General features: G+C 38.2%; 3 protein-coding genes and 1 long non-coding RNA gene across 4 annotated transcripts; 3 read left to right on the top strand and 1 right to left on the bottom strand.

Moving 5' to 3' along the window:
• Positions 1–430: 430 nt before the first annotated feature.
• On the top strand, positions 431–8,506 carry rag1 (recombination activating 1). Its single transcript, XM_006642443.3, has 3 exons — positions 431–665; positions 3,580–4,988; positions 5,885–8,506. Exons 2-3 carry the CDS (start codon positions 3,599–3,601, stop codon positions 7,624–7,626), a joined length of 3,132 nt encoding a protein of 1,043 aa, XP_006642506.2. The 5' UTR covers positions 431–665; positions 3,580–3,598; the 3' UTR covers positions 7,627–8,506.
• A 6,837-nt stretch (positions 8,507–15,343) lies between these two features.
• Positions 15,344–20,004, bottom strand: rag2 (recombination activating gene 2). The gene is made up of 2 exons (XM_006642444.3): positions 19,915–20,004; positions 15,344–17,111 (listed from the first exon to the last, which is right to left on the bottom strand). Exon 2 carries the CDS (start codon positions 17,086–17,088, stop codon positions 15,493–15,495), a length of 1,596 nt encoding a protein of 531 aa, XP_006642507.2. The 5' UTR covers positions 17,089–17,111; positions 19,915–20,004; the 3' UTR covers positions 15,344–15,492.
• On the top strand, positions 18,858–42,437 carry iftap (intraflagellar transport associated protein). Its single transcript, XM_069181716.1, has 7 exons — positions 18,858–18,925; positions 26,050–26,176; positions 26,774–26,916; positions 29,755–29,826; positions 31,919–31,985; positions 37,534–37,661; positions 39,565–42,437. The coding sequence occupies exons 2-7, from the start codon at positions 26,074–26,076 to the stop codon at positions 39,673–39,675; spliced, it is 624 nt and encodes a 207-aa protein (XP_069037817.1). The 5' UTR covers positions 18,858–18,925; positions 26,050–26,073; the 3' UTR covers positions 39,676–42,437.
• On the top strand, positions 19,237–21,449 carry LOC138224428 (uncharacterized). Its single transcript, XR_011182927.1, has 2 exons — positions 19,237–19,517; positions 19,999–21,449. It is a non-coding gene; the product is annotated as an uncharacterized lncRNA (long non-coding RNA).
• Positions 42,438–72,089: the final 29,652 nt, after the last annotated feature.

The following is a 72,089-nucleotide window of genomic DNA, read 5'->3' as shown; positions in this document are numbered from 1 at the left end:
TTGACACCACAATTCTTTATCTTGACTAACCTGCTGAGATCAGTGAAGCAAGAAAAGAAATTTGTGGACGAGTAAATGTTGAATTTGGGAACAAACATCAGGTGTACATACAGTACTTCCAACTTACAATAGACTTCCTAGTGTTCACGTTGTGTGAGAACCTCTCAATAAAGTAAAGCTGTTTGGATACCAGGAACTTTTTCTTTAACTGTACCATTAATTGCAGTGTTTTCAAGTAAAACATGTTTCAATATTTTTTCTGCTCCTAATACTAACATTCCTGTTTCACCCACAGCTTCAGAAAGGGGTAGCCTCAGCGGACAGACATCTTCGTTTTGAAACACCTGTTTGGGGTGAACCAAACTTTTACCCCACCACCAAGTTAAACCGACACAAAGACAGCAGCTGATGGTTGGAGGAGTTATCTGCACTCTCATCTCTTGCACATGATCAGGTGCCTGCTCCTGGCTGTTGGAGACAGAGGTCCTTGAGGTCCTCTGGAAGTATAAATATGAGGAAGGAGATGTCTGTGTCTACTGTGACACCCTGGTCCCAATCTACAGAGACAGCAAGAGATACACCACAGCTTCTTCGTGGCTCTGTGTTCTCATGCAGAACCAGCACTGACAACAGATGCAAACTTTCTTTGCAGAAACAAAAACAAGGTAAGAGAGAGCAGAACTGGTTTGTTTTTAATAAAGAGTGGTACACACTGTATGGAGACTTGAGTTATTGTCCTCTGGGCTAAGCAGAATATCTATTCAAACTGATCAGAAGAGTGACAGTCGAACGCCATTATGAACATACTGTGGGAAAACCAAGATAATGGTAAGCATTTGTAATTTTCATTAAAATTATTGAATCTTTACTACTGTAGAGTTCTTCCTTGTAGATGACCCCTCCTTAATACTGTTTCAGAGCTAAATAAATTACATTACAACTAAATACATTGGACCATTAGGCCATCTGAGGCAACTGGATTAATATTAACATTTTAATCCAAGGATCTCTTACAGCTGTTTCTTGAAAGAGATTCCAAGGTATCAGTTTCAATCAAGAAGTGGTGGATTGAGATGCTTGGTAACTGACAGTCTTACATAAGTTGATTAACACTAGATGTTTTATCAAACTGAATCTGGCACTGACAGTGCAACACTCTGAAGGAGAGACACTTTCTGGTGGTATCAAAGTGTTCTCAGCCTAGGCAAGGAAAATCAACTCAGCTCTTTATTCACCAGCAGAGGAATTCTAATTCAACTGCAGATGTTTTCGGTTTTGTGTCAACAATGTGTGCAAGTGTTTTACAATGCACAAAGAATTACCTGATTCATTTGTTCTCCTTTCTCCTTTGTTTAATCAAAGACTTTCCATTCCTACAGTATATGTAAATACTGCTTTTACACCTTAAACAAAAAACGTCACAAAAATTATGTAGTGATTGCTCTGGAGGAGTATAATCTGTCCAGGGAAATAGGGTTATTTGTTAAGTAAAGTGTCTTGACCAAGCACTGGAAGGGTTAACAATGAGAGCTGTGAATTTTCTGTGTGTTTTATGTACAAAGGATCTACAACTCATTAACTTGTAAAATGCACAATTATAGCCAGAGCAGAGCCAAGGTGTGCTAAACCTTATTGAGGGTGCAGGTACAACAATAAAACAATAATACATGTTAATAATAAAATAAGGTTAATATTAAAAAGGGTGTAACATATTATTGATTACTAAATATTATAAAGTACAGACTCCTTACTACCACCATGTACTATATAAAATAAATATATGTATATATTTAATAAGTAAAACCGTACACATTCTTTATTCAAAATGAATTTAAATATGGAAAAAAGTATTAATAAAATATAAATGATGCATTTATATGATGTGTCACTGTATAAACATGTCAGTGAAAAGAGAAGTGTTTGGTTATCCACATGACACATTTTAGACTAATGTCTCAAAAATTGATTTCTTTTATTGTGAAATGGTTTGTCAGCCAATGCCTGTCTCTAAGGAATCAAATACTATAGTGTGTCATTGATATTAAGGGAAACAGGTGTTCCACTTAGATTTAATTGCAACTATGAAACAGATTTAATGTGCTACAAATAATATGGAATGCTTGATTTTAGATCCTTAAAAAACTACGAGAAAGTTTGCAAACACTTTGATAGTCTTCTTTAGAAGGAGAACAGATGACAATGTTATTGATGTACACAATGGCTTTACCACTAAACTTTCAGTGAATGTTTAGTTTACTTCGGTGTGCTTTTTTTTGCTGAACATTGATGAATAATGATTGAGGGTATTCAAAGATTTAAGCGTGTTATGCAGTCAGCCTGAGACAGTTGCTTCAGATTCCAGAATTCTCAAATAATATACTGCCTTGAGCTAATGAAGAAAGTGCAGCAGAAAGCTGGGATCTGTCATGATGTATACAGTATCTCTACATAATGATGACTTTGAAACAGTTTCAGATTGTAAAAAAACTGGATGCATTACTTAGATGTACAAATATTATTCTACACCTCTGTCTCGCACACATCTAGGCTTGTTTCTTGTCCACATCTTGACCTACAGTATATCTTCCACACATCTTCAGCAGAGTGGTTGCTCTGTGTCTAAGGATCTGCGCCTGTGGGTGGAAGGTTGCCAGTTCAAGTCCCGCAGCCAGCAAAGGAATCCTACTCTGTTGGCCCCCTGAGCAAGGCCCTTAACCCCAACTGCTCCAGGGGCGCTGTACAATGGCTGACCCTGTGCTCTGACCCCCAGCTTCTCTCCCTGCCTGTGTGTCTGTGTCTCATGGAGAGCAAGCTGGGGTATGCGAAAACACAAATTCCTAATGCAAGAAATTGTATAGGGCTAATAAAGTTATGTTATGTTAGTCCATATTACTGCTACATGCTGAACTTATTTTAAACTAAAATAGTTGCTGTCAGTTCCAAGATCCTCTTGCAAAGAGGTGAACCACGTCTTTGAAACACTCTGCTTTCTTTGAACCTTCACACAGTCTTTCATATTGAAACTAAAGGTGTCAATAACTTAGCACAAATAAGGTTCACAATACACATGAGCATGGCATAATTGCAGAAATACAAAATTTTAAAATTTCATGTAATTAAACTCAAGCTGTGTAGGGTCCTATGTTGCTGAGTGCTGAGCTTTTTTTATGAAACTTATCATTTCTGAACAATATTCAGTCTAGTTATGATTGTATGGTGTAATGCAAAAGACGAAAGTCTAGTGAGTTACCATGGAAACATAAACCTTTAATAACACTGAAAATTAAAACCTTCATGGAAGTTTCACTCATACAGACAGAATCTAAGAGTCTATAACTTTTGGGTGTTGATTTGTACTGTGGTATTGAACATGACTGACACACTGACACTGAATTTGAACAGTTTGCAAAAGTGTGCATTATATTTCATTGAGGCACATTGAAGTTTTTTGTCATGATTATGAGAGAAAGTTTAGAGAAGTTACAGTATTCTAAATTATAAATGAGCTAGTTTTTATAGATGTAGAAATATAAAACATTCTATAATATTTACATGGCTTTTCTTGTTTTCTTCCTGTAGGAACTGAACAATTGCAAGTATGGCAGTGCCACTGGCAGAAACCCCTTGGCGCTCGATGCCAGATGAGATCCAGCATCCCTATTCCAAGTTCTCCGACTGGAAGTTCAAGCTGTTCCGTATCAAGTCCATTGAGAAGGCTCCACTTCCCCGGGAACAAGAGACCCAAACTGCCCATATTATTTTATCAGAACCTTCAAAAGATGAAGAAATGATGGGGGTTAAAAGTCCCTCAATGGGTGTCATGAAGCTCTGCTTGGGAGCAAAGACCAAGGAGACTGTGGAGAACAGTCGAGTGGATCTGAAGATTGTGGAGATAGAAACCCACATGGCGCGACTGGTGTCTCTCTGCAGGCTCTGTGGTGGGGCTCTGAAAAGAGGCAAGACCAACCTAGAGCATGAGGTCCAGGGCCCTTTGGATGACACGAGCCGAGATGCGCTAAGGAAGATGGGGTGCAAGGCCCGAGGCTGGCCGGAGGTCATTCTGAAAGTCTTCAAGGTGGACGTGACAAGTGACCTAGAAACAGTTCACCCCACCTTCTTCTGCCACCGCTGCTGGAAGGTGGCTATGCGAGGGGGAGGCTTCTGCTGCTTCTCTAACACTCGAGTTCCCCAGTGGAAACCGCATTCAGCATACTGCAGGCTCTGCTCCCAGACAGGCGTGTCTCTCAAAAGGAAGTACAAGGCTCCCAGCTCCCACATAGCCAAGAGGACCAGGTTAGACCTTCATGAACGAGGTGTCAGGGGCCGGAAACCCAAAAGTCTGGGCAACGGCAAGGTGTGGGCCAAACCTCATGCTCAAAGAAGCTTATGGGTCAAAAAGATCACAGGCTGCAAAAACATCCACCTCAGCACTAATCTCCTTCTTGGGGACTACCCAGCTGATTTCGTCCGTTCCGTCAGCTGCCAAGTGTGTGATCACCTGCTTGCTGACCCTGTCCAGTCATCATGCAAGCACCTCTTCTGCCGATTGTGCATCCTGAAGTACATTCGTGCTCTTGGAACCCATTGCCCTGCCTGCAGGCAGCCCTGCATCCCATCTGACCTGGTCACTCCAGCTAAAGCTTTTATGGTCATTCTCCACTCCCTCGTGATCAGGTGCCCGGCGCAGGACTGTGACGAGCATGTGCGGTTAGAGGACTATGGGGCGCATACCCTGAGCCACCAAGAAGGCCAAAGCAACGACAATTACTTGCCGGTGAATAAAGGAGGGAGACCACGTCAGCACCTGCTCTCACTGACCCGCAGAGCCCAGAAGCACCGACTGAGGGGGCTGAAGCACCAGGTGAAGGTGTTTGCAGAGAAGGAAGAAGGGGGAGACATCAAGTCCGTCTGTCTCACCCTCTTTTTGCTGGCCCTGAGAGCAGGCAATGAGCACCGACAGGCGGACGAGCTGGAGGCCATGATGCAAGGTCACTGTTGTTACGATCTCTGATCTAAAATTTGTAAAAATTATAATTGAAGGATTAATTGATGAAGAAATTCAGTAAGAGTTATTTAACTGAATATAATGCAGCGTATGTCTCTGAGGGCTGCTGTTGAATTCCTGCTGAGAAATAAATTGTAACCAGAGGCTATTTTTATTCATATAATTTCAAGCTAAATGAAAGGCAGGAAAATTGTTCTCTTACTCATATGCAATGAATATGTGCAGATAAAAATACCATAAGCACACATAATTCACTTTAACCATAGTCCATCTCTGAATAAAACCAGATGGCCTTTATTTTCATCTCAAACCACAAGATTAATCTAATCCTTTTATTGTTATTAATTACTTTTATTACTAAACATTTAACACAAGAAAATCACTTATTATGGAACTAAAATCTACATCTACATCTACAGTTAGGTCGTTTTAAAAGCTTTTTCTCTGTGATCAGACTCTCTTGGAAGTCAAGATTGCAATATATTTATCCATGAATGTGTTTTACCACTCATTCTCTTATTGGAGTGGTTTGGATATCTTTTTAATTTCTCTGTTGAATGCTTCCATTCAAAACAAAAATGCATTATGTGTTTAATTTAGCATTAAAAATAATGCCTTGGGGAATGATTGTCATTGCAGGACACCTTAAAAATGTAAAAAACAATGTACTGTTACTTTATATACATAAATAATCTTACAGCCAGTGCAAATAATTATAATCAGAGGGCAGGTGAAAATGTAAGTTTATTCAATATGAATACAAAATGAGCTACAGTAACAGTATATTATCTTAACCAAACACATAGGTTTTAGTTGTGGCAATGTTTATGTAGTGGTTAAATTTGATTCATTTGACAGAGCAATTTCTTGTATTTTCAGGAAGAGGATATGGGCTACATCCTGCTGTTTGCCTTGCCATCCGAGTCAACACCTTCCTGAGCTGTAGCCAGTATCACAAGATGTACCGCACTGTCAAAGCAACCAGCGGGAGGCAGATCTTCCAGCCTTTGCACACCCTCCGTAATGCAGAGAAAGCCCTGCTCCCAGGATACCACCACTTTGAGTGGCAGCCAGCACTGAAGAACGTCTCCACCAGCACAGATGTCGGGATAATAGATGGGCTTTCGGGCTGGACGCCTTCTGTGGATGACCAACAGATGGACACCATCACTCGGAGGTTTCGCTACGATGTGGCTCTTGTTGCAGCTTTGAAAGACTTGGAAGAGGACATTCTGGAGGGCATGAAGGAACAGGGGTTGGATGATAGCTCCACTGAGGGCTTCACTGTTGTGGTCAAGGAGTCCTGTGATGGCATGGGAGATGTCAGTGAGAAACACGGGAGTGGCCCAGCAGTTCCTGAGAAAGCCGTCCGCTTCTCCTTCACCATTATGTCCATTTTGGCTCGGAATGAAGAAGGGGAAAATGTGAAAGTCTTCCATGAGCTGAAACCAAACTCTGAGCTCTGCTGCAAACCCCTGTGCCTGATGTTTGCAGATGAATCTGACCATGAAACACTAACCGCTATCCTGGGGCCTGTGATGGCCGAACGGGAAGACATGAAAGAAAGCCGTCTAATCCTTTCCATCGGAGGTCTCCTGAGGTCCTTTCGATTTATTTTTAGGGGAACAGGGTATGATGAAAAACTGGTTAGGGACGTAGAAGGACTTGAGGCATCTGGCTCAACTTACATCTGCACCCTCTGTGATTCGACAAGGGCAGAAGCTTCCAAGAACAAGGTGCTCCATGCAATAACTAGGAGCCATGAGGAGAACCTGGAGAGGTATGAGATCTGGAGAACCAACCCCTACTCAGAGTCTGCAGATGACCTGCGCGATCGGGTCAAAGGAATCTCGGCAAAACCCTTTATGGAGACCCAGGCATGCATCGACGCATTGCACTGCGACATCGGGAATGCCACTGAGTTCTACAAAATATTCCAAGATGAAATCGGAGAAGTCCACCTGAACAGCAGCCCCACCAAGGAGGAGAGGAAACGGTGGCAATCTGCTCTTGACAAACAGCTGAGAAAGAAAATGAACCTCAAGCCAGTCATGAGAATGAACGGCAACTTTTCACGAAAGCTGATGACCAGAGAGACAGTGGAGGCAGTGTGCGAGTTGGTGCCCTCCAAGGAGCGGCAGGAGGCCCTCAGGGAGCTCATGCATCTCTACCTGCAGATGAAGCCTGTTTGGCGCTCCACCTGTCCTGCCAAAGAGTGTCCTGACCTGCTCTGTCGTTACAGCTTCAACTCCCAGCGCTTTGCTGAGCTCCTGTCTACCACCTTCAAGTACCGCTACGATGGAAAAATCACCAACTACCTCCACAAGACCCTCGCCCACGTGCCTGAGATCATCGAGAGAGACGGGTCTATCGGGGCTTGGGCAAGCGAAGGGAACGAGTCCGGGAACAAGCTCTTCCGCAGATTCCGCAAGATGAATGCCAGGCAGTCCAAAAGCTACGAGTTGGAAGATATTCTCAAACACCACTGGCTCTATACTTCCAAATACCTCCAGAAGTTCATGGAGGCGCACAAGAATTCAGCCAAAGCACTGGAAGCCACCATCAATCCAGTGGAGACCCAAGACGAAGATATCGATGTCATGGACTCAATTGAATTTTGAGCAAGCCAAGGCAGTGCTGTTGTTTTCCTGAAAACTGGTTCTTGTTTAGAACTAAGGCTGTTGGCCAGGAAGACCGAGGAAAACAGTCTTTAAATTAGCTGCGACAGCCGAATGGCTTGAATTCGGCCACTTATATGATTTAGTTCGGGCTGAGTGATGGAAGGGAGGAAGTAAAAGACTTTCTTTAAGGCCTATGTCATGCTACAGCAGACAGTTCGGTCATAAGAGAAGAGAAAGAAGCATATCACTTTTTAACAAAGATCTGCAAATTACTATATGCTTATGTGGCTTTGAGGATTTAGGAAGTATATTGTTTTTGTGAGGCAAAAGTGTTATTTTATTTGAGAGTCTCAAGGAATTATTAGTAGTGAGAATTATATTTATATACTGTACATAATCTACAGTACAGTATATCTATTTTGAATCACATATTTTTATTAAAGTACTTTGTTCAGCGCTCCGTGGAGACAACACTAAAATTGGAGCATTTCATGACTTTAAAACTAACAAAAAATGTGCACAATCCATTCCACTAATGCTCTGCTTATGAGAATATACTGTTAATTGCTTCATTTTAAAAGACATTTTTGTTGTTGGTGTAGGAGAGACTTTTGAAGGTTTCAGTTTCAATCAGAAAACTGGAGATAAATGTAATTTATGGAGATGAAAATATTCTACCTCACATTGGGAGACCAACAATATTAGTAAATATAATTATTATAAAACTTTAGAATAATAACAGGACTAATTGCATATTGTAGCACTAGAACAGGCTGCACTGTATATGTATGTGACTTTTGTGGGCAGGAGTCAATATTTTGGTGATATGGAAAATACACTTGATAGGGTAAGAAAACTAGATTTATTTTGCAAGATTCACAGAAAGTTCAGCAAAGGCTTAATTTTTACCTTGCTTCTTACAAAACCATTAAAATATACAAACTAACCAGTTTACCTCACAGCAATATTGTGCACAATATTAATCTCAATTGAACTTTCAATGAGTTATTTTTAATTTTAAACATTTAATAATGTTTACTGTTTTATATAATTTTGTTTCTTAGTTTAATCGCTTAGTTTGTAAATATAAAAATATTATTTTTTAATGTTTATATTGTGATTTGTTTTTTTTTTAAACTTTTATCTCCATGAAAATCACTCACCACTGGCTAATGTCAAAACCAAGATAAATGTCAACTAATTTAGATAAAAAGAATCAGTAAAACTTAAAGTAATCAATAAGATATTTGGAATATGCTGTTAACATTTTGGTTGAATTTAAAAAAAAATCTGAATCTTTGTCTTTATATATTTAGAGTAGCGTGAAGCATTATATTCTTAGTCATTAAAGGCAGATTGCAGTGAAATAGCAATTAATATGCTTAACGCTTAATAGCATATTGCAATGAATCATTGACCTAATGCAAAAAAGACAAGATTGCACTGTATCTCTTTTTTTCTGCTGAAGACAAAAAAAAGTCAAATGAGATAATTTCTAATCCAATTCCCTTTCCAGAAACTGGGAAAGGACATCTTTCCAAATATTTTTGTCTCCTCTGTCCAGATAACCCAGTAAATCCCAACTAAAATCAAACATAATGTCAGAATTTAAATAATATAGGAAAAAGTAATACTGTAGGTTTATTCCATGCTGAAAAGAGAAGAAAGAAAACACAACGTTTTGGCTGTGGAGCCTTCTTCAGGTGTGAGAAAAACACGGTAGCAAAGCCTCCTGAACTACTTTAAGTAATATATTTTTGTTCTGCTTATTTTATTGCGCGTTGAATAATATTCTAATGTTATTATGCAGTAGGACTAAGATACATCTTAATATAGCTTGAGTACATGCTATCTGGTATTGATCTCTCTCACACACACTCATATCAATAAAGTATAATATTGTAGACATACTGTATATTGGCAGCAAAGTGAATCACTGATGCAGAACATGTATTAAAGCATTGTTGGCACAACTAAACAAAGTAGCCTAAAGTCATCCATTGAGGTGCAGAAATGCATACAAGATAAATGAGCATTTAAATACATTTCAAAGACGTAAAAACAGCAAGTAAGGACAGCTTCTCAAACCATATTACATTAAACAAGAAGGATGGGAAATACCAGGTAAGATTAATGAGTCTGAACCAGGAATCTGTGAACAGAGGAAGGTCTTTGCATGATGCCCTTCTGTTATTTATTTCAGGTTTATACAAATATCTTCAAGAGAGGTGGTCTATAGGTCAGTTTCTCTATAAACAGTAAAATGATCTTTCAAAGCAGACAAAAACGCTGGAGTTCTGGGCAGCCTTTCGTGTAAGCCTGTTGTTACCGTTCCTCACTTCCGCATTTACCAATAGCGTGGGTTCCGCCGCAAACGAGCAGAAAACAAAACTCTTAAGAGCAATTCAGTTTGTCACTGTCTGCTGTCAAAGAGCATTTCTTTGCAGATAACCTATTATAAATGATCAAGCACCGATTTTCAATTTAACGATACGGGATTTATCTGCATACATTGTTTATTGAGATGCATGTTTACGAGTAGGTTTTGCGAGCTGGAAAAGGACATAGAAATGAAATATTTTACAGCCTAAAAATATTACTTTTCTTTATTTCTTACCTTTTTTAAAATAGTTTTCAGTTTAGTATTGTCTTGTATTAACTATGTGTTATTGCTGATATAAATATTTGATAATGTTGTCCTACAGTATATTGTAGTACAATGCGAAGACAAAGCAGTCGTCTACCCCAGTCATTTAGAGGAGTGTGTAAAGAGCATACAGTATGTTATCCAGCAGCTTTAAAAGCTCAATTGATAATCAGTTGATAATCAAAAGTATTACGTATAGTCTTGTGGACTTCCATAACCATCAATAAGCAACCCTTTCGATTAGTTAAATATAATAGTAGGACATACAGAAAGATACAGAACATTTCCATACACATTTTTTAAGTACCTATTATAAAATGCATTATCTTTAGTTTGGTTTGTGAAACATTCAATGCCTTATACTGAGGTTAAATGTTCAGTCCAGTTGTGAACTTTGTTTATTATGTTATTACACTAATTTTCCTATCAGTGTAAAGTGGGAGTGATGAATTTTTACTTTAGGAAAAAAGTTGGTATGTTGAATATTTTTTTGAATTATTCATTCATTTCTTTTGTTTATTGACTTATTATTGGTATATTTTATTATACTGTTGTTTTATTAAATTTGATTTATTCCTAGGGGAGTAATCTTTTTTTTTGCAGTTTACACATTTTACTGCTATTGGGGTATAGCTCAGTCTTGGAGATTATTTCTGCATGTTTAAAAAAATTACACTATTTTGTTACAGTTAAAGCACTTTCATTCATATGACGTATGACCACATCACTTGACTGAGATGCGATGTTGCCACTTGTGAATTATCAATGCACACTTGTTTGCAAAGCAACATCTCTTTATTTAATTGTTTTACTTTTTGTTATTTTATATTGTTGTTTTATAATAATTATGTTATGTAGAAAGGAAATTAATAAAGGTATTGACAAAAATCAGTGCTGGTCCTACGTTTAATTACGTTATTAGTAGTCAACTGAAATTTATACTCTGGGCCTCATTTTAAATCTTAAAAAAAATGCAAGAATTCTTTTAATTCTTATAAACTTTACAGGTGTTTCCAAATTCCAATATTCAGTGTTGTTGATTTACCAGAATAAATACTGTACAGTTTCATACATGTGAGTTCTTCCAAATAACAAAGACTTTAATACTACAGAAGGCAGTCAATTAACTGTAGCCATAACTGCAAAATTGCTTTATATTAAAATTTGACTTATAGGTTTGGGGATTTGGGATTTTGCAGTGTTGATGTCTACCATTTTTTTTGCTTTGTAATTTGATAAGAAATAAAATGGAGTTCATGCAGCTTGATTTTAAACTCTTTTGCACCTGAAAGTTATCCGGAAAAGCAGGAAACTGAACACAAAAGTTTTCTAGTTCCATACATAGTCATGAACACAATTTTAAGCCCTTACTGTATGTGATTTGCAGTAATAAAATTAATATTGGAGACACCTTTTGTCATTGAGAAGAGTTTGAAATCAATCCCAAATTGATTTCAGTCAATCGCAATCTGACATGAAGAGTAATCTGCCTCACAGATTGTATACCTCGGCTTTGGTTTAGCACTGGGTTGCCTCCTGTGAGGAATGTGCTTCTTTCTGCGTTCACATGGGGCTTTGTCATGGACTCTGGTTTCCTCCTGCACATCAAAGACATGCTGCTTATTGTAATTGGCCAAGCTAATTGTCCCTGTGCCGTGACCCCTAATAGAATTAATTGGCTTTCTGGCAATGGTTGGATGGCTAAGGAAAAACATCTGCAGGCTTACACAGTTTACACAGTAAGATGTTTATAGCTTTTACAAACCTTGTGCTTAAAACCCTCCACTGCCCTTGCTCCATCATTCTTCATAATAGATGACATGAAATCTGTCACTGGGTTAGGAAAGGCAGGCTGTGATTTCCAGTCTGTGAACTGAGCGCTGCGTCACGACAGGCCTCCAATGCAAAGATATTTCCAAGATACAGTACATGGCATCAAAGAAGCAAGTCGTTTCATTGCTTCATTTTAGTTTTTTGTTCTAAACTATATTGATCAGATCTCTGGCACCGCTTAACACTAAAGAGAAGCCCCAGCTGGGATTTTGTTTTGTTAGTTTTTTGGCTGGTTTCCTGTGCAAGTTCTGTTTTTGAAGAGGTTGATTCAATCCCTCTTGGCGAGGGTATGGATTAAATCCTGGAGCCCAGCACAACGTTATCTAAGAAGAACAGGAAAACAAGAGCAGCTGGGTACTGCAGTAGGGTGTACTGTAAAGCAGTGCAGTGTATCCTTGTCTGATTCAACACTAATAGTTTCCACTTCTTGGTTTCAAAAGAGGATATCAATTAATGCATTGCGTTTCCTGTATAATCATTATTTTATTCCAAACAATTCTGAAATACTTGATATATTGTATTGTATAGGTGACCCACTGAAGTGTAGTACCCATACAGTTATCCTATATGAACCAGCAGCCCAACCACACGGCCACTGAGGTGAATATGTGTGAAATTAAGTCACTAAGGAAAGAAGAACTTGAGGAAAGCCAGGTAGTTCAGTACCACAGTGAAATTCAGCCAGGATGATGGGGTTATCAATTCAACTGCGTGAAAAGTGCCAAGGGGATGTTTAACAACCAAGTCACCAGGATCCAGGTTTAGCATCTCACCTGAAAGACACAACCTACAATCCCCAGTGCCACTGTCACCACACTGGGGTATTATTTGGAAAAGTCTGGTCCAAAAGGCCCAGAATGTGCCTTTTAGCAGTATCCTGGTTTTCCTAAGAGGTCTTTCATGACAGTATTAATGAGGCCCAACCATGCTTAGCTTCTGAGTTCTGATAAAAATCACTTTACAATGTTGAAGTGCTGGACTCACACAATACAAATGTATTTGAAACATGCCCTCCTTCTAGGCATTTTAGGGCTCCTGTGTGTCAAATTTGCATGTGCTCCACAGCTGGTGGAGCATCAACTCACGTCTCTGATTGATGATGTCATAGAATTTTGAGTACTTGAGTTAAGTCCATTAAATGCAGTATATAATCTCCAATCTTCACCTTCCAAGCTAGTAGTCCATGATATTTGGATTAATTGGACCATGGATGTTGGAAACACAGTAGTGCAGTGTTGTAATGCAGTTATAGCAGTTGGAATTCAAGTGTGTTTTTCACAACTTTCAACTGCACTTGCCAAAGAAATAAAATGTTCCTTTTTTTGTGGACTCCTGCCTTCTTCTGTTGTAGACATCATAAAAATAAACTCTGCGTCAACTCTGAGTATCAGTCTTGATGAGAGACGCTTCTTTGAGGTAAATAGAGTGAAATAAACCTGGCGTTATTGCATTCCTCTGAGAAACATGACTTTTGAATGGCTGACCTTCAGTGGACTCAGTTAAAAGAATATTGGTCTCCTGAAAACAAAAAGGCCGGGAGCCAATTTAAAAGACCATTGGTTTTGAGTGGTTTGTCAGAAAAGGAAAGCAGAAAGTTCACAGTGACCCATGTAGGGGGAATGATTGGTTATTGTCTTGACACTTTCTCAGTTCTTTCTTTATTCTCCTGTTTTATTTATGTCACATTTTCAGAGGCAGATTTCCTCTAGGGTAGCAGGAAAAATTACTGTCCTGTGAAACCAGGGGATGCAGGAAAAACAGGAAAGCCAGTTAGCAATGTATGGTTGGCAAAGAATGCAAAGATAATTGATCAATTGAAAAAATACATTGTTAAGGTGAGGTCTAGATCAAATCTGTCTCTTATGCTTGCAGTGTTATTGTAAAGGAACAGGCAAAGGTCCATTCTTATCTGAAACACTACATTTCAGCTGTGAAGCACAACTGAAGAAGGGTTAAACTGCCAAAACTTATTGTTTCTTTTCTTCACTTTTCGGCATGGAATTAAAACTTTATTTGTTCCTTTGCAGTCTACACATCCTGATGCAGCTCTGTACTTAAATTGTTTTTTTTTATGCTTTCCTCAAAAGACCAAATTGTAGGTGCAATATGTACAGTAACCCAATCCAGGTTTAGCCCATTTGAATGTATCCAAATTGGTCATTTTAAAATTTAAATTGAATTGTTCAATTAAAAATGAGCACCTTTATTCGAAGGCTCCACTCCCTAATTTTGCTTTGCGCTATAAAGACACAAGGAATTTAATCTATGTATTTATTAACACAATTTATTGGACATTCCTTTTAATAAAATTGGACACACAAGGGGTCTGAACTTTATTTTAATAATTAAAAAGCTTTTTAACAGGTCCGGGTCTCCAATCCCCTGCACTGTGGAGTGATACGAACACAGTTCAGTTATATAGAAAACATAAAATCACAGGGAAGGTTGCATGTGAGAGGGGGGTATTAAGACCTTCACAATTAATTGGTTGCTCGATTATAAATCTGATTATAAAAAGATTCTAAAAGAAATGAAAGGATCAGAGTGAATGAGCTTCCTCAATGTGGTTTGTTCCAAATATTAAGTGTGAAGAACTGCTTCCTATTATCAGCCACACATATTCTCTGGTCCTGGTTTACTAGTGAAGCATGAATTTGTTTTTTGGGTTTTCTGTCAGTTCCTCTTTTTGGATGTGAATCAAGCTGACATGTGTGTGAAGGCAAATTGAGAGAAAGTTATTTTGTCAGCATTTTGCTAGTGTGGATGTTAAACTCATAGTAAGTAACAGTGGTGAATTATGCAGACAATTGTAACTAATGTTAAAGGAATAAATACGCAGCGATGTGCATCATAGAAAAAAATATTAGTTCTATTTGTCTGTAAAGAGCTGTCTCTGAATGGTGTTTGTAAACCTAAAAAAATTACTGTTGCTGATCCCATTAACTAAAAAACTAAAAACCCCTTTCTTTGTTTTTTATCCTTATTAGTATTAAAGTTTAACTCAAACTCACGTATGCATGACTTATAAATGTATAGCTTTAGTTTAAGAAGCTAAGTGCTTTATGAGAAATCAACTGAGGTCACTAGTTTCTGGTTGAGAGTTCAAAAGATAATAAAATAATAATGTGACAAAGTCATGTTTTTTTCATTTTGCTAGCAAACGTTTACATGAAAAAATAAAATACATAATTCTAGCTCAAAAGTTTTTCTTTTTATTTAAGCTGCCAGTGTGCTACATGGAAAAATACAAAACAACAGTTTCAAGAACTACAATGCACTCAATTAAAATAATCTTAGAAAAGATAATAGAGGAAACAAATTGGATGTTCTGTTTTCCACATATTCCTTTTGGTCAAGAAAGGTTTGTCTGAATTAGACAGTAGATATTATTCAAATAGCCTCCTGAGAAAAGTCTTCTTTGCAGGGCTCATCTTAAGCTTTATAGGTGCCTTTCTGTGTTGTGTCTTCATGGGCGTGCGCTTCAAGGGTGGGATCTTCTGCGGAGGGGTCCGAAGGCCCTGCACCACGTCCATGTGGTCCACGCAGAAGTACTTAGTGTTTTCCTGGGAGAGACGGACCAGAAGGGTCTCTGAAAGATCCATGCACTGGGCGTGGACCCAGTGTCCACCCTCTCCCCGGGAGCAGAATATCATGGCTGGCTTGTTGAGCTCGGTGGAGTAGAATGGTACCCAAGTGTTGATGTCCACTTGACAGTCAAGGCAACACTTGATCCAGTAACCGGTCTGAGATTCATCGTCCTCATCCTCTTCATTGTAGGTGTCTTCATCGTTACTGTCCTCCAGCTCGCTGGGGTCGCGGTTGAAGTAGAACTCTTCCGAGTCTTCCAGTGGGGCGGAGTCCTCCAGTTCTTGGTCGGTGGATTCTTGGCTGCAGTTCTGTCCCGGTTCCTCTTCCTGGCGGAAGTTGACCGTGTAAAAGTAGTGGACTTCTGGAACATTGTGCCTTCCATCTGCAGGGACTCCAATAAGTACCAGCCCTTCACCCATGTTTCCTCCAAACCAGGTCTTGCTGTGGCAGATTTCTCCACTCCACTCCGGCGGCTCTCTGCTTGTTATGTGGATCCCGCTGTCCTCCAGAAGCACTGTGTTGCACTCCAGGCGTTTCTCAGATTCAGACTTGTAGCCGCCCATAATGATGTATTCATGGCTCGAGCCCACCCTTGTCACAATAGCACTGGACACAGAGATTCCAGTGTTCAGGACTTCACAAGTGACAATGGGGCTGCCCAGCAAGAGCTCCACACGGAAGCAGAAGAGCCTGGCAGGGCGGGTGTTGTTGGCCAAGGTGTGGCCACCCAGAACGTAGACAGAGTCCTTTCGGGAGAGAGAAACATGAAAGGACTGGCCATCTGTCAGCTCCGGGAAGGTATAAGAAGAACAGCAACCAAAGTCTAGGTCTATGAGAAACACTTTTGGAAGACAGTCAACCACACTGTTCCAGTTTTCAGTGGTCCTCTGCCCCGGGGGCATATACGACCTGCCACCGAAAAGCAGACATGCTTGTTTTCCACGGCTGTAGACCATGCTCATTGTGTGACCATACCGGGCTTCAGGAATGTCTCCGGCAAGCTCTTTCTCCACACACTTTAGGGTCACCTTTTTGTTGCATCCTCTGCTGTCCAGGGACATGATGTAGAGGCAACCGGAGAGCTCATTGTTGGGAGTCCTGCCCCCATGAATAAGGAACTTCTTAGTGTCACTGGACTCTAGATCCTCAGGTCCTGAGTGGGTGATAGCAGGGCAGCGCAAAGGTGGCAAGTAGCAGGAGTCATTGGAGAACAAAACTGACCTCAATTTGAGTTCTCCCTTCTTGAGGCGGACATTAAAGACTCCTGTGGGGCAAGATCGCTTGGGCCAACCTTTCTGGCCAAACAAGAACACATCTCCATCGAAATTCATCAGAGAGAAGCCAGGGTGGATCAGGCTGGAGCAGTTCACAGCTGACACCAAATGCAGGGACATTGTATTTTGCTGTGCTTTAGGACCTGTGTGAGACACAAAAACGTACAGTATAGCAGAAACTAATTCCACACAGAAGCATAGAAAGGAATAGCACAGCACAGGTTTAAAGGTGAAGAAGGTTCAGGTGTGAAGATGTCCACGCTTGAAAAAGACTCAACAGTGAAACATCAAATTCTTCCTTTCTTTCAGCTTTTCCTTGTGGACTCAACCTTTCCTTGTAACTATGTAGATATATATATATATATATGATTTAGTTTAAAAAAGCATTTCAGGAAATTTGACTGAGGAAAATTATTTTTTTATAACCTTTTCATTTTTTCCCTATAAAATGACATTATAGAACATAAGCTGAAACTATTGGAGCCATTTAGGTATCTACAAAAATGACAGTTCTACCATTTGCTGTGTTTAAATATGTTGTACTCTAAAAAGCTCATGCCTTCCACATCTCAGTGAATCTCTGTCTGATAAATTCTCTGTCAAAGCAAAGCGAGACTGATGGCTCAATCTGCTCTCTGTGTTGGCTCCATTACTTTTGAATGGGAGGCTATTTCAGAACTCTTTGTCTGCAGAAAATTGAAGTCTGACACTTATCTAAAATTTCAGGTCATTGCTTCATTTTAAAAGAAATCATAAATGCAGATTTGTTTAAAATTGCAGTTAAGTTAGGTTATTACTAATCCATATCTGGCTCTGCCATGCTTTGAATCTCCTATTGGCTTGCATTGTGCTGTAAATATAATCATTATGCATTGAAAACTGAGCATTAGTTTCATTTCACCTCCGGGACGTTTCCGTCCTTCAGCTTCCTGCATATGAATAAGCATTTCAAGGACAGTCTAATTTTGAGTTTTTCTGTTTTTAATCCTGACTTCCACCACTTACTTTATAACTCACAATTAAATCATTAATTTACAAGGGAGGTGCTGTATTTATTCCTCAGAGACAGTGTAAGAATCTACCCACAAAGAAAGGTGAAATAACCCAGCTAACCCTGAAAACAGTGAGCCCCTTTCCCTTTCCTAAGGAACATACAGGAACCAGACTCCTCTTTTTCCACTAACAGCCAGAGTCCCAGCCCTTTAACACATTTCTCAACTATCCGTGAATGATCTGGAGAAGAAAAAATAATTTTACTGTTTTAAAGTTTTTTTTTGGAGCAGGTTACATCAGTCATGAGGGATTCATAACTGCATTATGAAAAAATAAATAATACTTTTTGTAGAGAACTTAAGGATTTTTCATGCATACCTTAGGTCTCTTTGAATACTTATCATGCTGACACCATCTGAGCTCCTAGTCCTCACAAATACATAATATCAGCAAAGACCACACAGATAACTCTCCAGAGTTTGGAAATTCATTATGGACTCTTACTGGTGTCTTACAGGACACAGCCGAAACGTTGTGTTTCTTTTCTTTTCAGCATGGAATAAACCTTTAACGTGTTCCTTTGCAGCCTACGCATGCAGACATAGCTACCTACTTAATAAAGGTATTATACAACAATTGTGCTATCGCACGAGTTCGTAAAGTACGTGTGAAGTACTAAATCATAATTACGAGATAAGGGTGATGATTTTTTTTCCTTGGTGGCAGCAATGCGCTTCCGAAATTTAGGAATCCACAGATTGTGTTCTTTTTTACAGCATCATGTAAACCTATTTACTGTATTTTATCTAGACACCTTACTGTAATTTTTGGTGCCATTCTCAGATCACGGACTTCATAGTCTATTTTGTGCGGAGACACAGGAAGTGCCAGAGGAAACTACATTTCCCATGTTACATTGCTCCAAACCGTTGCTTGGAGAAGGTTTTGGGAACTAGGAAGTAACGTAAGTTTTATTTTTCATGTTGTTTCTTTTTTTCACGTGTTAAAGTTCTTTTTAAATCTTATAACAAGAACATCCAGGGTAATATAATTGATGATAGCTATCGTACAGTATGTGCAATGTTTTCCGTAACTCCCCATGCAAATACGCAATCTGAATGATTGCATGGGTATAATAGACCTCTCAATATTAGTTGGACGTACCGGTATTTAATTTTCATTTACTAGCCTAGAACGTTATTATTCTATATTTATTATATTATTGTTGTGTTTTGAGCATTAGTTCTACGGGATGTGAAAAGATTCATTTACAGTAAAAGCTTTAATTAACTTTTTCGTACACTGTCCATGTACTGTCTATGGACGTGTCCCCTGCGTTTTACAGTACCATTCTTTCACCGGTTTTCTGTTACAGCACCTGTCATTGCCCTTTATTTTAAGATGAATCTTTTTCTCTTCACATCGTTATTACAATGATGAGAATGATAAATTACAATTATTCATTGTAATAATAACGATACAATTGCTATTTAATTTCAAGAGTGAAAACATCCCAAGAAATTCCCATTGGAAATTTACCCCAGTAAATACGCTCGGTAATTTATCTTATATTTTACTGTTACTTTGTCAGTTTCCGTTTGCTTTCCGTTGACCACAATGATCCACTCTTTCGCATGATCTTTGGAGATTCCTTTGGTTGTAAAGTACTTGCTGTGGTCTACAACTATCAAAATTCATAAAACGTACAGTCATGGCATTTCGGTTTGGCTGTTGTGTTACCTGATAATATTGTATTAACAATCCTTTATTTATCCCGTTTGCACTGTTATTATTTTACAGTTTAGTAGCTGTAAGTCACCTTTAATAAAGCAGTGGGTGATTCCTCTTGAATTCACTGCAGAGTTTGTACACTTTGCTAAACTTTCTTCTTCTGAACATTTAGGGAAAGAGGCCCCGTTTTTCCCTGTTAAGCGAGGGGAATCCTCCTCTTACCTTAGGGAAGTTGGGAGAGCGTCTCCGCTAGGGCTCTTGGGATGATCCTGTGAAACGCCTGTGTGTGTGATTTTCACCTTGCAGAGCTGGAGAGGCAACAGAGGCAGAGACACCGCCAGGCTGAGATGGGGTGTGCAGATGAGGGCTCGGGGGCAGCTGGCTGTGACTTGTGAAGCAGATGTGTTGCTAGCATGTGCAGAGAGCACACAGTCTTTCTCTCAGCCTGGAGCGCAGCGCAGGGGATCTGCAGACGTAATGCAAGCCATCTAGAGTGCTCGCTCCGAGACAGCTTGCATAGAAAACCAAGTCACTGCAAGAGCCCGTGGCCTCCTTAAGGATCGTGAATACAACCAAAAGACCTCCCTTCCATTGTCTTAGTGAGCAACACTGCGTTTACTTGGGTACTGGACTGCAGCTCAATGAAATAATACCTTTTCCATTAGAAATTGACAGAAGGCTATTTACAGTATATTGAAAAGACTCCCCATTGCTACTTTGTTTTTATCTAGTTTGAAGGTGGGTTCTGAATAGTTTTTAAAAAGTTGATTGTGACATACTGTATATACAGTATACATTTTCATGTTACAACTATATTTTTACAGTGTTAACAAAAATATTGTAGGACAACAAAGCTTTTGAAAACTTGTTAATTTACTGCTGCTGGGTTATACTGTACAGAGCCCATATTCTTTAGTACAATTAGGTATGTTTCTCTTCTGCCTGCTCGTCTTTTGATCTTCACTATTGAGCATGTTATTTATATTCCAACAAGACTTGTATAATTTATATATTTTTTTATAATTAATGTTCACTACAGTATATCTAGATCCTTTTAGGCTTAGGGGTGTAAATTACATTGTATGGGTTTAAATAACTTTGATTGAGATTATAGTCCTTCAGATGTAATGAATTAGCTCCTGAAATGGACACTGAAGAACTCAGAATTATAGTACTAATACTTTTATGCAGATTTAGCCAATGTTGTAAAGTTCCAGAAATCATCCAAATGTAGAATGCATGTGCAGTTTAGCATTTGCTTTATTCTAAAAACAATTCCTGTGAAGAGGGACAACGGGATTGTTGTTCTGTAGCAGATCCCACTTCTCTTATTGCTGTTTCTGTGCCAGAACCAAGTAATATTACAAGTAAATTGCAAATGTTTTTGTAATTGTAATAGTACTAACTTTCCTTCTCTGGTCACCGCTAGCTCTCAACTTTGCTCAGAGCTTCAAGGAAAGTATTACATGTACAGTAAACAGTACATATTGTAGGTTATGACATTATTGATCAGGAATGTATTAGACGGTAACAGTTCTGATTTTCTTCACATACATGTTCTCAGTGGGCCTCTTACTTAATGTGTATTTATGTACAAGTATTTGTTGGCTGCCATCTCATTAATCCATATCTGATGAAAATTGCCCCCGGGGAACTGTTGAGACTTCACAGCTTAAATTGACACTTCATAACTAAGACAGATTTCCCTATAGCTGCTCTGGCTCCTCCTTGGAATAATAAAAAAGTCTGAGAACTGTGCTGGATTTCATCTTCCTTTTTCTTTCCTTCACTCATCATGAATACAGTACCTTTTTGGGGATAAAAATATAAGAATTTCAGTCTCTTAGTAACATTAGTGGCTTGATTATTTTGCACCTTTTTATTAGTTTTTTCTATTGATTATTGAGACAGAACAATTGGTGCTCTTTGTGATGACATTTGATCTGCCCTATTTAAATGAAATAACAACTTGGCAGTGTAATCTCTTCCTGGTGTTTAGCTGTCTCCAGGTAGTTGGCTTTTTTCTCTTGCTCACAGCTTTCACACAATCAACTGCAACGCAGAGGCCATCGGGTTCTTGACATAATGCACTTGATGCATGTTTCTGTCAGATGTTTTGCTCCTTGGACATGGTTTTCACTAAAGACTGTAGAATTTCAGTGGTGAGGAAAATATATTTTGGGCAAATCTTCCAGTATATGAAATGGTGCAGATTATAATTTGCTCTTTTAAAGATTATTGCCGACAGTATGGAACAGTCTATGTCTAACATATAGTCTAACATAGTCTATGTTATCAGATTGCTCTAAATTACGTAATTGTTTGTTTCCCTTGTTTATTTGTTTCTCTACACCTGTTTGCTAACATCAATGCCACTATTTAGTTTGAGATCATACAGTAAGTGGTATTGGTTGGTAGTACTGTAGTGTGGTTCTAATAATCTATTTAATCTGTCATTCTGTAGCTCAGTTCTGTTTAAGGTGCATTACCAAATATCACAGAAATGGCCTCATCAGCGACGCTCAAGTCCCTCTTCTACATAGTAACCACTGCTAATGGTTTATACATGTATGTACTGTTCTAAAATAAAAAGGGACATAAATAAGAAAAGCAGTATGTTTTGCCAAGTTTACTGTAATCTATGCTTCTAAAAACAATGAAAAAATTCACATAATTTAACACCACGGAAAATGGATAAGAGTCCTATTGCATAGTAGCTGGATTAACTTTCAAGTTTTGAGATTTGGAAGATGTGGTGCAAGGTAACTCGCATGCTAGATATTTCAAGCTTGTTACTTTATTTTGAGTAAATCTGCACTGTCAAGTTCAAGTAATATAAAATGCATCACTTTTCTGCAGTTTCTGTACAATTAGTGCATGATCTTGTTGCTCATGAATATTGAATATACTGTATCAACACTGCAGTGTTGGTCTTTTTTCATTAATCTCAATACTCTTAAAAATCCTTTTTTAATTATGAGTGGGAACTTTGAATTCACTGTTTTTGTAATTTAAGGGTATAATGCATTTTTTACAATTTATAATAGGTGGGAGTTTTCTCTTCTGGTAAATTCTCTCTTCCCACAAAATATTCATTCTAATCCCCGTTTGAGCTCGTTTCACTCCAGATTGTTGCATGCTATAAAAATGAGGCATTAACCTAGTTCTGAAAGCCTATCATCTTAATTTTCAACGCACTCTTTACAGTCCTGCTGCAGTAGCCTGTCCCACACTGTTAAGGATGCCGTTTCTGTATTCTGAACAGATCTGTGAATGTAAATGCAGTGATGTACAATATAAGTTGTGTTAGCAAAGCGTGTACTGTGTGAAGGGCACCTGTGTTTGGGGGAGGGTTGCCCTTGACACCTTCCTTAGGTTTTGCGAGATCTGCAGCTCATTGCGGTGGCTGCAGACACAGTGATCCTTCATCACAAGCAGTCAGTCAGCAGCTGCTGGGGAGAACTTGCTGACATGAAATGGACAGGGGCGCAGGAAGGAGTAGGATTGGAGGGCCTGTAGTAGGACAGAAGCCATTAAGTTAAAGCTCTCGGGTCAAGTTGAAGTTTCATTTGCCTGCAAATTTAGCTCCAGCCAACAGAAAAAAAACTTTTGAATTTCACCTAAACATTGATTGGAAAATGTGACATTTTGCAATAACTGAAGAGTTCATGGCTGAAATCAGTGAGGTGAAATGAATAGCAAGACATTCAGCTCAGTTTTTCAATAGAACAAATATGAAGGAATAAGAGATTGCTTCTGCAGTTTGATGGACAGCTAGCAGATATCAGATCAGAGCATGATTACAGTCTCCAGCAGTTAATGAGATTTTAATCTCTTTCTTGTTCTTTTTTAGCACTGCCAATGTAGGAAGGCCATCTTTATATTGGATGGCAGATTTTCACCTGCTTGTAGAGAGCTGTGTTCAGATTTACTTTGGATTTGCACAATGGTCTTAATTATTTGCAGAATAGGAGACATTTTTGCTTAGTTCCATAAATTGTATTTTAATCTTTTAGTATCTTTACTCATGAGCCACGATTTATACCTCAGGCTATTTCAATTACTGCATGTAAAAAAGTGATCCAGTTTTAATTGTTTTTAGGACTATAGATCACAGTAAACTTGGCAAAAGAAACAGATTGCTCTTTTGTTTATGTTTCTTTTTATTATTATGTTTCTAGAGTACAATTAAACTGTTAGCAGTGGTTACTATCTGGAATAGGGACTTGGCTGTCACAGGTGAGGCCATTCCTGTGATATCTGGCATATTTGCCTTAAAAATCCTAGAAAATAGTCATGCAGAATCCTACAGTAGGTCTCTTCAGAAGGCTCTATGGCCACCTTTTTAAATGGTTTGGAAGTTTCCAGAGGTGGTTCTCGAAACAGGTCTGTTTACTTTTTTTCCATTACACCCAATAACATAATTAAAAAAAGCATTTTGCATTGTGCTGGGGGCCTACACAGACTACATGATATTGCTTTTCACAGCTAGAATCCCTAGTGCCAGTGAGGGTGAAGGTGGAGGCTTTAGGTGCTGCTACTGATGTCGTTAAAGCCTTATTGCAGGGCAGCTCCATTATAGCTGTGTGATCATATTTTAGGAGACCATAGAAACAAATAGAAACATGGAGGAGAGAGATTGGGTCTGCTAACCTGACTTCAGTATTGACTTCTGTAGCACGGTTTTTGATCTCCTGTTTTCCTAAACATTTTGAACTGGTATCAATGCCTGCATATTATTGAGGCAACTACTGTATACAGTAATGCTGTTATGTAATGTGACCCATTCAATTTGTGGTCTTGTTTGACAAGACGCACTGTATCAGGAGCCATGTACTCTAGCAGGCTGTGTTGAAGCTCAAGGGGAAAGTGTTAACAACTAATAGCTTTGTTTCCTGCTTCAGGCTCATTTTATTTTTTCATTAACTGTTACTGTGTTGGTTGCTGCTTCATTTCCCCCTGAGAGGGAACGTCTGTGTGGAGCAGATGTCAGGCTTTCATTAGCATTGTGTTTTTTACAAAATAAGAAAGAGACCACGTAAGACGAGTGTGACCACAAGTGTCTTGTTGAACGTTACTCCAAGAAAGACAAACACGCGAGCACCTGTTTTTCAGTGCCACGAATGAACAGTGCTGAGTCTGAGTGAAAATTTAGGGTAAAGGGAGGTTTAAGTGAAGATTGTACATGTGAGGGGCATTAAAGACCCAAAACAGTGTCTGCTTTTCTATTTCAGCTTTCAACTGCAGGTCTTCTTTCACACCTGTAACCTGGGCTACAAAAGTAATGCGCAGAATGATAGGCTGTGGTTTAATCTGTCCTCCAGGTTGATAGATCAAAGTCCTGGTTCAGGGGCAGTTTAATAGTGGAAGATTGTTTAGCAGTTCTGGGAAACCAAGATGTTTTTTTTACTCTTGATTGGCCCAGTTCCTGTTTTTGTTATTGTGAACACTTAGGGAGAAAAATGACACAATGCTTATGAGATGCTATGTAAAATTGTCAACTTAAAAAGCAACAATTTATTTTTCCCAAAACAGTCTCGCATATACTATATGTTTGTCTTTTCCATGCAGTTAATACAGATTAAAATAAATGATTACCAGTCCAGAAGGGAACAATATTGTGGAAATGTGAGAATTAAAAGGGGGAAATTTTTCAAGTACTTTTGTAAGGGCTACTGTATACACATAACATTCACGAAAATACATTTTCCCTCTTTTTTTCCCCCTTCTTAAGGAGAAAAGTGGCACTTATACCATTTTAGAAACAGTTAAAAATCCTGTTTAAATTTTAACTACTATTTTATAATAAATGGATATTCAATAAATGTAGAAGTGGTATTTTCTTAAATTAATATAGTTTAATAAAGCAGATGAGAAAGCTGTCTGCTCCTAGTGATTTTTATACTTACTGATTAAGGGAAGTACACTCCTGCAGAAGGAGGGTGCGCTTTATGTGGTATTGTTTTCATCAGAAAATCAGAGCATCTGCAGGTATATTACTATTCTCGCATTGCAGTAATAGCCCTTGATATTTACTTTTTAAGAGAGCAGTGTAATTAGTGTAATTAGTATTTGAATATATCCCTTTATGGGCTAGGGCATTGGCAATGTGCACTTTGAGAAAGGAAATGCTGTGTCCTGTAGCAACACTGTAGAAACTACTGCAAGCTACTCTCAAATGTCTCAAATTAAAATGAATCAAATAATGGATATAATAAAATAATGATAAAATCAGGATAACTTTTATTTATTTTTCTTGCAGAAACATCATAATGTCGTATGATGTTTATTCATTTCTAAGCATGTTTTGTAGATAGTGTGAGCTCTGGTATGATATTGTTTCTCTGTGTCTTCCAGGTGCTCAGAAGTTTGATATTCTCCATGGATCTGGAACAGATTATTCAGGAAACCCTGGACCTCTTCTGCAGCTCCTCTGAACAGACCTACCAGGAGTTTCTGGGCTCCTTCACCCACCTGTCACCAGGTCAGCAACAGGGCGTTATGCTTTTGAAAGGAAGTGTGACTTTTACCCCTATTATCTTGTAGCAAAGCATCATTAAGATGTGGATGTTATCAAAACATAAATAGCTCATCAACTTTGAACATGAAAGTATTATGAAGAGGTTAGATTGGATAGCTGTGTCAGTTTGTGAAAAGAACAAGTAGTAATTCCATCCCTAGAAGTGGAAAGAAACAATAAAACACACAACATTTTAGATGTTTGGATTCACACATCTGAATAGCTAGCTCTGCAGGAAATTATTTTAATTTTTAGTTTACAATGTTGGGAAAGCATTGAATGAAACAGTTTTGAGTGCATTTTTAAGCGCTGGATTCTAATATAACTCTGAGTTCTGTTTTCTAAGTCTGTTACTTGAAATCACTGCAGAGAAGAAAATGAAACTGTGTGCTCCAGATTCTCACACCCATCATCCTTTTCTGCTGTATTAGAGTCTGATTCTACTGGAGGAATTTTTGGTTCTCAGGAAACAGAAGAGTATGTCAGAGTAAAAGTGGAGCAGGCTGAACAATGGGGTTTTAGCATCTCACTCTACTATAGTAATTTGTCCCACATGCACAGGAAGCAATGAGCTGACTTCAGTATCTGATGAGGTGCATCAAGCAGCCCATGTTAGCTCAGAAGACGAGGATGAGAAGGCAACACCTGACGTGAGAACAAGAACACCCCCTTGCCACGCAGAGCGCCTTGAAGATAAAGAGGAGGTTATTCACTGTTTATAGATTTCCTTTAAATGTCTTTAAGCCTGCTTGTGTAAATCTAAAGGCCTAAATGTGGAGGGGTGCTCAACTTACAGGCTTTTTTTCTGTTCTCTTATTAACCACACACACTGCAACGTACTGACTTCCTCACCTGTTACCTGTAAAGATATGATTTGCCCTAGGTACATTTCTGCCATTCATTGTTTGACACCATTTGTTTTTACAGTCAATTGGTGGAATTCGAAATGTGTCAACATCATAAAAGACATTTTGTAGTTTTCTTATCAATTGTGATTCCAGATACCAGAATGTACCTTTTTTAAGTAGAACAGTAAATGATCAAGCCAGGAAAAGCTAAATTTTTCATGTATAAAAAATCAAATGAGGAAAAAGGATTGGAAAAATATACATGATATCTGTCATGACAAGACAAACATGTATCAGTTTCATCAAGTAATAATGAAAGTAAAAGCCTTTTTGAATATACTAGGGTATTTGAATTCATAATTGCATCATCTGTCTTTATTCCCTCAAGGCTTTATGCAATAAATGTTGTCCTCAATCTTAAATGACCACATAACTAGAGACATTGAGACTCACGACCTACTGTAAAGCATGTTTTCCAATCTGTTACATTATTGCCCTCTCAATCTTATCATTTGAAAACATTGTGCTCTATTTGGTGAATGTGATTCTTGCAATGTTTTTTCCTATGCTTATTTATATATGCATTCTTAAAAGCTTTTCAGTTTTTTGTCATTATTACAATTTATAACTGAGTTTCCTTAGAATGATTTTTTTGTACTTTTCCATAAACAAGCACAGGATGAGATTGAGAACAAAAAGAAAGTTCAGCTGTTTGCTGTACAGCAAGTCTTGTGGTTTGTTCAAAAAAGATGTGCATGGAAAGGCCCATGCTTTTTACCTGAAGTAAGAATTATAATTAATAACAACAGGCAACCTAAGATGCCCTTTCTCTGATTCACTCTACGGTGCAGAGTAATTAAGCACTATAACACTGATTTTAATGTTTTTATTTCTAAATGCTTGGCCCATTTCAAAATTCAAATATACAGAAGGAATAGATGTTATTGGAGAGCAAAGAAGAAAAGGCTTACAGTAGGAACCTACAGCAGACATGTTATGACATTGTTTAGAGATTGCTGTCCTATAGTTCCAAGGCTTCTAAGAATAGATTTCCGCTCATTTAGAAATCAGCATGCTTTTCTCAACATCTGTGTGAAACCCAAAGCCAAAAGCAAAAGTGAAAAAATGAAAGAAATATATTCCTCCTCAGACTGAGATCTTAAGAAACACCTTTATTGTGAACAATTCAGCATACATACAGTAGGTGTCTGGTTCACTGGCTTTCATTTGCATTTACATTAGATTCACATCATTTACAAGATTTGGATTTACATTATAAAGACTTATGACTGAATCACTACATGTAAATACATGTTACAGTCTTTACAAAACCATCTGAACTAAGGGAGAGGATATGCATATTTGATTTTAATTTGCATCCCCTCCATAAGAGCTAAAGGCACATTGTGGTGTCCTCCTTCAAAGACACAGATCCAAGTTCCCCTTTTTAAGGAAGTGGGTTTTGCTTAAATTTGTATATGGAATAATGAATTTTTCATCAAGATCTTTTTATAAGGTGAGGAACTTCTCGTTAATTTCTCTTTAAGAGGTTTTCATCTTCATATTTAGTCTTATCTAGACAAGATAAAATGGTTAGATGAATAAGCTTACAGGTAATTGGAGGCCACTCAGCCCAGCTTGTTAATTTACTTGACAGCACCTAATTAACCATTTTTTTTTCATGAAGGATCCCAGGGAATCAAGTTTAGAAACAAAGAATGAGTTGTGTGTCCCAGGCACGTACTGTATGAACCATTCTGTAAAGGAGAGCCCTTCACACACTTTATCCTTTGATTTTCATGGTAATGCTCTGATCTGCCACTGGGAAGAAGCACAGTGAGGCTGAATGACCAAATCAGGGGTTGGTGTTTCTCCAGAGCAGAGCTGCAGCCCTTGGGAAGAGCACTGTGTGCAGGAAGGCTGCATTAATGCAGTGCTCTGTCTGCTCATCTCTCAAGAAATGTCACAAACTAAGAAAAATACATTCGTCCTGGGAATCAGATTAAGTTCTTGGAATGTATATTTTTGACATAAAACATTTTTATCCATTAGCGCTCATGACTCAAAGCAGTTTCAGAGAGACTATAAGTGCCTGCTCAGTGCATTTGTAAAACATGGTGTAATCACAGCAGAGACACTGGGGAAATAATTAGAAAGCCTCCTCATACTTTTGTAGAGATTCTTGTGAACAGACTTAAGCAGAAGATGTCTTTGGTGAGCAGTTGAATTTTGACAATGGAGTATGTCATCAATGAGTTTTTGTTTTAATTGAGAAACCTGTGAAACATGCCTAATGGTTTGATATGAAAACTGGACGTCCTGCAGGAGACCTTTTGTATTTTACTGTCCTGTACGTGACAGAGCTGGTTGTTCCTTTCCAGATTGAGTTGGGAGTTAGTTTTTCATTTTATACCCAATTTGGATTTTCTGCTTTTCTGCTTTTTGAAGGTATTTTTGGACCTTATCATGAAGAAAGACAGAATATGGATAACATATAGATGTATAGATGAATAGACAGGTAGATAGTATGGACTGTATATAGTCAGATTAGATTAAAAGACTGTTTTATATTGTGGTGTAAAGGGTTAATGCATTGTGATACAGTATACTGCATTATCTTAACATACAACTGTTTTGTGGTACCTGCTGTACTGTACAGTATATGTTTTAAAATATCAATATTTTTGCCTATAGTTTGTGCTGGATGCAGGCGTTAGGATGGGAAGTGTACACAGTGGAGAGCTGAGCCTGGCTGGAAAGCTAAAGGTGAGAATTGTGCAGAACTCTGCAGTAGGTACTCATGGAAATTCTCTTCCCTCTATCTGTACCTTTAAGAAGGAAACTGGCATAGGTAGCTTTTAGTACAGTAATCCTGCTCTCACGTTACGCTGCTTTATTCAGAGCAATGATGTGTTAATTTGACATAACATTTCTTGTTGACTGCTTTCTTGTTTGGGGATTTTTGAGTCTTCTCTCCCGCATATTTTCTTCCAACCTGTGTTATTCACACCTCTCAAATGTATTATATTTCACATACATTGCCAGGGCAGTAACATTGGCAGTTTGGCCAGGGTGATGGATGATATAAAGCAAAATGACTGTATTCTCAGTTGAAATGATTTAATTTTGTTATTCTGTTCTTTGGATGAAGCATTAAATAGTGTAAGAATTGTGGACTTTACTTGAGGTTTCACAGTGGTTTAGCAACATTCAGTTGTTAGACTCCCCAATCATTCCAATACAGTTCTTTTTCTGACAGCCTTAGTCAGTGATAATTTACTAATCATGCAGTTAATGTGTTAAGAGCTGTCACAAAGTAGAAACAAAGTAAATGCTGTATTATACAGTATATATAGTACCTTATTTCTGAGGCACAACTGTGACAAATTCACCAAGTTATGATCAGGAAAAAGATAACCTTTTCTGTAGCAGACACACTTGTATTTTCTGGAACAGATATGGTTTAGATAAACTCATTATGCAGATAAACATTTGTCATCAGCAGGGTTTATCGACAGGGAGTCTACAGTGAAGATTACAGGCTACTAGTATGTGTAGTCATTGTTGGAAGCAATACAAGCTGTACATCTGTAACACACAGTTTACACCAGGTTACAGATGCTATCTTGTGGGAATCCGTTTCATCCCTCTTAATGAGTCTGTGCAGGTATGTGCCTGTTCACTGGTCTCTGAGCCCTAGATATGTTGTCTGAGCTCATCGCAAAAATGGTGGCTCAAGTCTGGAAAATCTGGAAAATATTTTACCTACAGCACACCCTTCACAGTTTCAGATTCCAAGAAAGCTGCTGCTGCATGAGCAGCATGAGGAGTTCTGCTGGTGTTTTGTCACATTGGGATGAGCCCACAGAAAAGGCAGGTAGTGAGGTCCCAGGACTTGATCTGTGTAACACCATGTAGTCAGATTGCTGTCACACTGGAACCACCCTCGCCATCCATGGGTCTTTTTTCAGGGGCGGAGTGGTGGCTCTGTGGCTAAGGATCTGGCTGGGAGGTTGCCTGTTCAAATCCCGCGGCCGGCAGAGGAATCCTACTCCTTTGGGCCCCTGAACCCCATCTGCTCCAGGGGCACCATATAAATGGCTGACCCTGCGCTCTGACCCCTAGCCTCTCTGTGTGTGTGTGCCTGTGTGTCTCATGGAGCGCAAGCTGGGGTATGCGAAAAGACAAAGCCCTAATGCAAGAAATAATATATGGCTAATAAATTGATCTTGATCTTGTACACCACAATTAAAATATCGTTCTGCTCATCTGCGTCATGCTCACTGACATTCACCAGGGAGGTCTGCACAAAACGTAAATTCACTGCAAAAGAGATCCTGTCTCTTTTGTTAGTAAATCCATGTGAGATATTGCTCCAATATGCCGATGGTGTGAAGGCACTTCTTGCCTGATAGGCAGAGCATATTGGTTCTTTTCTGTGTTTTTCTTAATTGGTTTTTACCAGGGTTTTACATTTAACAGATTAATGGATCTCATCACCTGTACTTTCTCTCTAATGAGGTAATTTAGTTCTTATGCAAAAGTCATAATCTCCCCAGGTGTATATGGTCTGTCATGAATGATCAGTGAATCAGAATGACTTGAAAAAACATTTAGTCAGTTTCCAGAATCCTTAAACTTTATCTAGAAGCATACATGCATAGTGGTGTGTCTTTTAATGCTCCGTCTATAACAATTGAATGATTACTGTGTGTAAAAGAATGATATAAATATGTCTTATATAAACTATTTTATTTTAAAAAACTCATCATTCATTTTGAAAAGTGAAACGTGCAAATACCCACACTGGTCTGGTAGTGATAGGAGACGCATTTATAGTTGACATTTTTCTTCACAGCTGGATAACTACCTGGAATCTGTGCATCTTAGCAGTGATGAAGAAAGTGACCTGACCATAGGAACAGGTACACTAGTTTATACATTGTATTCCCGTTTTCCACAGGTCGTATATTACATAATGTACTGTCTGAAATTACAAAATTATTCCATTCTCTTTTACTAAGAGTTAATTTTGTAGAAGAATGGAACATGGAAATGTTTGTTTAAACACTTAGCCCTTAGTAGTTGTGCGTACAACAGATGGCTGGTAAAGTTTTTAGCTGTAATGGGTAACAAACATGGTCTTTAACACCATTTAAAATAAGATAAGCCGAAATTGGGGGTGTGTACAGTGTCTCTGAGCAAGTCTTCATTGTGATGTTCTGGTAGTGTATATACATTATACAAGTTTTGCTGCAGCTGAGATCAGTTTCCTTGCTTTTAAACAGAGCTAGCATTAAAGAAACAGGCATGTTTTAGAAAGTAGTAAGCTTTGAGCATGAGCTTTAAGGAGAACTATCCTACTATCTAGGGGCTCTTGAAATTTTTGTCACACACAGTGATGGATATTTATTTGAGCTCCATGCATTTTCAGTAACCACTTCATCTCTAGAGAGGAGCGAGGCGTCAGAGCCTCCTGTATCTTGGCAGGTACAGGGCAGCAGGCAGAGCTAGAGTTGGGACAGGACATCAGGCCATCGCAGGGCACACACAATGTAGAGACTGCAGCCTGAATGTCTCGTCCTGAGGAAGACATGCAGAGGACATGCCAAACCCCATTAAAGACCACCCCTAAATCTGAAGTCGAACCCTGAACCTGAAAACCTCAGACTAGCATGCTACACACGGTGAATATTAAAGTGACAAAATATTTATTTTGTAATTGAAACAAAAACTTGTATTTATACTGTAGTAGTATAAAATGATTTAAGGACTCCAGATAGTATAGGTTTAACTGAAAGGGCTACTGCTAATTCAAGAGAGGAGGTCATGTTTTGAGGTCTGGTCTATGTCATTACTCAGAATTTTCCAACACTTTCACTGTCATTCAAATAAGCTGACAAATGGAAATTGCTACACTTATTCACCCTCATTAGCATAGACAATTATGAATTTGCTGCATTGCACTTCAGTATTAAACCTATACACTGTAGAGCTAGTCATTCTCTAAAAATCTTGTTTGAGTAGATGAATAACTATTTCTCTATAAAATCAAGCTTAAAAAGTTGACTTATATCTTCTGACAAGTGAATGTATTATTTTAAGAAATTGTATTTTTTAATAATTAACACATGGAAGATATCAATGAGTTTCTGTCGTCTGTTCATGTCTGCTTTGAGTATGTTAAATGTTTAAAGGTGAAATATCTCCTGTGATTTCCACATACATATTACCTAATTACAGTAGCTTGTCATGAAAGGATGTACATTATTCAGGGGAAGTCTTATACTGTAGGTTTAATAGTGACCTTGTCATAATTTGATTATAGTGCCTTGCAAAATTATTCAGAGCCTTTATATGGTGTTCTTTTTTGTTAAATTACAAAATGATGCATACACATTTTTTAACATTTAATTTGCTCAAACTGAAGACTTTAAAGGGTAAGATAACTTGCAGTAAATGTAACTAAAAAAAATGAAAAGAAAATACTGAAATATGCTGATTGCATAAGTATTTAGACCTGTGAGCTCAATATTTGGTGAAAGCACCTTTACCACTGAAAGTCTCCGAGGTGAGTTTCTACCAGCTCTGCACACAGGCTTGGAGTGATTGCTGTCCGTTGGCGGATTTGCTCAAACTCTCTCAAGCTGCTTGGGGATCAGTTGTGGGCAACGGTTTTCAAGTATTTCCACACTCAATGGACTTCAAGTCGGGACTGTGACCAGGTCACTCAAGGACTTACACTGATCAGTTCTTAACCCACTCCAGTGTAGCTTTGGCCTTGTACTTTGGTGATGCATGTGACAATTCAAACAAACAAGAGGAAGAGAGGATCACATGAAAACATATAGGGACCTTTGTCTGTCCTTAAGGATGTTAGCATTGGCAGGCTCCCAAATGATAAGAAAAAGTGTAACCGTGTTTAAACATATTTCATGTAGGCAGAATCTCACTCAACTTCCTTACAGTGATATGCAAAAGAAAGTACACCCCGTTACGATTCTCTGGTTTTACATATCTGACCATCTGACCTTCATCTGGTCCTCCCCAAATCCTAACAGTAGATAGAGCTAACCTCAAGTGATAGATAACACACACACATTTTACTTTGTCATTATTAAACAAAACAATCAGCCAACATTCAGTAGCGTTGTGTGAAAAACAAGGTGCACCCTTACTTCTCCAGGAAGGCAATTAAAATCAGGTGCTACTAAACAAATGAACATTATTAGTGATTATCAAGAAGTGTGCATCCATCTGTCTATTGGAGAGTATAGGACTGTATATATAGGACTTGGTGAGCACTAGGTGAAGGTCAGATATGTGTTAAACCATAGAATCTTAAGAGGGTGCGCTTTCATCTGATAGATGAAACATCTTATCACTTAATACAGCTGGTCTGGAGTACATTCTCTTACATGTACGTCTGCCCTCTTTGGTCAGTTTTCCCTTCACCTTCAGTTTATTGGTACAAAAATCTTATTTTTGTCTTTGTTGTGTCCAAACCCTCTGTGCTGCATTCACTTTCTCAGCTCAAATTTCACCCACCTCAACTTTCCCCCTTCCTTCTTCTGCAGTAGCATCTCTAAGGCTATCCCCACTCAGTACACTAATCATGCCACATCCACAATTTGTTAATGCCTCGGACACTTGTTGGTTAGTTTTAATTCCTCACCCAGAGCACACTGCTGTCTTCTTATCTCCCAGCATTATTAATGGCATCATTCTAGTGTTCGCCACAAAATGTCTCCTCAAACAACTTGTGCTGGGGCATAAAACAATTCTACAAATTCTGCCAAAGAACTTTACAGCGATGGTTGTGTTCTTGTGATATGTTGCTGCCAAAAAATCCTTTGGCTTAATACCTACAGTACCTATCGCTTTCTTGGCATCTGATGTTTTAAGAAAATGTTTAAGTGTGGTACGTCTCCAGGAGCTCCGTGTTTTGTTGTGTTTTTGCTCCTCTGCCACACCACAGCCTGGGGAGTCATGGGAGTCACTTGGGATGGAGAGCTGCTTGTTCACATCATAGCTGCAGTCTTTCCATGCTGTTGCCAGGGATTCTATGTTCAATTTCCATTGCAGAATGTGATGCATTTGTGGGGTATGTGTGGGTCTGTATTCCTGTTGGAGCCCTGTCTAGTGCTGCAGCATGGGGCAAGCTGCCTTCCCAGTTCAACCACACTATCATCACCTGGGAGGCATCAGAATTGTCTATTTCCCTGCTGGTAATTAATGGCTTCCACTGAGAAACTAATTAGTTGCTTTAATTAGGATTATCATCCTTTTTACTGCCAAGGCTGACTACAGGGCTATGAAAGGCTGTAAGGGAGAACTGTCAATATTTAATGGCTTTTACATTTTAAGTCCTTTTCTCATGTCAGAATAAGAAATCACTTCTTGACAGTCGTTTTGAACAAACACTTTTTTTTCTGATTAACTTCACAGATGCTTTACTGCGTTATCAAAAGGTCCACGTTCACATTTTTTGGATTATATTTCATTACAGCCCCAATGAAGGGGATTATTGCTGGTTGATTAGTTTCAATGGAGATTAAGCCTTATCTCCCTGGTGACACATCAAACGGGAATTTCATCTGTTTCTTCCTTGGCATTCGACGTCCTCTGTTATTTATTTAGTTTTTTTTCTTTTTTTCATTTATGTGATTTGCTAACTCTATGCATGAGATGCAGCTCATTCTATTTACTGTACAGTGCATGGATTTGAAAGGTTAGCTACCTCCACAGATAAAGGTTATAGAGTCAAGGCTGTCTACGTAGAATCAGCATGGCAGTGATTGTACAGGATTTTTGATACATAAGGTGGTAGATCAGGTAATGTCATTGGTATTACAGTAGCCTATTATGTGATGTGGGGGAGCTTTTTCTCTCAGCAGGGAATGTATGATTATTCTGGTTGTCTAGAGAGATGAATGCAGAGCAGGTTTATGATAAAACTGGCTTGCTGCTCCTGGGGTTGTACAGGCCTTTGTTAATAATGGAAGGTCCTGTGATGAAAGGGTCTGGAAATGTGAGCAATGTAAGCAATTTGGATCATGCTTAATGTACTTAAAACATAATGATAATTAGTGTCTGAAACTGTATCTTAAGGATGCCTTTGTGGTTATTTTAAATTGATTTAAAATTCTCAGAAGCATACTGTATGTGTGTACAAAGTGTATGCATATACTGTATACATACATGCATGCATACGTACAGATTAGTGATAGTGTCTCTATTGGTAGAGCACTGTTTAGTAAGTGCAAAGGTTCATGGTTAGATCTGTGCCAACACCCAAAATCACTAGTGGTAGAATTGATCATGTGGCTGTTTCTGTTTGTTGTTTGGTTGAGAATGAATATAGTTATTTTTCCTCTCAGAAGTATACACATGATAAATTAAAGGGGTTTCTCTTATCTATGATATAGTCATTCAGTCTGGGGACAACTTAAAATATAAGAGCATTGGGGCTCTTGAGCAGATTATATCGGTGCTTGGTACAGCTCGGGTTGTGTCGAATAGCCTGGGCATTATCAGTCCAAGATTGTCTCATGTAACTAGCCAGCTGGGATCAGGGCATTCTACGCATTGGCTCACAATTGTCCCAGCAAACATTTGCAGTGGGATGGACTAACCTGACTGGGATCTTTGTGGCTTCTGGAGAAGCACCAGCTCCTGTGACTTCAGGCTGTTGCAGGTTAGCAGTGATGACAGTGAGAGGCTGTTACTCCTTCAGGGGGCACTAACTCTGTGCAGTGCTTGCAGTGTCTCGGAGCATTAGTCGGTTGGTTCTCATTCTTCCTGTGTGATGCAGGAAGGTTTTATTTTTTTCTGGAAAATCTGATTTTTAAGGAACTTGTTATACCAAACTGGTTTCAGCAAATACAAAAAAACAGCAACTGTACTGTATGAAACTAAATATAGTTGCCTTGCTAGAGTACCACATTTTGTGTAAGTTATTTTTACATTTTTACATTTTGTGTGGCTGCAAGGCAGTAGCTGACAGCTAGTTTATGAACATTTTTAGCAGGACATCTCAGTGTCTTACCAATGACAATAATAATTCTTTGCATTTATGTAGGACATTTTAAATTCTAAATGATCCCAAGTATTTTATATGCAGTATAAGCGGGGACACTATTGAGGTGTAGCACCTGGGTGACACACAGCTGCCGTTGGAGCAGGTCCTTCTGGAGGCTGCAGTTCTTTTGGGTTCACAGGGCAGCTGAGGAAATAGGGTTGACAACAAAGGGGTGACTGCAGAAAATTTCCTGTTAAGTCCACTGGGTGCAAAATTTGTTTTTAATAAGGACATGAAAAGGGTTACAGGTGAAAGGGGGTCAGTTGACCCATCATGCTCAGTTTATTGCCCCAGATATCTCATCCAGATTTTCCCTGAAGGATCCTCATGCAGTCTGCTCCAGTAATGCATCAGGTCAGTTTGCTCAACTCTGCTTTCTGTCGTGGCCCCAGCTCAGGGAACACTTCCTGGAGAAGCAGAGGAAGAGGTGCCATCTTATGTACCATCGTTTCTACGCCACACCCAGCTGAAGTGCAGGACAGGGAAACAGCAGCTCCAGGGCTCAAGCTCCAAGTGTGAGGTAGGGGTGCTTCCAGGAGGGTAACGGGTTCACAAAATACCCTCCATCCCGTTTTACCACTTTACAGATTCTCATGTCAATGCTTGTGTTTTCATCTCTGGCATTAAATCAGGTATAACCTTTGTCCTGAATTGGAAGTTAAATGATGTTTGGAAACACAGCCTTGAGATTAATAACTTTATGGTTTAGGAAATGAACCCAACTTCTCCCAAATTCTACATTTCTTTTCAGTTTCATAGTCATTAGCTAGCCTTGACCTTTATATAGAAATAATACATAATTAATATTGAGTCTCAGCAGCTGCGATTTAGTTTTTAACATTGTAAGGTGTGAAAATGAAATATGAAAACCCATAATATCTAACATTATATATAGTTGTATTTTCCACTGTCATTCATGTGATGTTTAGTTATTTATATATACAGTATATAATTTTGGTGTGTGTATGTCTTATCAGCTTAAGCTATTTGACGGTATTAGGCTGTGTTTTCCAAAAAACACACTTCAATGTAGAGTGGGAAAGGAAAACAAGCTGGTCTTTCATCATGGTTTGCATTTCATGGCTTAGCTGTGACTAAAGGGTATATAACTGAGCAAATAACCAGTTTTGAGCATGTTTCCTTCCTGAGAGTTTCATATTTTTCTTACAAATATACCTATTTTCCATGTGCTCCATCTGATACAGTGTGTAAATTCACATGCCTGCAATGCAAATTATAACCTATTATGTCACAAACCCAGAATCTTAATCTTCTCCTTACAAAGGAATTGCAGATTCAAAAGGTCAAACAAACCACATCGAAAAACAGAACAGAAAATACTGAAATGTCTGTGTTTGCAGTTGACGTTTGTGCTGATATACTTTTTTTAAATGCTGCATTATATACACACATAAAAATTCCTTGAAATAATGTTTTTGACTGCAAAGGATCCCAAAGTACTTTATCAGTGAGAGTGGACTGATCTGAACTCCCAGTGAGGGAGGGGTCCCCAGCAGATATTTGTTACTCTCAAAAGATGAGATGGAGAAAAGAGGAATTAAACATAAGGATAATTCTGACAGGCTAGAATAATATAAAAAAAGTATAGGAATTCAATCACGTAACTGAGGATAGTGTCTGTGCTCTTTCAGAGGGTGTCATGAGGTCTTTAATTAGACTGTGTGTATGTTGGACACAGCACCTATTGTTACCATATGAATTCCACACTGAGATATCGATTGCTATTTTGTAGGTTAGAAGAAAGAGCGCCACACACTGATCCACAAACACTACTTCGATCAGAAGCTTTTCCTGTTTTCATTTTACTTTCCTTAAATGATCATTTTAGGAAAGTTTGTCAGCTTCAGCCAGTGGAGTTTAGTGTTAGGCACTGTTAGACTGGTGCCTCCAGTGTGGTGGGGATTCTCCACCATCCAGCCTTACCAGACGTCTTCCAAGAGGAACTGTTTGGTATGTATGGGTCATTAGAATGAGCCAGATCAGAACTTAAATTTAAGAAAGTGCAGGGAATCCTAAAAAAATACATAATAGAAAAAAAAACTGAAAGAAATGTTCTGGTCAGATATTGACTCCTTTCATATTTAATTCTGAGCAGCCCTGAATATAGGAGAACTGATCGGTTTCCCAGAGAATACTTCTGATCGCTGGTAGAAATCTGTTGCAGATGTTCATTGAGATTTGTCTACTCTATTTTGCGCTTTGTGTTTTTGTCACAGCTTTATTGTGTATAGCATTGCACTTGTACCTTTCCTTAAAACTGATTATATTCTGTTACAGTTTGCTACAGGAAACTTTACCAGACCTTTTGAACAACTGTAATCTGTATCATTGTTATTATTAATACTGCATTTTGTGAATTTGAAAGGAATTCTATACTTTTAAAACTTGTCTCTCTTTCTCAGGTGGTGACAGAGGTGGTCCCTTTCTCTTTAGATGAGAACTTTGACTACGATTATGTTGTGCTTTCACACAAATTCCTCCAACCTGAGGCACCAGCCCACGGTCCAAGATGATGCAGGTTGTAGTGGCAGCTGTACTGGGCAAGGAACAAGCTGTAATGACATTGGGGGAGACGATTGCTTTACACTACAAGAATCCAGGAGTCAGCAGGCATCAAGCAGCTAACATCCAAGAGCCTTGCTTTGAGACACTTCCTGAAGAGACACCAAAGGCTCAGGATCCTTAAGTCTGACCCAGTTACCTAGTACCAGTTTTAACTCAGGGCTTTTCTTTGGATCTCCTTCATTACAAGGAAATGTGCTGCTTGGCCAGTGGGGGCGAACACAAGTCTGGAGCTTTATTGGCAGTTGGAGTTCAAACAGACGAGCACATTTCCAATTTCCAATTGTTTTTTAAGCCATTGTATGCCAAGAAAACATAATTGTAATACATTTTTCACTCTATTCCAGCACATCTGGTGTTTTGATCTGTTGTTTTTTATATGAATCTATATTTGCAAGTAATTGAAAAGCTTTAAAAGTAGATATATGAATTCAGGAGCCTCACAGTACTGTGATAATCCAGGATGAAAAAATTCCCTGACACGTGGTAGTACCGCCATCAGAGAACACACCATGAATAACATTTCCACAATCTAATGGCTTGTACATAAATACATAAATACGGCTTGCAAGCTCAGTCTTCCTGCAGTGCTTTTATGATGCTTTGGCAGTGGATATTTAGTTAACTGCGTTAATTGTTAATGTCAGTCAGGTCCTATAATAAGAAATCAAATTAATGACATATAAAAATATACAATGCTAGAGAACATGTCTTAGTTTAAATCACTATACACGTGTATTCCTTTCTATTTGAAATAATTGCTTTTAAAACCACTTCACATGGAATACATTCATTTTTGTATGCAGCGCTGTGTGCAAGCATGCCATAATTACCTACCCATTTCTGGGCCACCGTTATGCAAACAGCTCCGTTTCTTTCTTTCCATTTGTGTCAAAACATTATGAAAACACTAAAGAGATGTGGACAAGAAAAACACAGCAGGCATTTCCTGAGGTCTTTCTTTCACATATTTTCAACGCTATACCAAAAGCATCACACACTGCTCCACATTCCCTTTTTTCTTCTGCTTCTCTCCACTTTTTTACTGTCACTGAAACTATGTCTTATTAAGTCATTGAAATTGCAATAACTTAATTTAGTGACAAAATATTTTTTCCTTTATTTTTGTCTGCCATCTTCTAACATTTCTTGTGGAGATGAAGGACATGATATTAATTAAAGATTAGAAAAGAGTAAACAGATTATATCATGGTACTACAGAGTCTGTCCGGTTTTTGAATGAATCTGTGTTTCTACTAATGTAGGTTTGTGAAGGTGCAGTTGATTGCTGGAAAGACATTAATCAAGCTGGGTCTCTGAAAACGTGCAGTTTTCCTTCACACTGTTTTGTGCTATTTGTGTGATGATGTGGTCCTGGTTTCCTATTATCACACTGTGTGTTTGCCACATGCTTTTGTTTTTGTTTCAACATGTAAGACACTAGGCCAGCACAGTGGCACAGTGGTCAGTATTGTTAGAAGAACAATGTTCTCATAAAAGTAAATTTTATCAATTTTAAGTCATTTTTAATGTACTGAGAATAAATGTTTATCTTTCCACCTTAGATAATAAGAAACCCAAGATTGATTGCGATTTCTTGCATATTATCCATCTTATCATTTATTGTAGTGTTGTTTTGGATAGCTTGGGATGAAGAGTCTGTTGTCATAGTATGGTTTTGAAATCTAGAAAGTCAAGAGCAGAGGTCAACTTGAGTTGTGAACTGAACCCAAAACAAAGGAGCAAAGGGGGAAATTGCACACATCCAATTAAAAAGGAATATTGATAAAAATACAATTTATTTTTGTATATTGTGCAACTTTTTTTATCGTCAAAAGAAAACAGTTGCATAATGAGGATGTGTTAACAAAGGCTAGGATTTGGCTCATTTCATAGCAGGAATTTCAGGGAAAAGAACATTTTTGCCCCCTCTCCAGCTGGCAGTAAAAACTTTTGTATTCAGGGGAAAACAGGGATGTTTGGGATTAAAAATGTCAAAAGGCAGTTGATATCAGGCAGTGGAATAAACACACGAAACTCTGAAGTTTTGAACACTGGGTTGTTTGTGTCTAGAGTCAGTGGGGCAGGCCAGCCATTTATGGCTTGAACAACAACAGGTGGAATCCCCCGCTGCCTTCTGATCGTCTCTCAGATACTGCCTGCTGGCACCTCACCCCGCTGCCACGGTCCGACCGCAGCCCTTCAGTTAGCAGAGCCGCAGAGAGGTGGGGAGAGATAGGAAGGGCAATCCTGCTCGCAGGTGCTCTGTTGTGGGATAGAGACGGTTGCCACAGGTGACAATAAAGCACATCTGAAGTATATTGTTGCTTTGAGAATATACAATATGGCACACGTGTCTGCTGTATAAAAGAAATTCAAAGGCTGCAGCAGAAGATAATACCTTGACTGATTGGGATGATGATGCAGGGTCAAAATGCAAAGATCAAATCATCTTTATCTTTGAAGTACTGTCCCTGGAAGTCTGTGCTTTATAACTCTTATGCACCTAATGATTTAGTCAGACAGACAGAAAATAAATGTTTATAAATGTTATGCAATTTATGCAACATTCCAGCAAGCTTAATATTAAATGTACTGTATGAATTGGATGTGAAATCTTGAGTGTCCTACCTTTTGCTTTATGTTGTTTTATTGGTTAGTTTCTATGCACATGATTTATAATTAAAGGAATTCTTGAATGAATTTTATTTTATCCTATGCTCCTCCGTGTTCTAGTTCAGTTGTTCTCAGTACTACTCCTGGGGTACCCCTGTGTTTACTGATTTTTTGTTACAGTTGAGCCCTTAATCATTAGTGCTAATTGGTGTCTATAGGTCTGTGCTTGGTTTTGAGAATGCCCTAAAGTGCATTATTTCCAACAACTCAATTTGCTAATTAAGAATCTGTTCCCTTATTTCTGATTAAATAGGTCTTAATAGGTGATCAATTGCACAGACACTGTTGGAAATGACACTCTATCAAACACCTCCTACAGTGAACCTATGTTTTTCCTTCTTCTTGAGTCAACCTCCAATTGGTTAGATTTCAGCTCGCACACCTACGGTAAATGTGCTAGTAGACCAACGTGCGGTCCTGCAGGGTACATACCAATAACAGATCTGGTTCAGCATTTTAAGAGCAGGAAGCAAATGGAAAAAAGAAATGTCCAATTGAAATAGAAATAAGTTAGCCTGTGATTAAGAAGCACAATCCAGAAGAGGCATCTAATGCATTTAATGTACATTTTAATTCCTGCGAGTGGAGTAATGATGTTTATCCAAATGCACAATGCACTTTATTCAGAACATAACACAATAAAAGAGAGTGGAACAGTCAGGCAGTACTTGTGTAGTGAAATAGGACATCAGCAGGGCAGAGCAATACCACCCCCTATGGACCGGGGAAGGGTATTTCCTTGGGCAGTAAAATAGGCAGAACAGTGCCACTTTAGTTTTAGTGCACTGAGCTCAACTCTTACACAGGACTTGCTGGAATTTTCCTTTACTAAGAACATTAAGCTTTCACATTTTAGATAACGATATAGCACTGCTAAAATTTGAATTTTAAGGTCTGATTTTAATTAAACGTGTTCCACTAATGAATGGAAGAGTTCAAGAGCTGCATACAGCACTGTTCTCGGGACATTTTCCCCAGCTCCACTGATGGCACTGAACACACTTCTTTGATTTAGAGCACATATTCTATTTAAAAAAAATGAAGCAACTGTGAGATGTGCAGCGATTAGCGCTCTTCTGGTTTCTGTGCCTCATACTGCGTGCCAACACTATTAAGTACTGAAGTTCTCATCAGTGTTTTTAATTTTGAAGATTTGAACTTCTCTAAGTAGAGTAAGACTTTTCTTGGATGTGCTTTATGGTTTAGGCTCCCTTCTTGATTTTTTTCCCCTTCGGACAGTACTGGAACCAGAGGTTTTAAAAGCAGGCTGATACAACACTATACCTGCAGATAGTAAATTGGCATGTTACATTTTAATGAATTCTGGCAGGATATGTTTGTCCTGTGTCATTAATATCTAGTGGCAAAATCTCTACAGCAAAGGGTGAAAACGTACCCACTTCTTAAAGTTAAATGTGATGGTGGGCTGGGGGATCTGACAAGAGGTTCAGATAAGCCATGGTTGTCAGGTCTGAAAAGTGCTTTGTCTGGTACTTCAGATGTTAAATAAGATGTTGCCAGCATGTATAATTTACTCTACTGATCTGATGGTCATACATTTAACCAAAACGGGAATATTGAAAGTAGACTGATGCTAAGTTCTGGCTCAGCTGGCTTGTTTAGTTGGCAGATGGGAGACGGCCAGCAGACAGCAACAGTAGATAGATCCAACCCTGTTCTGCCCTTTTGGCATGGACTTTGTGTTTTTATGTGTCTGTCTGGCCCAGGAATACAGCCCCAGTCATCTCTCTGGCCACATCTCTTTGATCACTCTAAGTTCCTATAGCAGCAATGTCAGGTCAGTGCTTGAACAGCCATAAATAATTCTCTGCACTTTAAAAAATGTTCTACCTAGGTCACTGTTAAGAGGCACTGAGTAGAAGGTTGTTCTTTGTTAATTGAAGATCCTGGCAATTCTAAATATCCAGATGTGCATTAAGAATAGAAGAACTGTACTATTATTGTATGCAGAAATACTGTATATTGTGTATATGAATGCAGGTTCCCTGTACCTGTTGCTTTTTTCCTTTTAACCAGCTAAAGATTTTGAAAGTTAAGAGACAATTTGACTGAATCATTTTTGCATTTTGGCTGTAAGAACTTTCACTGGTACAAAACTATCTCTTTAAATGTCTTTTATAATGTAATGTTATTTCTCTAGTTGTAGTGTCAGAAACAAGTGTTTGGATTGTTTTCACATTATAAAGTATGTATGGGGTTTAGGCTGATAAATATTATTCAGATACCTTTATGTGTGTCTTTTTATCCAGTCTGTTTACTAACAATTTTAAGATGTATTATTTAAAAAGATAACATTTTTCTAGCAGGAGACTAGAGTATTCTTAGATGTTTCCTTTTGAGAACCTGAGAAAAAAGAAATACAAGATAACAGCAAATAAAATGACAGTCTGTACACATAGACACAGGAGAATAAGCAGCAGCACTGGGTTGCTTCATCATGTTTTCTGTATTTCATTAGAGCACACTATTCCACTAATTTTGTTTAAATATTTTTGTCATTCAATTTGTGCCATTTTAGCTGTCATATAATTCAGTCTTTTTTAAGGACCAGTACATTATTAAAATGTACAAAATTTATATACAAGGCTGCAATATTCATATTTACATCCCAGCAAGCTGTGATATAGAAGTATATATCGTCCTAACTATATATACAGTATATACGTTGGCAACAATACTGAATTGATTGTAGGACATGTAATTAGAAGGATACAGTACTGAACTAGAAGACAACCAAAGAAAATTAACTTGCCATTTCTTACCAGCTCTTACTGTACAGTATGTACTGTGCCTACTGTATGCACATTTCCAAGGGCTTCTCGTTTCAGCCAGCAGGTGTCACTGCAGATTAAAAAGTGTGACCTGCCTGAGGCCCTGTTTCCTTGTTAAACTCCAGTAATAAATATCAGCGATGTGACTGCAGACAATCATCACCTGCATCCACATTATCGTTTTTAAACGGTGAACATGCCAGAAGCCACGTGACAGGTCACACAGGCATTTGGAGCGTACCTGAGAAGTAAATAAATGATGCCCGAACCGCAGACCTGAAGCCCAGGTGTACACAAAGTGGTTCATGAGACAGACAGCACTGATAAAACCTTGCACAGGCTGGGCAGAGGTTTCCAGCCTGGATTGGTCTGGATCACTCTATGTCTTATGGAGTATATGAAGTAGAAATTTGTTCTGTAAAACATGTGGTGCCATTGGTGTAATTTACCTTTGAAATAAATGGAATTAAAAACACCTCTGGCATGATGAAGTGTGATGTTTAGAACACTTTTGCTTCTGTGGTATACAGTTTGAGTGCCTATTTTGATCATGTTGGGTTTTGTTACCCAATAACCCCTGGGCTTGGTCTGCTACTCAGGAATTCTGTTACATTACTTTCGCCCTTAGAAGCCTTCAAAGAAGACAAGAGAATGACACCGTGCTAGGAGTAGCAAAGCTTTCTCTGTACATTTTGCAAATTTTCCTTCTCATTTTGGTAGATGTGACACACAAGATGGTCATAATTCTTAATGGAGAAAAGGGATCAATGCATCTAAGCACTGGAACATAGGAGATAATAATCTAGGAGGCCTAGATTTTCCTGTGAATGCCCTACTGCATTTCTCAATTGATATTACTGTTTGACGTTTTGTTTACAGAACAGATGCTATCATGAAAGGAGAACTGTACATGGCCACTTACACCTAGTCTTGCGTAATGCACAAGGCCATAATACAGTGTTTGTCCATCCGCTAATTCAGGGTCCCAAGGGAGACAGAGCATCTCACGGCAAGCAATGGGAGCAAGGCAGGGCACAGCCTGGATGGGACACCAGTCCGTCTCAGGACAGACAGAAACACCGGGACCAGCTTTACCAGAAGCCAGTTAACCTACAGTACTGGTATGTTTCTGGGCTGTGGGAGGAAACCAGAGCACCCCCTGGAAACCCATGTGAAAAACATAAAAACTCCATGCAGATAGCAGCCCAGTTCTGGGTTCGAAACCAGGGCTGCTAACCACCCCACCACCGTGTTTCCATATTGTGTTTGTATGTGTCTGAATTACTTTATAATTGGTGTTTTGTTGCAGTTGCATTATTTTTTTGGCAGGGTGGTCAGCTAGGGTAGGGCTGATGTGACCACATTGTCATAAGAAGCTGAGCATGTAATGAAGAGGAAAACCCAGAAGGCTGACCTTATCCACGCACAGCTGATACAGATTGGAAGGAAAGTGACATGAAAGCTTCAGGTGCTGCACTCAGACGGAGAGCTGTGCTTTTTGGCTCAACCATCCCAGCACATTTCCCAAAATTACATTACTAATTTCCCCTTGATTCCACAACCTTGGTAATTGAATATGCAGGCCTGATGTCCTTGGAAATTGAATATCTTGGTGGAACAGAGCTGAAAGTATGAACCATTGTTTGTCCGGAAACTGGGTAGGCAGATGAAATACTACAGAGATTTTTTTTTTCTCCGTTTCAAAAGAACTCTCTGTGGTTCTTTAAAACAGCACAAATTATGTAAAAGCCACTTGGTGCTCCTGACTCGTGCATTAATTATGTACAGTACATAAAACAACACTCAACAAAAACCCTTGCCTTCTATGTACATTTACAGCTTAGAAGATTAAAAGCAGATTTTTTACTCCTGTTGAATAATGGAGATAAGTGATCATTGGGCAAGAGATGCTAGCTTTTCCAAATTAAATGCTGAATATATAATAAGTAATGGTAGAGCTGGCAGCATACAAGTTAATTTGCTCTTCAAAATGAAGCATATTTGTGGGGTCTACTGATTCGTCACTTGGATTTAAATTAACTTTATTTCCTTTTCATAACACTTCTCTACTTATCTTATCCCTAGGACACAGCCGTGGTCTGCACTGTGGTTGATTTTAAAAAGACCAGATGAAGCTCTGATTTCTTTAGGATTAAAATAGACAGACCCCCGGCAGAGAGTTCTGATAAGACCCTATGAATCTGAAACTTGTAACAATGATTTAACATTTTAAAGCAACAGCAGGATGATTTGAGGTGTTGAGAGGTGCAGCCAGTGGAGGCAATAATTAAGAAAGAAATACAAGGCAGACTAAGTTAATTAAGTTTTTTAGCCAGCTGTTTCTTGAGGATCCTAGGAAATCTGCTTCCACAACATGACTGTGTTGGCTACAACACCCTTCGGAATCGAATAAGGAAGTGACTTAAATGTACCTCTTCTTAATTTCTACGTGTTCCCTCAGGGCCTTGTTTCACTGTTTACCCTGGACTGGAATTGTGAATGTGTGTGTCAGTGTTGTGTCTGTCAGCCATACAGTGGACTGGCATCCTATCCAGAGTGTACCCTGCCTTCTGCATTGCTTGATGGGTAGGCTTGGCTCCCCCATAGTCCTGAGCTGAAAGAAGTTACATTACCAGTGAATCCATGAAATTTGGACTTGTGTCATAGGTTCACAATCTGCTTCTGTCACATACTGTATGTTCTAATAAGAACGGGTCGGGGTTGGGCTTGTCCAACTGCCCGAGATCAACCAGACACTTTGAGACAAGATGGGCCTGGTATGTTACCTCTAAACTGAAACAAATTCATGTGTTAAACTGAGCAGAATAACATCATTTGTTTATTTTCTTGTTGTCAGCCACAGATTCCACTGATGGGATGTACAGAACAGTTGAGTTTCATTATAGACCTCTTAAAAAAAACATCTGTGTAAATTAGTAAAATGTACAAATTAACAGGGCAACCACAAAGTTGTCGATATGAGTAACTGAAAAATAAGAAAATGCAATTCAGCAAACGGTTATTGTTCAACTTACAGTATGTGTTTTCATGTAAAGGCACAATGAAATGTGGACCATGTGGTAGTTAACAATTTACCAACTTCTTTCCAATTTGATTGTTCTTGCACAAATTTCAGAAAAGGTGGTGGCAGGTCAATTACAATTTCATTTGGGATCTAATGAGCTATTTGAACCTTTTCAGTCAGGGTTAAGACAAAAAGACAGAGTACTAAAAGAGTCCTTAATTTAATACTTAACTTGATGATTACATTTAACTCAGGGTTGCTTAATATTCTTCAACTACAGGACCTGTGCAGCTTTTTATCCTGTCCATCACAGCACCCTAAAAAATCACATAGAAAATTATCTAGAGATGATTGGCACTGTTCTTTATTATTATTATTTTCTCTCTTATTTGTCTACCAGAAAAAAATTCATGAAACATACTGCTTTAAATCTGTGTTATCCCTCTTGCCCTGGGTCTTCCACAAGATTCTATGCTGGAACATTTACTATTATTTACATTTTGCGTCTTGTTGAAATTATTCTTGTACTTCTCTTTATCTTAAGGACTTAAGATAAAGAGCAGGTTTTATCTTAAGTATAATCTAACTCTTTGTCCTAGATCTGCCAACTTAGACCTTCTCTCTCTATTGAAAACCTGGATCCATGAAATGGGTGGTAAAGCCAAATCATGCCAACACTGTCTGACTAAATCAAAAGTAAAAAAACATATCTTCTTAAAATCCAAAACTAAAAATTAGTACTGCATCCTTACATGTCTCCCAACATTCACCTCGATCTATCCCTGAACAACCGCTGCTGTCCTTTTACAACTCTTCCAGCAGTCATATCATTTTTTAGTTTTGTGTCTTTTCTCCAAGTGCATCTGTTCCCAAATGAGCCTGTCAGGAGTGTCAAGAGACATGGCTTCGACTCCTGACACTTTAACTCCCAACTCTTTCCAGCCATTCCTTGGATTGGTACGGTACTCTTCACTGTTTTGCAGGGAACCGCAATTGTAAGCACTATTAAAAATACTGTACATTGCAATTCTATTATTTCAACTCTACAAAGATTTATAACATGAGAACGGTGAATAATAATCAATTAGAAATGCACCGACACTTGTCAGATGTACTGCACATTGGTGTTCATTTACTTATGAAAGACATTTTTGCAGGAAATACTTCCACAAATGTACAGTACTAAGCTGCTTCAGTTTTCTAATGCATAAGAGGCAGTACGAAAACTAACAAAGTAACCTTGTGAAAAGCATCAGTAACTTTCCATTACAAAAGGAATGGGCTTTTTCCAGTTACTTTAAGTGTTCTTAAAAATCTGCAGGTTTTACAGATTTTTGTTACGTCTGTGAAAACAACAAACAATCCAAACTGAGTTGTTAATTTTTAAGAATAATACATGCAGAACATAATCAAGCTACATGTAAACTGTAAAATGTTTAATCATCTACTCAGATCTTTCGTTACTATTGTCTCACATCTGTTTCAGATGCTAATTGCTTAATTTAATTTCAAAACAGTAAATTATTTTATCACTAACGGCTCATTATTGCAGATGGTCTTGTCTACATGAGAATGTAAGGAAACTGAATAATCACCATGTCACTAAACAACAGGCCATGTGGGAACAGCAGTAGTTTGTAACAACATGCAACATGCAGATGATATTGCTAGATGTGAAGATGGTTGAGGTAGAGTTCAAACTCATGGTCCTAGTTGTGGTTATGATCAAAGTCGACAACAAATGCGTGTCGTCACCTGAAATTAAAATGGAACAATACGGATGTGACAATGAGAACAGATGGATGCGATGTCCAGCTGTAGTCTCAGTTGCCAGAATATTTTGGACTGAGGATTGGCAAGTCAGGTATACAGTGCTGTACATGCAATTAAATCATGTATTTCAGAATCTAAAGGAAAGATGTCAGTGGTGGGCACGGCAGTATTCTCACTGCAGCACAGAAGGTGTTTACAGTGCTGGCATAGAAATACATTTGCCTAAAGGACATCCAGCACAACATTATTACAAGGGATTACTGCCATCAACACAACCACAAGTGGACACATTTCGAAAAGGCTCTGCGTAACCATGAAGCAGTAATATTTGGTGCCTATTCAACAAAATAAGGAAGGAGTAATGGCATTCTGACATGAACACTTTGAAGTAAGTGTACGGAAACTTTGCAATTATAACATACTTGGTATGAGCAGTGAGGTGCGTATCAGATAAGCAGTGAGAGTGTCTGCGTGCATTACCACTGCTCTACAGTACAATAGGATGAAGGTGAACATTGTTATACAACTTTAAACCCAGTACAGTACAGTATCTCACACACATCGAGCTTGATGCGAGTACCGACTGCTGTAAGCTCCTGTTTGTTGATGCAGTAGGCTTGGATCTCACCAGTGCTGGCACTGGTCAGACCATTATTAGCCAGCATGCTGCAGTCGGTGTGCCAGGCCAGCGCAGAGGGAATATAATGATGTGTGTTACCATACTACCATAAAAGGAATTGTGGCACGAAGCCCTGTGCTAAGTCTCTCCAATTCAGTCCATCTGCTGTTGTACTTTCTGAAAGTGCCGCACAATTGCCTTGTTGATCCAAAATGCTGCAATTACACTTGTCATGGTCTGGGACAATATCAATTTCTGTCATTTAGTATCGGTACTATGACTGTTGTTTACTGCACATCCATTGTGATGTTCCTGCTATGTTATTCCCCTTTTCACAACCAGGGAGAGGAGCGTTTTTCTGCCTGAAGAAGGAAGGTGTAGGATCACTGCCCTCACGAGCAAGCCACCCTTCATGGTGTAAGGATTAATGCCTGTAGACATTCAGGCCATGGATGAAGTCTGTGAAGACCTCACTGTGCAGCAGTCCCAGTGGTGGACAAGGCACTCAGAACAGATTTTCTCCCTGGTATCTTGCAAATAAAGACATCAGATGTGAAGTGGATGAAAATCTCTGGCCTCATTAACATGGATGATGATTAACATGGAGATTAACATTTAGCAAATTCATAGGGTACCATATTTTGTATATTTAAATTAATGCTAGAATTTTTTTTCTCACTGTAACTGAGCTCCCTTTATTTGTTTTTTGAACATATCCTGAAATTAAACTGATATTTATTTTTTAAAGATCATTTTATGCTAGGTGGCTTCAGTCATTAAAAAGCTAATTTCAAAATAATTTTTGATGCTAATATTGACTTTCACGTAATGTACTTATTGTACTAAATCTTACACTTCTTACAGGGTTTTGATGCTGAAGCGAGTAGCTTGGGAGTTTGTTCTTCACCACTGTCACTTGCGAAATGTGTCAAAGCAAATGTAATGGAAACTGTAACAGTTTTCAATGCTGTTCCACTGTAGCAGAGCGTCAAAGCAAAGCATGAAAGCATGAAAGAAACTATACATTTTGAAAAACTACCTCTGAGGAAAGAGGCATCTATTTCATGTCCGATTGTTTTAAGCCATACATTTGTACCTTTGTTGTTATGCTCTTTAAAAAGGGAACAATTATGTTTCGCTTAAATTTACCCCTGTATGAAGAAGATGTGGAGTGAAGTTGCCAATTTTTATTTGTTCTGTAACTTATTTTTCAATAATGTGTTAACATACTACTGATTTATAAAACATGAATGTGCCTTAGAAATATTGAACACATGCGGTAATAAATGCTCAGTGCCTGAGGGGGTTTCCTTACATTGGGTGGGCAGTGGAGTCTCCAGAGAGCCATTTATGTAATGTCTTTAGGGCTGACAATCACCAGTTCATGCAGTTGGTCCCCTGAAGACATGCCTTTGTCATAGCAGGATCATAGCATTGAGAACAAGAAGAGCAGGATTAGCATAACTACACACAAACCACAGCATCAGGACTGGGAGTCTGGAAGGTTGGCTAAACTGAGAAGACAGATTAAATGTGCCTTTGCTCTTAGTAATTATCCATCAAAAAAAATCCTGTTTCGATAATACCCCCGAGCATTTGGTTAGTTAGATCATTTGCTTTTCAATGTCTTTGCCACCAAATGTGAAAAATGATGTTTATTTGGAAGAGCAACAGAAAATGTACTTCAGTTTATAAATTCAAAATTCACTGAAAAAAATACAAACAAGCCTGTCCTTTTTCTATGCCAGAGCAGCTAGTGGCTCAAGTAATTGAGACAGGCAACGCCAAAGTGATAGGAAATAAGTATTTTTTTAAAACTCTATTCAATTACCCCAAAAAAGATCTTCCGATTAACGTGCAAGAGAATGGAGAGTACTCAATACTCAAACCTTGAAGCGGACATACAGAATATTTTTGTATTGATTTTAAATGTTATTCCTTAGTGAATGAAACGAAGAGTTCAACTTGGGGACACAACTTTCAAAGAGCAGAATGGAATTATCCATAAACTACAGGACACATTTTACAACATAAATGTAAAACGAAAACAGGTAATAGGTAACATCACTGCCAGGTTACATCAGTATTACATATCCTTCAGCAGTTCAGATAGATCCTATTAAATGTGAGATAGAGAAGAGGTATACAGAGTGTATGTGGTGCAGCTTGCCCATTAAGAGAATGGCAGTCTAGCCAGGAACGTGAGGCTGCCCAGATCTCCCTGCCCTCAGTATACGAGAACTGAGCCATGCAGATGCTGCGGGTGTGCAGGTGGGGAGGCCTGAGGCATATGAGCAAGATGCACAACAAGAAGTCCTGGGTGTAAGACATATGTGTGCAGCAGGTAAGCAGAAGTATACGAGATGAGAATCTAACATTTCTCCCAAATTTCGGTAGTTTGATTAGATCCTACTAAATGCGAGAGATATTTGGTATAGCCTACCTGGCTGAGGAATGGCAGCCTTGCTAGAGGGGTAAGACTGCTCAGACCTGCCAAAGACACCCATGCAGAGTTCCAAACACCGAGCAAAGAAACCGACTGCAGTTTGGTTGAAACCGATCTGATTTTTTAGTGGAAATTATGTGGAATATGTGGAAAAAATCGTGCATGATGCAGATTTGCGTTTGTCATAGAGGCATGCGGAGATTTGAGTATTAAAACAGCCAAAAAAGTTGAATTTTACTAACACGGGAATCATTTATTCTCCGCGGCAACTCCACTCCGCTGTGATAAGCTAGAAAGTGAAACGTCACCGTTCTGTGAGGAACTGTGGGTAATTCCCTCCAGCTCAGTCTGCACTGGTGCGGTCTGCAGAGAGGGGTGTATAATACCTTATCGATTGAATACTTAAAAATGGTCTATTTTTATCTACATATAATTATATTTTGAACTTATGTTGATTGATATGTATTTACCTATTTTATATAGGGTTGATAATAAAATGATATTTTTTACATTTTTGGCCAGATGGTTTTATTTACTTTGTGATTGTTTCTTTTAAAATAGGGCTTCCCCTCACTTAAAATCCTAACAATAAAGAAATTCCTGATTATATGCAATCCTTATCTGGCTAAAGATGTTTGTAAGGCATTTGTACAGTATGTCAAAACACTGAAATATGCTATTTCTGGAGTTGAAGAAGTGTGTAGTCAAGAACTTGGTTTTGCTAGTTAGTTTTACTGATTTTAACTAGACAGCACATTGACTAGCTTGTGTCGTCTTTTTCTCCTTTTTGTACGTTTTCCTACAATGAAAGAGCTGTGCAAAATATTCTAAATTGTGATGGCAGTAAAATAATTAAGTTAAGATAATCTGAGAATTACATCAGGAACATAGGTGTGACAAATTAATCAACAAAATCAACTTGCTCTTAAAATCAAGTTCCCTTTGGGGTTAATATGAAATTCTGTGACAATATTGCATATATCTGGGAACCAGAGACACCTAGAGATATTCAGCAATGTTACACAGACTGTGGGCTATTGAAGATCCTAAGAGGTTCAAAGGACTTCAATGAACAGTACCAAAAAAGTAATTTAGTGGAAGTTCTGTGTTGAAAGAGTCCCGGGCGTAGTGATGTGTATCGTCATGGAATATGAGTCAGGTCCAGCAGCTGCCAGTCAGCGCAGGAAATTAAAAAGGCTTCTTTCCATTTCAATCTCTATCTTCTCTCGCAAAGGCCTGGTTTCTGGAGCACGATTAGATCTACTGCACCCACTTTGCCTGCAAGTAATGAAAGCAGCCAAGGCTAACGTTAAAATCTTCAAGGCAATCTTTACTGATGTAGTTTAATTTATTTTGTAAAAGGAGGAAACAAGGAGTTGTAATGTCAAGCCAGTCATCTACAGTATATAGAAGGTGGTTTAGGCTTTGTTTTGTGCTGTTTTTCATTTTTCTCTGTTTACCACATTTGATAGAACAGCAGTAGCAATGACAGTACAGAAGATGATTTTTAGGGACTTTGTGAAATGGAAACAATAATACCATGAGATGCCATTCTCTATAAGAACAGCAATATAAAAAGTAATTTTTATTCTTTTATGGGTGTTGAAATATTGGAGAAAATTTGAAGTGGATAAGTAGACCCTGATTCTGTGCAGCTTCTGTATGTTGACATAGTCATAGACATAGGAATCTTTAATAATCCAGCTGTTTTGTTCCTCCTCTCAGATATACTCTTTTCACTTTTGATTTGGTTTAAATTGAACTAATTTACCTAACTGGTCCAATCCACAACTGTTTCTTAGGACCGAAGCAGTTTATGATTTATGAATATTGTACGTCTTGGTTGATGGAGTTCTGGTAGAAAATTCTATCAAAGGTGTCATTTTAGAATATCCTAGAAATTAGTAATTGGGTTCAGATCTGTTGGAGAAGGCCATGATAACATTTGTGTCATGCTTCTTAAACCACTGATTAACCACCCATGCTCTGTGGATGGAGGCATTGTCATCCTGGAGGACAGCCATCCCAGCAGGTAAGAAATGCCACAGGTGGTGAAGGTAATCACTAAGTACAGATCAGTGTGACAGGAGTGCACCCAAACCATGCCATGAAAATGTGTCCAACAATGTTCACTTTTGAAGCCAACTATTCCAGGCTGTAGAGGTCTTTAGGTTAGTGCCATTCTTGCACTTATCTATTTAACTAGAACACAGTGAAGGGAGAATCATCTGAATGTATCTCATTTCTGCACTGCTCAGTATTCCATTACCTGTGCTCAATTGTGATGAGCAGTTTGTATACTTCAGCCCAAATTTGCTGAGCTGTCCCACTCAGTGGAGTTCTGGGAAGAAAGTTTTTGATTGAATTGGCTGCTCGCGCCACCTGTTGAAATTTGCAATCAATTGTTCTGCAGTTTCTTTTGCACTTCAAAATGATGCATGTGTATCATGATCACAGTGCTTCTGCCCACTGTTGCCCTTTCCTTTTAACGTCTTTGCCTCCGAGATCCATGTAGACCACCTTAGACACTGGTGCTTGTGACACATCAGCAATTTAAGCCGTCTGGGTCACACAAACGTCTTCCAAACAAGCCCCAGCAAACACTGTTCTTTCAAAGTGACTGAGGTCTCTTCTTGCAGTCATGCAAGCCAGAATTAAAGGCAATGAGGCCTGTCCAGATTTTTATACATAAGCAGGTCGGGATGCTGTTTAATTAACGACTGAGCTTTGCTTTCAATGTACCATACTTGGTCTTTCTTGTTTACCCAATTGTTTCCATTGTTGCCCACTACCTGTGCATCCTCCTTCTCCCTTTCTTTCACCCTTGAATGAGCATGAGGAGCACTTTCAGTGTAACTGAAAATCACCAGTGCAATCCTAGCCTGCAAATCAGGACATAACTATAGCGAATATTCAGGTGGTCCTTTACCATTGGATTGATTACATTCAAACAGATTCACTTCAGATTTCACAGTTTTATCAATCATTATTAGATGTGGTGTATGCATGATATGCAGATCTGTGCTGCTGTTAGGATTCAAGAAACTCAGAGCTGGGACTTCCTCAGCAGGAAGATTATGTGATATCACATATGGTCTGACTCTCCAGGCCAGTTTTGCTCTTCCCTTCTCCTGTTCACAGTCAGGGGTTGAGACAGCATATGCTTGAAAATCATGTACATAATTAGAGATTTCGTGCTATCCCTGTTTGAAAATGACGTACTGTATTTGCAAAAGACATAAAAAAGGCAACAAAAAATGATGTTCAGATTGTGTGGTGCCTTCTCATTTCATTGAGAAGCTTTTTATAAAAGACATGTATTTCCATGTCTCTAGAGTCACATTCTGTGAGAAAGGACCCTGCTTTCTTCACCTGCCAGAACAGAAAAATACTTTATTATGAAAGGGACCTGCTGAGAGGGAAAGAGATGGGAATACAGGACAGCAAAGGGAATACAGTCTGTGTAAAACTCTTGGCCATAAAAAAAACTCTTTAAAGATTTATATCAAATAGCCAATATTGTTGAATTCATACAGCATCAGGTCTGCTCTTCATGAGGGGCATTTTGGTTGATGGCATACTGACCCTCGCTTGCTGCTAAGCAGGGCTTACTAGACATTTCCAAAGCAGAAGTGTTTTTTTTTATTCCAGCTCCTTGGTTTATGATTTTATTTTATATATGTATTGTTTTTATTTTCTCTGATAAAAGATTTAGGTGCTGGGCCCGAATGCTATTGTTTGAAGGTGTCTGGAGATGTCAAGGGACCTCACTCTGACTGATAGCAAATTGTGAGTCAGTGCACTGCTACAATTTGAAATGGAAATGTGACATTTCCTTCGGTTTCGAATTAACAGACACAGCCCCATGTTCGTCCCTTGTCTATGGGCTTTTCAAAGGCCTCCTCTTTACCCATCACAATGCCTGTCTCAACAATAGGCCGTCACAAGAGACACTTCCTGCCTCTCTGCCTTCTTTGTTTCATAAATATCACAACAGGCCCCAACTGCTTACTATCTCCTGTACATGAAAACAAGTGACATATATTAAATTAGCCTATTCTCACCTCTCTGGCAGGAAAGATATTCTATTTGTTTAAAACCCAACCAGTTTGCTTAAACTGTTATTTTCTCTGCAGTTTCCAGATAAATATTATAGCTCTTTTTTTCAGAGCTGTTACAAGAAACTGATTTGTTTTTGTTTTTCTTTATCTCTATCATGTTTATTCTTTTTGTTTTCCTCCTTTGCTATACCACAGCAGTTTAAGCAACTGTATGGATATCTTTGACATTTGTTTTGCAATAGTCATGATTGTTGTTTCCTGGCCTTCAGTCAGTTGAAAATTGTTGATGTTTACGTTTAGGTCACAATTAGTGGAGTTATGTAATAGCATTCTATGTATAATATACTTATTCTAAAACATGATTAATTTCAATTGATTAATTGCTAGTGAAATCATTCGCTGGATTTCTGGTAAGTTTATTTATTTTTTATTCATATCATACTTTTTGTTTCCTATCTGCTCAAACTCATCTTTCTGACAGCTTAATGTTTCCATGTGATTCAGAGGGTGTCAGTCATCAAGTCTTACTTTGGCTCTGCATTATCATTTGCTAATACCCCAGTCATTCAAAGTGTCACCTGCAAGAGCCTTTTTGGTTTTGAATTCTGAGTAGAAGAAAAAAGGCAAAAGAAAGTTTGTTGGCAATGGTTGAAAATTGTTCTACTGTTTTGATGTGGATGAAAGGAGCATTCAGAAGTAATAAAAACAGCACCGTAAGAACCTTCAATTTCTTGCAAGAGAAAAAGAACACAACAGCATCACTTTCACTGAGCACTGAACATGCCACAACAAGAATTCTCAGTCATTCTCACATAAAGTCATTTTCACAGTAAAGGACGTTGACCGAGGTATTTTAAGGCTAAGCTGAAACCTCCATCAATAATCATCAGGCTGAACTCGTGATGCCTACTCTGCTGTTTTGAACAGTGATCTTCCATCAACATAGGGAGAAGTGTTTTGACAAGCTGCTGATAATTCTGTAAAGAACAAGCTTGGTTGAATCAATCAATCTGGTGGAAAAATAAAAATAAAGTTCTGGTTTGGTTACACACCCCTATCGCTTTGAGTTTCCGGTTCTGTATACAGTCAAGTGAGCAACTTGTTTTTTTAACAATTTGGCACAGGCAAATTAATAACAAATTAAAAATGTATAGGAATGCAACAGTTGTACTGTACATGATTGAAGCGTTTGAATCATGTAAGAAATGCATGTGAAATGTCTAGTTAAACATTTTGTCATCAGTCATACCATAAACATGATTTGTTTATTAACCTCTATGTTAGAACATCTGAATCCAATCAATGCCAAAACTGTGGCTGTGCATAACACAGTACCCTGGCAACAGTCTCTGGCTTTTCCTATGCCTTATTATGCTGTCAACATGATCCAATGGGCACAAAGGGACTATTAAAGCACTTACATAAACAATGCTACTATAATAACAATGACAACAACAATAATAATAATAACAATAATAATAATAATAATAATAATAATAATAATAATAATAATAATGGAATAATATAAAAAAGCTAACAATTTAGTAAAACCAAGACTAAAACTGTAGTGGAAAACTTTACCGTCACCTCATCTGAATTGCGTCTTGGCAGTAAGTTACACCGACCTGATGCTGCACATAAGAAAGCTCCATCATCTTTGTACAGCCTGATTTTTAGCAGAGTAAGGCCTGAATCAGCAGATCTCAGATCAAGAGCTGAACTAGACTCATTCAATAAATCTTTATAATGCCCTGAAGCTAGACCATTCAGTGCTTAACATTTGAACAGGAGAAGCTTCTAATCTAAGGTGTGATGACTAATGATGCAGAGTAATTGTAGTTTGCATACATGCTGCATAATTTTGGACATACTAAAGTCTTTCTAGAACCTTAGTTATTATGATGTTACAGTACTCTAAATGTGATGAAATACAGACTTGTACTGTATCAGAATTTAAGCACCTGAGCTTAAATATTATTAAGCAGTGTTACATGTACTGTACTGTACATGGAAGATTATGACATTCTAGCATACTTCAGATGACAGTATGTTTGAAAGTAACACCAACTTTGATTTCTTGGTTAAACCAAAGTTTCTAACTTTCATTAACAGGTGCCGTTTGACTTTTACTACACTATGAGTCATAGTCACCAACCTCTTAAGATAAACTTATGCTTATGTTGTGAAAGGCTGTTGTATCTATATCTTTATGTCAAAATGACAGGCATCAGGAAAGTGCAGGAATTGCAGCAGTACTATCTGATTTAGTCTGCAAATAAACCTGAGTGTTATCAGCATACAATGATGCCCAAGTCCCTAATGATGAGAGATATGATCAAAAAGTAAATACTAAATAGGTCACAGTACAGGACCTTTCAGAACACACTGAGTAAGTGGGATTACATCTGATTTAAACCAACCATAATTTACGCACTGGCTCCTGGTAGTCAAAGAGAAGCCAAACGAAGCAAAGGATGTTTTTTGATCCTTTGTTAAATTTCCATGTGATTTATAGGATGCTGCAATTAACAGTATCATAAAGCTCAACTCTTAACCAGAGTTTTTTTCAATCAATTAATTGAGTTTTGGTTTGTACTGAAAGCTAATGGACCTTGTACAGTAACTCTCAGGGACCAGATCTAAAGACCTGTTTTTTAAGACTTGTTTAAGACTGTTTGTCTTCTGACTTTTCTTAGCCTGTAAAGCTCAGACACCACAGCAACTACTTAAAAAATTTATTTCATCTGTTGCCTGAGATCAGGCATGCAAGTTTTGTTGAGAGCTTTCTTTTGTAGTTGTGGAATCTTTTAAAACACATATTCAGTGCATTTTGTAAAGACGTTCTTCAAGGCTCAGAAAAGTGTTAACCTTGCTCTGCAGTATGGAGTATTTTGATCTGTGACAACCAGTGTGCAATGTCAATGTGTAACAGTATGTCATCCACTCACCACTTTGTCACAAAGAGCAATATTTCCATTGTGGTCTAACTCGGCAGTTTCACCTTATTTTTTAATTACAAATCCTCTGATCTGTGAACTGCTCTAGTGAGGGAGCTGACACACAAAGGGAAAGGTGCTGGGAAAACAAGTTTGAAAACAAGGAAATCAGACAAATTGCCTGACGCACTGACTGCTTGCTGAGTGAAGACGGTCCTATAGAGATCTCAGCTGTGCAAGGTAATTCTCGGCTGCAGTACTGCAGTGCTGCGGTACACACTAGTATCACAGGGGAAGAGTGATGCACCTCCTGAATCAAGATACACGAAGCTACTGTCTGGCAGGCCTTAATTCTTGTTTATTACCCTCAACCCGAGTCATTTCAGAATTTTGCATACAATCATTGACAATTTGTAAAAACCCAGACAGGGTAAAAGTTATGAATTTCAAGCAACTCTTCTTTTTTTCCATAGAGTTTCCATAAAAAACATTTCTCATCTACCTGTAGTATTAAAGGCATCTTGTTTTATTACTTAAATACAATGAGAAGTCCACTTTGATATGATAAAGATGAGTTTAAAAGCTGAAATGTTGTCTTGATGTGAATTGCAGTATCTTGTGGTTTTATTGTTACACAGAGGATGCAATGTTATTAGAGTTTTGGGTGAGATAACCTTATATTTATTCAACAAGATTTATTGAGTTTTTTAAGGCTCTTATTAAGGGTTTTATTATTTTTATTGGGTTATTTTTTGTTTTGCTCCTAGCAGTGTTTCTTAGGAGTTACTGCATATTGCAAAATCTGCAAGTAATAGACTGTAATGTGACTCTGTAAAGACAAGGGCAGGTATTATATCATCCACAGGCAGAAATGGAGTGATATGTTTTGGCATGGCTTTGAGGTCACTGTTTTTCAATGGTATCATGACATTTTGATAATATAAAAATGTAAAGGCAGTTAGAATGGGCTTTTCAAAAGAGAAGTTAAGCATATTCTTGGACATACCTTGGTAATTTGTACCAAATAGGATTAATGGTCTGGTGCAAATTTCAAACATTTTTATTGGGAATGCGTTGTTAATTTAGCATGACTGACATTGCAGACTAAAGAGAGAGAATGCAGGGAGGCAGTGATCACTGATTTGCTGTGGTATAGAGTATGTAACCACTAGCAGATATCGACTGTGTCCTTGGCAGTATCTCATAGGTTTAGTTTCTCAGTGAGAAAAGGTTTATTAAAAGTGACACTGGGGTGCAGAGCAGTTTGTCTGTATAACTCTGAGTGGTTGGGAACTGGAAGTATCTGAGCAAAAATAATAGTTTTTGAAAACGATGAGTAAGAGGCAGTGAGATGGATGGGCATTGTGTTATTGTAAAATGCAATATGTGAGTCAGGTGCAGTTCTCCCATAAGACAGTTTAAAAACCCATCTTAGGAAACGTCCATCATTGTGCAGGCAGTTTTGTGTTCCCTGGAAAAAGAGGGACAGAGAACACTCAGAAAGAGAAAACTGTGCATGGAGAGCACACCCGTCCCCACAGAATGATAGAATGATCCCGCCTGAGCTTGCCTGCCAGTAGAAGGATGGGCCCATCTCAGAATATACAGTAGTTCACAAAGTGGCACAATAGGTATATGGCTCTTCTAATTGTTATGTAATCATATGAAGTCCTGACCTTAGCTGACATGCTCTTACTGGTTGGCTGTCTTGAATGCACTAAGCAAGTAGCACAATTCAATTTAAAGAGCTTTATTGGCATGACCGGTGTATTACAGGGTTGCCGAAAATAAAACTATAAGAACGTTAGCACAGTCCGAACAGCTGCTGGAAGGATTTGATTTTTTAAAGCATCATAAATGGAAATGCAGGCAAAAATAAGAGGGTAATGGTTCATAGGCAGTGTACAGTATATGTTCTGCACTTTAATGCATGTGAATCAAATCAAGACTGAGCCGAATGCCAAGTTGTCATGTCAAATTGTATTTACATACAGAAACATATAGTAAGAGATTATATTTTTGGCCTTATTTTGTTCTACTGTACATTCATTGATTGAAATTCAATTTTCTTGTGATACAATATTTGTGAGCATTTGATTGTGAATATGATTATAAGCATGTAAGGTGCACTTGTTTGATGCTAAGTAACAAAAAATATGCAGATTTTAAAATCAATTCCACTGTAATATCCGAGCGAGGGTCATTGGTCATTCTATGCTCGGGGAGTGTGACAAAGGCAAACTGATCCAGACAGTGCAAAGGGGAAATCCGGGTCGCAGTCCAAATTCAAAAACCAGGTGATCCATCAAAGACGAGACAAACAAGGTTAAAATCTGGAACAGGGACAGGGAATAAAACCAGGGTAACGAGGCCAGGCGCTCCGAGCCCCGGACTCAGATGGTCAGGATGCCTACCACTGGGCGTCCATCTCCCAATGCTGAGCCAGGAATAGCGAGAGCGCCAGGCTTGAATAACGATGGACTAAACAGGGGACAGATGCACGTAATAAACTAAAATACGGAAGGGCAGGAGTGCCTTTAAGTGGAGGGATTACGATCGGGACAGTTGGCTTCAGGGTGACAGCACGTGGGATTCTTTTACAGTCTAAAGGCAGAGTGAAAAAGAGCTGAAAACCTTAAAAAAAGGGATGTGATTTAAGAGGAGTGTAAATTCAGGGGTAGTCAGACATTGGCCTTTTCATTCCAGAGCAGAATTTGTCTATACTGTAGCTGTCTCTTTATTTGAACATAAATAATTGTTGTATAATTAACGAGATGGTTGTATCAAAGACTACTCTTGGTTTAATTACAGATATAATGGGCAGTTAGAGAAGTAGAACAATGAGATATGTCAGGAATAGAATATGAAATTGTGCTCATGTATAATTTGTATCGTAATGAAATGAAAAACAGCCTGGAATTAATATTTCAATTATTACTTTATTACGTTTTTCTGGGAGGTGTTAAGCTGATTAGAACTTCAAATCTGTAATGAAGGAAAGTCAAAATATTTTGTTTTAATTAAGCAGCATTCTTTTTGGGAAAACATTGAAAACCATTATCTTCACTGGGTGAGAGGGGAATAATGTTTTATCTTAGTTTTGTGTTTAATCACATGTGACTATTCAAAAGTAGAATATTTCTATTCAGACACATAAGTGGAATAACCTGATTTTGTTTTCCAATATGTGGATGTGTGAAAAGAGAGTTCATTAAATTGGAGAAAACAATCTCAATTGTTTTCTGTAACTTATTTTTTCTTTTTGTCTTTTCTAACTGTATTTTATACTTAATGTTAATTATTTTTCTTAATAATTTTGCCCAGGTTAGATCTAATAAGAATTTCTAATGCTTTTATTCTATGGGACTTGTAAGCTATCCTTTTTATAATTACAATGTAGACTGCGAAACTGTGTCATGCCATAATTCTATCAAGTCTTGGCTCTCACAGTAAATAGAAAAAAACAATTGCACAGTCCCAATATGTCATGTAATTCAGAAATACAGTGTCATTTTATAAATATATAAGGTACTTATGTCTTGACTATTCTCTTGTTATAGAGTGCAGTATTTTTCTCCATCTCCATCCTTCTCCCTTATAATGCCGCCCCATTCAAGATATACTGTAACTCAGGACCTTCAAAAAAGCACTTTGTGAGCTCTTGAAATCCACTCCAGTCTTTCTGAAATCAATGAGAAGAGAATGAAGATAGAATAAGAACAATCAACATCTCTCCAGATCCTCAGTACATTCATTTCAGGAGCAAAAATGCTGCTATTTTCCTTTAAAAAACGTAAAACTTTTAATTTCCTTTGCCATTCTTCAACTTGTAACCTGTCTTACTGTATGTTCTTTTGCTGCTGGAATGACCTCTGTTGGCTGAAGATCATCCAGCACACAGGAGCTGTAATGAAACTGATATCTTGACAATACTCCAACATATACTGTATATATTGTACCTGAAAGAAGGATGTTTATTTCTAGAATCAAAACAGATTACAAATAAATAGATAATGGGTATAGTAATGATATTGGTAAAATCTTAATCACGGCCTGCTATTTGCTCATTCTTTATAGAAAGAAGTGCTGAAAATCCATTATCTTTTTCCAAATTATTTATGTTTTATTTGCCTTCAGGATTATTCCATAGGTTATTAGATATTCAGCTTTTCAGATATTCACATCGGTGTGGAGCAGTGGTTTGATATGCTGCCTCACACAGCTGTGGCCCTGGGTCCAGCCCCTGACTTGGGTTGCTGTCTGTGTGGACTTTGTACTGTATTTTCTCCCTGTGTTTACTTGGTTTTCTTTCGAGTACTCTGGGAAAAGTGGCCCTGGTGTGAGTGTTTGTGTCTGTTTGTAGCCTGTGATGGACTGGCTTCCTGTCAAGGGTGTAATAATAATAATTCCTTACACTTACAGTATATAGCACTTCTCTGGACAATCCACTCAAAGAGCTTTAAAGGGAATGGGAATCCCCTCCACCACTAACATCAATGTGCTCTCAGTGGGGAGAAACTGCCTCCGACAACTCTACAACTGGCAAAATAGTTAGTTGGGGGTTATGATTAATTATCTTAATTCTTGATGAACTTACTCAGTCATTTTCTGTATTCTCTATTTTTGTAACCCCATATGTGTAACAATAATTTTACTATCCCCTGTGGCAAAACACGGTTAATACTTTAAAACCAATATGAAACCAAAGCAAATATAAGGTCAAATGACAATATAAGAACAAAAATAGTGTGTTAAATTCAATATCTTTTAACTATGTACAGTAAATTTCACCCACTAAGACTGCAATAAACCAGTTTCATCACTATTTCAATTGGCTGGACATGATTTTATTTTGTATTTTCAATTTTTGTAAGTTTGAAGTGCACTGCTCCTCAAACTATAAACAGCTTAAATTCTCTATGAACCTGTGTTACTCTCAAAGAAACATACTTTTATGTGCATTGAAAATAACTGTATATGATCCTGGAAATAACCTTTAAGAAACAAGTGAATTTTAATGCCTCTTCTGCAGAGAAACATGAAATGCCTGTTGGCTTCAAAGTGACTAAGGTATTTGCTAAATTCTAAATGAAAGCAGTCTGGATACACTTTTAGAATAAAAGGTTAGGGCTGACACACCTTTTTTAAACAACAAGATCGATCCCTTCTCACTTCACCTTAATGTCAAAAACACACATAAAGCAACATTTAATGTTGTAATTGTATCAACATTAACATCTGCTAATACTGATACAATTACAACACTAATGAGAATGGACCTTCTACATAACCACATGTACTATACAGTAATTATTTATTACATCCATCCATTATTAGAAAGCCTATTACTCCTCTTATGGGTTGAAGCAACTCTATCCTGGAAACTCAGGGTGTGTGGCAGGACTGTACCAGGACAGACACATGTAATTTAGAGACAGCAGTCAACCTAAACAGTGTAACTTTTAGCTGATGCACTTCACAAAGGGGGGGACCACACATTTTATTTAGAATTACTTGCATGGTAAAGTGACCATTTTAAAGGCTGGGGTTAATTTCAGCATGCCCATCCTGTCACTGACAACTTCAACCAGCCACTGCCCTGCTCCTTTCTGTTTCAGCTTCCTCCTGGGTCAGTGTTTCTTCAATATTATACCTTTTTTTAAATATCTAAATGAAGTTTAAAATTAGCAAGAACCCTCTCAAATAGTACTGGTGACAGTAGAAATATTCATCAATACCTCATGTAGACTTAGATACTACCAAAGTCTCTGTGGCATAAAGAGTCTCACAGAAACAATCTGTTCATAATATTCACAATGACAAAAAAAATGTACCTTTTCCGGTGTTGCTGGGATTAGGTACGAGTACAGCAGTAAACTAGTACAATAGTCCTTTTCCTGTTTTTATCTTCATTGTCAGCATAATCACTATTTTCTTCTCCTCCTTCTGGCCTTACTCCTTGTGCCTTGATATTAAACACTTTACAACCTGTCTGTTCATTAATATTTACCTAAATCAGGACATTGTTTTATGCAAATTTTTTTTTCTTTATTTGCAAAAGGGCGTACAATCTTTTTTTGCATTAAGTGTTTATTATTTTACAAATTAGGATGCTCCAATATACAGGAAAGAATATGCAAAATGCCCCCCTGAGGTTTTGAGAGAAAATACGGGAAGATACAAAGGACTTACCCCTTTGATGGTTTCTACAAATATCAGAATTCCCACTTGCCACTTGTCCTAATTGGAAACCCAACACAGAGAAGGGGGTTCAGCACTGAAAGCTTTACTCCTTCTTTCTTCAGATGCTTCTGTAGTCTTTCATTTTAGACATGAAAGTTATAATATTCAAAACAGAGGCATTGGTCTTGTATATCAGGAGAAGGAGGTAAGAAGAGAAAAGGGTCTCCTGAGAGCTCAAATGCAGAATAAAATGAAGAGGTCTTTGAGTGATTGTATGAGTATACAGTAGGTGGTATTTTCTGCATACATTCAAAGCAAATTGCTATGCTAATTGTAATATGTGGCCCAAGGTTTGCATGGCGGTGCGTATGTCAGCACTGCTGTTCCACTGCTGTGTTACACTGAATGCGTTCTGTGCAGAGTTCACATGTGCTCAATGTGTCGGGGTGGGTTTTATTTTGGTGTTCTGGTTAACTTTAGGAATATAACCATGACACTGATTCAAGTCAAAGCCTCATGGTTTTTCTAACCCTAACCCTAACAAGACGCCACTATGTTTTTATAACCCTAGATTCTGAAGGCTTTACATATGTTGAAAAACACATCTTCTGATGCACCTGGGATTTCTATGGTTCTGTCGAGGCTACTGCAGCAACATTCACCACCCTGCTCTTTTCCACTGCAAGTTTATGGGCTGTGGGAGGAAACCAGAGCACCTGGAGGAAACCCACATGAACATGGGGAGAACATACAAACGCCACAAGACAGCACCCCAGGAACTAAACCCACAGTGGGACAGCAATATTGACGAGCGCATGGAAGAGCGCAGCATTATATGGGGAGGTTTGCTTATGGAACTCTATTTTATTTTTGAAGGTTCAGTACTGTGTATGGCTCAATGTTGTGCAAAAGCATTAAAAATCAGGAGACATGTGGAAGGGCAATTTCCTCCTTCAGACAAATACAGTAAGATGTGTTTGCTGAAGCTGCCAAACAGCACAAAAACTGAAGCTTGAAAAGAATCAGGCAGTTATATTATTGGAGCTAATGAGTGCTGAAGATTTATTTTCTTGAACAAGCAGTGTGGTTTGGAGCAGACTGCCAATGAGAACAATTCCAAATGCCATCTTAAGATTCTCTTATTGGATGCAGTTCATCTACAGTCAGTCAATGAATGAATGCAAAGCACAGATTTTAACAGTGCCGATAGATTTAACACATACCCAATAATGGGACTTAAAGGAAAAAAGCTAAAGCTGACACTTCTCAATGACCTCTGCCAAGGATACGAACCTCATGTAATTTACAATGCTTGAATATGATACACTGGAACACCTACAGTATATAAACATTTATCATGAAGGATATGTTAATGTCACATAAGCAGGACAATAAATATAAAAGTAGTTAATACAAACCAAGTCAAACAGCATAAGAAGCTTAGGAGAAACCCCTGAAGGCTTATCAATATGTTTATTAATTCATTTGGTCATATGGAAATATGAATTAGAAAACCTTATTTAAAACCAAGGAAAACCTTCTGAATAGGTTAAAGAATTGTAGCCTTCTTGAATTATAGAGGAAAAAGACAGAGCTCAGTCCTTTGAAATGAGAATATAACAACTTTGAAAATACCTCAACTTTTGTTCTCAGACATACTGTATATTGATAGCAGAAAAGCCAAGAGGTAAAATAATGTTTTAAAAATAGACGAAAACAAAAGACAAAATCAGGCTGTGATTTCATTCTTCAAATTTTGCAAGATTTAGTAAACCCTTAGGGTTTTAACACAACATCTTGATTGAATCCTTTGAATGTGAACTGTTTTCAGTTTGCAAAAATTCTAAAGCTCTTTTGTTTTTACAAATTAACTACTATGAAAGATCAGAGATGTGCTATTTCAATTCTGTTCATTTCCATTTCAGTTTTTTGGCAGGTGGTAGTGAATACATTTTACAGTGCCAATTATTTTTTGTGTATCTGTCTGCACTTCATTGTAGAATTTCTTACTTCTTGGTCAGAGTTTATAGCTGAGAAACTGTCAGGAAACTGTCCCTGCACACAATATCACTGCAGTGTACTTATACATATATGTTTTCTATGTTCTGGATTGATTTATTCTATTCTTGTGATGGGACAGCCAGATCTACCTGGTGTATATCTATTAGGAGATTATGAGCTGATTTTACGAGACAATGCATTGATTGTTTGGTTGCTAGGCAATAAATGACAGGATATTGCTGGAGACACACACTTGTGGTTGTATGAGTGAGAGTGAATGGTGGTGCAAGTGATTCATTTCATTTCAACTTTTGAAGCACATCTGTCCTCTAGATGACTTCTTAGTTTTCAATGCAAACATCAGGTGCCAGCAGACCCAAAATAAACATTGCACTGTTCTTTGAAAGCCGAACACCCCAAACACATGAGGCATATAAACACAACATCTACATTGCAGCGGCTACAGTAATTCACACTGGGAGCTAGAAAATAAATCAATTATTATGAAATAATATATTCAATGTATTATACATAACATCCAATAACAAACGAATACAGAGCATTACTGTTACCCACTACTCCTTCTTTGAAACCTTTCCTTAGTAGTAAGTATATCTGGGATTAGAGTAATATTATCAGGATATTACAGTATATCAGGATAAGAGTAAAACTCCATACAAAGTCCTAAGTTCTGCATGTGAGACAAATTCATCAGGAAGTCCATGAACTGCTCTTTAAGCACTTTGAGATTAGTTCATATATAGTTAAGAGTAGAATCAATGAAAATTAGATGTAACCTTTAAACCAATATGACATACTGTAGTTGTGGAGAATCAATGTAATCATTGTTCTAAAGCTTTACTGTATTTTATTGAATATTTTTATTTAATATGTAAATGATTCAGCCATCTGTGCAAGATTTTTTTAGACCATGTTTGTTTTAAATCAACATTTATTTCAATATCACAGAAAGCAATAAGTAATGATAAGTCAATAACCATTGGGGACATAAAAAATAGAACTTTGCTAATCTTGTGGAAGTGACTTTAAATGACTGTTAGCTGCTGAAATCTGTATGCATTTAAGAAGCAAAAGGGTTAATTAAATCAGACAGGGGGTGTTCCCATGCTCATTAGAGGGAATTACTCCAGAGAAAAACTTCATAAGCCAAGAGAAACCTGTGCAAATTCTGTTATTTATAGAAAAATGTATTTTAATTACAAAACCGTTATCTCCAGAAAAAATAACAAATACCTTTAATATACTTTTATATATTGCTGGTGGCAATTCCCTGCAAGAGATTGTGCATATTGGATCACAGACTTCTGGGTTTCTTATCACGTTTTTAGATAACGTATTGTGGAAGGCTTCCTGGGACTCTTGGGGCCATCTATGGGATGTTTCTTTTTCTTCAGTGGACTGATTAAAATTATAAAGATTCATTCTCAGGCTTCAGGACACTTCACTATGGAACAATTATGTGAAATATCTGCATTCTTAGAGACCCATGCTGTTCTGTCACACACTGATCGTGGTTGTATCCACAAAGAAAGACTTTAATGCTACTGTATATGGATGCCTTTAGCCAGCACAGTGGCACAGTGGTTGGTACTGCTGCCTTAAAGCCCTGGGGCCCTGGGGCCAGTTCTGGTTCTGTCCTGGTCTGCTGTCTGTGTGTAGTTTGTATTTTCTATCCATGTGCTTGTAGGTTTTCTCTGGGTACTCCGGTTTCTTCTCACAGTCCAAAGACATACTAGTAGGTTGATTGGCTTCTGGGAAAACTGGCCCTACAGTAGGTGTGAGTGTCAGTGAGGCCTGCGATGGAGTGGAGTCCCATGCAGGGTGAACCAAGCCTTGAGCCCATTGCTAGCTGGGATGGGCTCCAGCTCCCCTATGACCTTGTATTGGGAGAAGCAAATAGAAAATTGATGTATACAGCAGATGCCCTTACTGTTGGCTCTGAGATAAAGAGTGTTAACTTAATTGAAGCGTATTATAGGGATGTAAAGGAAACACATAAAAAATGTAAATCATTGTGACAAGCATTAAATTACATCTACATAGCATCTAAAAAGCAAAGTTTAAAAAGTATATAAACAGTAGAGTAGATTAGTAATGAATGTGACAGATATGGTCAGATATACTGAGCATTCTAAGAAACTGAAAATATTTGTCTAGCAGGTTCACTGATACTGTGTGCTATTGATCAGATACGAATTTGTTAATTTGTTATGCTTGCTTTTGACAGGGAACCCTCTGCTTCATCCTAGAAGGCTTCCACTAGACTTAATTCTGGAAAGTACAACATAAAACTGATCTCTCCTTCAAACTTCAGAAACTCTTCTTTTGGTTTGAGTCCCTTTCCATCGGCACCTAAACTGTCACTGCATTCCTCCCATTGGTCAGGTGACTGAAGACCGCAGGTCATTAGCTATTTCTTGAAACTAAATGTGACATCCCTGTACAACTGTCACATTCTTTTCCTGCAACATAGCCATTGAATGCTGCGACATTAGAATCAATCTGCAGATGAGGACTTGTTCGATGCAACGCCTTGACATGTACAGTGTCTGTAGAGACTAACACATCAGGTAATATCAGCAACAGAATGAAACAGAATTTTACATTTTTTAACAAAAGTTAAGGTTTGTTACACTTTTCCGATGGAAAAAAAAACTTTAATGTGCTTATCTGCCTAACTAACAATAAATAAAAGAATGCCTACATACACTGCACCAGAAAATACTCAGTCTTGGTAAATTTCATACAGCCAGAAGACCAGGGATGAGTCAACTCATTCTATCAGAAATGGACATACTTGTATAATGGATGTGAGATGTTTTTCAAGTCGCTGTGCTAGATGTATATTACAGTAACTCATACGCAGAAATCCTGAAGATGTTCTAAAAGCAGCACATGAAGATTTGTCTGAATCCAGAGAGGAACAGGCTGAACACACAGTTGCCACATAAGAAATGCATATTACAGTGAGTGAGTGGATTCTCCTATATCCTGCATATTCTACATAAGAACAGTTACTAATGAAAGAGGACTTTTGGTCCATGTAGCCTTATTTTCAAATCATTATAAAATTATTTTTCATTGTGCACAAGCATCTCACAAAATTCTACACATTATTCTAAATGAGACCTTTATTAACACAGGTGAAAAAGTACTGTGGTAGTTATTGTTTGAGAATTGTCATATTATTGTAGTGCTTTTAGCATTTTTATGAAGTCAGCCTATACTGTGTCATTAAATTTTACAAGTCATGGTTTGAAAAGGAATGTATTGGTGGAGTAAGGCATGTTACACCATTGTTTAACATCCATCCATCCATTTTCTAACCTCTTCCAGTTCAAGGTAGCTTGGGAGCCGAAGCCTGTTCCATCAAGCTACAAGTGCAAGGCCCTGGATGGGACTACGATCCATCCCAGGGAACACACAGAAATGCCACACCCACACCAGGGCCAATTTTTCCAGAAATCAATTGACCTACCAGTATGTGTTTTTACTGTGGGAGGAAACCAAAGTACACTGTGTCAACCCATTAGAACATGGGAAGAACATATAGACACCACACAGACAGCTCTTCAGGTCCAGAATTAAACCCGCAGTTTACTGACAATTAGCAATGCTAACCACTGTGCCCCCTAAAAGGTGTACCATTAACTTGTAATTACATTATCTCTAAGGCCAGCAACACCCTAACAATATCCTTCAAAGCCTATTTGTACAGTTCCTGCACGTCTACAGCTGTTATTTTTATTATTTTGATATAAAGTCGGCTACAAAATTATTAACTCAAAGTTTATTAATGTTATTGAGTCAGATCCAACCTAGGCGGGTCCAA

Source organism: Lepisosteus oculatus, chromosome 21 (assembly GCF_040954835.1).
Source record: "Lepisosteus oculatus isolate fLepOcu1 chromosome 21, fLepOcu1.hap2, whole genome shotgun sequence".
NCBI lineage: Eukaryota > Metazoa > Chordata > Actinopteri > Semionotiformes > Lepisosteidae > Lepisosteus > Lepisosteus oculatus.
The sequence above is the reverse complement of the archived record's forward strand: the minus strand, read 5'-3'. Positions and strand labels throughout refer to the sequence as shown.

Coding starts and splice junctions, on each gene's coding strand:
- rag2 (XM_006642444.3), bottom strand. CDS start 17,088: ATGTCCCTGCATTTGGTGTCAGCTGTGAACTGCTCCAGCCTGATCCAC.
- rag1 (XM_006642443.3), top strand. CDS start 3,599: ATGGCAGTGCCACTGGCAGAAACCCCTTGGCGCTCGATGCCAGATGAG. Junction 4,989..5,884: donor GCTGGAGGCCATGATGCAAG/GTCACTGTTGTT, acceptor TTGTATTTTCAG/GAAGAGGATATGGGCTACAT.
- iftap (XM_069181716.1), top strand. CDS start 26,074: ATGGATCTGGAACAGATTATTCAGGAAACCCTGGACCTCTTCTGCAGC. Junction 26,177..26,773: donor CTTCACCCACCTGTCACCAG/GTCAGCAACAGG, acceptor CCACATGCACAG/GAAGCAATGAGCTGACTTCA. Junction 26,917..29,754: donor GCCTTGAAGATAAAGAGGAG/GTTATTCACTGT, acceptor TTTTGCCTATAG/TTTGTGCTGGATGCAGGCGT.